This window comes from Phoca vitulina, unplaced genomic scaffold (genome assembly GCF_004348235.1).
Source record: "Phoca vitulina isolate PV1807 unplaced genomic scaffold, GSC_HSeal_1.0 scaffold10, whole genome shotgun sequence".
Lineage (NCBI taxonomy): Eukaryota > Metazoa > Chordata > Mammalia > Carnivora > Phocidae > Phoca > Phoca vitulina.
In genome coordinates, this window is record NW_022589713.1 from 14,664,266 (window position 1) to 14,736,354 (window position 72,089).

General features: G+C 36.6%; 1 protein-coding gene across 3 annotated transcripts; it reads right to left on the reverse strand.

Annotated features, from left to right (window-relative positions):
• Positions 1-2,421: 2,421 nt before the first annotated feature.
• U2SURP (U2 snRNP associated SURP domain containing) lies at positions 2,422-58,095 on the reverse strand. 3 transcript variants are annotated; one of them, XM_032408529.1, is made up of 28 exons: positions 57,987-58,095; positions 50,047-50,091; positions 47,679-47,810; positions 45,038-45,136; positions 42,712-42,826; positions 42,125-42,258; positions 39,454-39,521; positions 38,789-38,883; positions 38,674-38,706; positions 38,496-38,578; positions 37,126-37,291; positions 36,733-36,944; positions 35,763-35,806; positions 32,563-32,667; positions 31,403-31,469; positions 31,165-31,328; positions 29,475-29,637; positions 29,031-29,110; positions 27,841-27,928; positions 26,754-26,876; positions 21,542-21,698; positions 20,715-20,810; positions 19,752-19,818; positions 15,430-15,589; positions 9,792-9,902; positions 7,320-7,438; positions 5,831-6,007; positions 2,422-4,675 (listed from the first exon to the last, which is right to left on the reverse strand). In XM_032408529.1, the coding sequence occupies exons 1-28, from the start codon at positions 58,029-58,031 to the stop codon at positions 4,537-4,539; spliced, it is 3,087 nt and encodes a 1,028-aa protein (XP_032264420.1). In that variant the 5' UTR covers positions 58,032-58,095; the 3' UTR covers positions 2,422-4,536. The 3 variants fall into 3 exon arrangements, with proteins under 3 accessions (XP_032264420.1, XP_032264419.1, XP_032264421.1); XM_032408528.1 differs by having other exon boundaries at positions 38,671-38,706; XM_032408530.1 differs by lacking the exons at positions 35,763-35,806; positions 42,712-42,826; positions 45,038-45,136; ... (1 more) ...; positions 50,047-50,091; positions 57,987-58,095 and having other exon boundaries at positions 38,671-38,706; positions 42,125-42,146.
• Between the last annotated feature and the right edge of the window lie 13,994 nt (positions 58,096-72,089).

Below are 72,089 nucleotides of genomic sequence, written 5' to 3' on the forward strand. Positions count from 1 at the left end.
ATTATTTTTAATGTAATAATGATATTGTGGTTATGTTAGGTTTAAAAAATGAAACATTTGGAGATACGTACGTGCAAGGTGATAGTCATTTGGGATGTTCATTCTACTTTTTTTGTGTTTAAATCTTTCCCAATGAAATAAGATGGAACAAAATAACCCTTTAAAAAAGGGGAAACCAATAATAAAATTTCCTAATCAAGAGAATCATCTATCATGAAAATATTTTATTAGAGTTTAAACATAGAAAATGTAACATTTTAACTACAACTGATAAATGTGACACATCACTTATTTCACTTGAGAGAAAGCTGCTGAAAACCAGACATGGTTTACTGGGCTTGCATTAGAAAAACTACATGGAGAAAATTACATGAACAGGCTAAAGTTTGCTATGAAAACAACGTATTTTTATTAAAGTAATTAAAAGTCAAAAAACAACAACAAAAGGGAAATTCTACAACCTTTGCAACTATATAATCTTTATGTAGAAAAACTATAAAGTGACAGTCTGGAAAGCAGCTCCACAATAAACTTAATCCTTACATCAAGAGTAACTAAATTATGGAATCAGTTCACCCAAAAGAAATTGTCTTGCTGTAAAGTATTTCAGCTGAGCTGATTTCAACTATATTATTCTCATTCCTGAAAAAATTGTCTTTCCTGATATTTCAAATCACCAGAGATGTAACGTACAAGAGCCTGTTGAAGTAAAAGGATAAAACAAATACTCCGAGCACAATTACATGTGAAAATGAATGAGGGCATTTTATCTATAGAGCTACAAAACTATATAAATAACCAATTATACACATAATCCATTTACACCAAAGCTCCGTGAGGTGGTACTGAATAAACACTGAGGCATTGAATTTTCAACAATGGAACATGGCTCGCTCCCAACAGCAGCACATTCCCACCTTTTAGTCTATCATCACAACACTTCCCCTGGGATCTGCATTTGTGGCTTATCTAAGTCCTGGGAAGTTTATACCAAAAATGAAGAAAAAAGGCCAAAAGGGCAACAAATTACCCCCGACAATCTGTCTAAAACCTGCTTGTGAAATAGGAAGAAAGCAAGCACTTTGTGAGTTTTTAGTCACGTGTTCTTTTAAACTTAGACTAGCGTCTTCATTACTATCTGAACTGAATTTTCTGTGATTTGCTTTTCCATGAAAGTATAAAAGGAAAACAACAAAGAAAAAAGCTCATATTTCGTAAATGTACAGTCTTAGAAAAGTGGTACTATTTATTTTTAAAAACAACCTTCTCTGTTGAAGAAATCACACTGTTGTGGTCATCAGAATAGCTTAAGTCACTTTGGCAATACAGGGATTTATTTACTCTCATTTTCTAATAATCATAATGATAGGCTATTATCACGGCCACATAATTTCAGAATTTATGTGATCGCAAAGGCAAATGTGTAGAGAACATGTCTAATAAACTTAAATTAAATCATGATTGGAACTTCTTAAAAATATTTTCAAGACTATTAAAATCTGGGGAAAAAATACAGAAGTCATAAGCAAATATTTCTTCTAAGATCCTTTAATTGGGATAAAAGTCTCAGGGTTAGCTCACAGGAATGGTCTGCAATAAAGAAAAATTAGGTCAGTGTCTAGTGGTTTCTGCAAACTTTAGCAGAAAAGCCGAGAATATTCTGAGCATCATAAAAGCATTCTTTTGGGTCAGGGCTTTTTGTTGTTTTAGTTCTTTAATCTCTAACTTCTCAACATATTACAATTTAGAAATGCCCATATACTTAACTAATGGTAATAAGGAAATACAATGTCAAAGAAAAGATACACAAACATGATCCTTTTCAATCATAGGTCTCTCTTTGGCAAGAAATAGACCACCATTTATTTACTTTCTCTCAGTGTAGGAGAAGGAGATTAAATGGTATTAACCTGTTAAGAAATCCCTGTGTATAAATGTTAGGATAGAGGGTAAAGAGTTTAAGCCACGCCCTTTATGAGAAGAGTAGGTAACAGAGGATTTCGTCTTACTTGTAGTTATGGTAGAGCATAATAACCGTCTATTACAGAGCTGGAACAGGGTATTCCCTATAACTAGAAAGTCACCCTATGAACATTTTATAGTCAACCTGTAGAAATTCTGCTATCTAATCAAGTGTTCTTTAGATGCGAAACATGAATAATATGTTATTTAAAAAAAAATGGTAAAGTATCTCCCTCCTTAGAATTCACCAATTTCTGATCCTGTTAAACTTTCATAGAATCCATGAAGAATTAAACAGGCTTACTCTAGATATTTCCTCGTTAAGTAAAATTGGAAATAACCATTTGCAATTCCAGGAAAAAAAAAATCCAATACAATCTAATACACACATTAGTAAACTTTACAGAACACATATTCTATCAACCCTAAGCAGTCCCCACCCACCCACCCAAAAGGAAGCCAGTCTTATCCTCCGTAAGATATTCGTTGTATGTGGATCCACATTAAAAGAACTGCTAAATTCCACTGCAGCAGGAAAAATACAAATAAGAACCCCAAACTAACCTAACAATTTCTACTCACTCCTCCTTCTTCAGGATATTTTTTTTTTTAAAGAGAGGGAAATAAGCATTCCTTGTAATTTGACTGCAAAAGTCATTTCCTGTCCAATTATTTCTAAGCCTATACTAGATACCAAATAATGATGGAATGCCCAAATCACCAGGAACTCAACATTACTGTTATTTCTGCAAAGAAAGGTAATATATAAAATTCCCTCCCCCGAGGCAATGAACAGGGGAGAAAAAACACGTTACTTTAAAAATGGCTATTATCTGTAGGTTTTTAAAAATGGCTGTATCTGTAGGTTTTTAGAAACCAGCACCAAATGTTCATATTTAATTATTCTGAGCAACATTTAGGAATTAACATTCCCTAACATTATGGACAAACAAGAGTGAACAATAAGGGAATAACTTTCAAGAAATATTGCATGTTGGTAAGAACCATTAAGTCAAATAATCGGACTGGCTCATTTGTAAAGATGCTATAGGTTTGCCCAGTTTGGAAATAGCACACCTCACTGCCAGCTAATATACCTACGCCCCAAATCATCAGTACAGCTTATTTTATTTGTAACTAGGCAGCATTAAATAAAACAACTTGAAAATATAGTTTTAAAAAGGTAACTCAAAACAATCCATATTAGAATGGTTTTCTATGCTCTCTATTAAGGGAAAAACAAAAACAAAAACCATCAAACCACTGCATAAAGTGTCCAGAAAAACTGAAAGATTCACAAATAGTAGTAGTGTCCGTTCAAGGCTACATAACCCTTTATTACATTATACTGATAGCAATATTATGATCAACATTATACAAGTTTTCTTATTTCTTCCTCATACTGCAACAATTTTATTCCCATTGTATAACAGATTTTAACTAGGCAAATCGTTTAAATCAACTTTTTGCACCTTGAATTTACAAACTACCGGATGTTAAGTTTCCTGAAAACTATTTTACTTTTAAGCTTTACTTAAAGATAAACCTAAAACTCAATTCTAAAACAAAACAAAACAAAACAAAACAAAAAAACAAAAATCTAAGGTGCTTTAAAAAGAACTCTGTAGAAATATACTGATACCAGTGTTTGAAAGATAACCTACAGGGGGCTATAAAAGGGCAATTATCATACAAAAAACTTCTATGGCCAACTCTTGTTAGAAAATTTATTTTATAAATAAACTTCTTTCATGATAGAAGATGAAATCAAAAGATGGAGATTTAATTTTTCCCTAAAAAAAAGTAGTTGCTCAGGACATACAGGCTGAGTACACTGAAATCATATTGCTTCTTTGATAAAAGAAAAAATATTTTAGCCAGGCATTCCATTAACAAAAAAGACCATGCCACCTTTCCCTAGTCTTTTGATCTCTGGGGACTAGTATTACCCAAGATAACCTCATCGAAGAAGTTGGTTGGCAAACCTACCAAATAGGAGTCTTAGGTCCCTTAATTTTGATAGTCATCTTAGTAAATATAAAACTTTAGCTACTTGAACAATGGAGCTTATAAAGTGCATTAAGTATAAGAAACAACAGAAGTGCTAAACTCACTTGGTAGAACTTTAAGGGACTTGATGTCACCAATAGGGCAAAAAAACAACATTATAGTTTTCTGTTCAGATTTTATTTGAAATCTAATTCAAATTGTCAAAGCTACAAAAGGGGGGAAGACATCTGTATTATTTTTGCTAAGTCACAACATCCTAAAACAAAATACTACTACTGCCAGCAGATCCATTATACACATTTCTGATGAAATTCATTAGCACAATAAAAATTTCATCTTGAGAAACAGCCACAACGAAAGTAATTTATACAATATAAAACAATGACAGGTCTACAGATGCAGTTACTCATGAGTTTACACATGCATTCACAAACAAATAAACAAAAAATCCAGGAATGCTCTTTCATTTGATTTTTTGTTGTTTTTTTTTTTTAAAAAAACAGACCATTCAGGCACAAAACAAAATTGCATTTCCAATAAGTGACAGCATCTTAAAAATTTATGTCAGTGTTTGTTTTTCTTTGACTTTTTATGAGACCTGTGTGGAGATCGGGACTGGGATCTGGATTTCTTCCCTGACTTTTTAGGGGATCTAGACCGTGATCGCCTAGACCTTTTAGGTGTCCTCGAACCAGATGGTGATCTGAGGAAACAAACAAACAATTTATCAAAGCACTCATATGATCAAAATGGACCATCCTTCATTACCTAAAATGATCTTTAACAGAGCACAATGAAAGTCAGAAATAAAAAAGGCTGTAAACTTCCCAAATTCGTGTTTTGCCTACTTTACACACACACACACGTAATTTTGCACCTTCTGTGCACTGCATCAATGATTATGAGTGGTGTGCTTGCTTAAAAAGACTGATTTCTGAGCCCTACCACTGCTCTATTTAATCAAAATCCCAAGAAGCAGGGACTGGAAATTTGCAATTTTAACAAGTTCCCCAGGTTACTGATAGATCCCTTAGTCTGAACCTCTAAATCTGCAAGATAAAGTTCAAAATGGCATCTAAGATCATTCACAAAATTTTTGAAAAAGTGTTGCAACCTATCTTCTTGAAGGAAAAAGGACCAACTACTACATATCATTCAAGGGAATCATTTAAGATACCATAATTCTGTAAGTGCAGTTCATGAAGATTACCAAAGCAAATAAATACACTTTATATATATGCAAGTGCCATTTAGAAAAGGAAAAAACTTATCTTTTATAAAAATTTTACTAAAAATGGTCACAAAAATAAATTTTTAGGATATAAAGCAGTTTCAGTTCTCAGGAAAATTCCACTATGTAACACCAGATGAATAAAACATTTCTTAACCACTTTTCTGGAACTACAAGGAAAAAAAGTATATAACACACATTTAAATTACCCACTGAAGAATGGTATTTATTTCCACAAATCTCTACCCAAGAACTTGCTAATAAGATGCAGGGGCAGGAGGGAGGGGGTAAAGTATTCTCCTTTCAGCCTTGACAAAATCAAAGAATATTTTATAGAAACTGAAGAACAGAATGAAAAGTAAAGCAGCTACCCCTAGTCCACAGAAAACACTGGATATAATGTTTAAAATTCTTGGCTGGTCTTTACTTGTTGGAAGCCTTCTTGTGCTTTAGTCATGAGGAGACTGGGGTGGGGAGGTGGGAAGGAATAATCTAAAATGAAAGTATACTTCTCTGGTTTTCTAAAGCCCTTTAAAAAATGGTTGCCAGCCAAATTATTTTCAAAAGCTGGTGAAATGACAAGGAAACTGGCATTTGAAATATTACAAAAAAATAACTTGCATTTACCTTTTGGCCTTTTTGCTAACATCTCTAGGAGAATCTTTGTGAGATGACCTGGATCGTGAGCTCTCTTTATGAGATCTTTCTGAACGCTCTGATCGCTCCGATTTGGGTGAAGGGGATTTCACTCGTCTACCACTGCTACTGCGAGATGGGCTAGGGGATGTGCTGTGTCGCCTTTTCCTACGGAACAAAGCCCCCAAAATATTCCATAAGTGAGCAAAGGATCAGGTATTCATTTTCCTTCTACTGAATCAGCTATTAATTCCTATCAGTTTACACTAACTTTATTTTCACTAACCTTGTTAATGTTATTTTCCCACAACATTCAAAGCCCTTTATAAAGAACAAGAAAGTCTTAAAGATAGGTTGATCAAAACAAAAACTGAAGTCAACTAAATTGGATTTTCTTTTGCTGTAAGAGATCGGGACAATGGATAAAATCTCATTAAAGTCTCTGGTTAGGTAACAGTATTTAATGTTAATCCTCCCATCTTGAAACTTTTATTGTGCTTATATAAGAAAATGGGGCATCATGTTGGCAAGTTACTCTTAAATGGTTGGGAGGAGGGCAAAGGAAGGGGGAAAAAATTAAGCAAAAGTAGAAATATTTCAACATTTGGAGAATGTGGGTGGAGGATATCTGGGAATTTTTTATACTATCTTTGCAACTTTTCTATAAATCTGAAAGTATATCAAAATAATAAATACAAGACAAAAAAGTGGTAAATTTAGCATTTAACCAATTAGTATACCTATGTTATTTGTAATTACCTGTAGAGTAACTAAGCCAGAATTTTTTTATTTGCATTCACTTGGATATTAGGAAAATCTTTGTTAACTAAAGCAATTTTCTCTATTAAATGAGAGATTTAGGAACTGTGAAAGTAAAATAAAAACTAAGCGAGAAATGATTTTGATTAGAATGAAGACTTAAAAGTGAGGAGTGAGTCCCTATCCTACGTACACAAACTCCTTTTAGACAGGAATGGGAGACTCAAGTTTACAAAGGCAGCAGTCTCAGCAGAGAAGAAAAGCTTACACCAGAGGCAACAAGGAAGATGTAGCAAGCCTGTTTAGTTATTTAAACCTTAGGTTTGATACCTAATATGGTAACTGAATTCTTGCACTTAACTAAGGCTAAGGTACCATTTGAACCATGCAATGGGATGATGTCCCAATTAACTAAGCCAAGTGCCAACTAACTGCCCCATTTCTCAGTTAATTCTGCCTCCTACAGGCAGGAGCCAAACATGTTTATCATGAAAAAATACTTTTCAAGTTTGTTGGCTTCAGTGATGAAAACATTACAAAATGAAACATTCCAAAACTTTATTTGGGGGGTGGCACACAGTAATGTCATTTATTTTTTATCTTTTATTATTACTATTACTAGTACTAGTACTACCTGAGTTAGCCAACATATAGTACATATTATTAGTTTTTGATTTAGTGTTCAAAAAGCAGTATAGGCATTTAAATGAGAAATGTATACCTTTCTTTCCTTGTTGGAGTACATTCATCTTTTTCCTTCTTGTCTTTAGATCGAGATTCCAATTTTTCTTTATCCTTTTTATCTCTTTCTCGTTCTCTTTCTAATTCCTTCTCTTTTTCCTGTTTTATTTTTTTAAAGAAAAAATATTTAGTCATTAAAAAATACTTATCTAGGTTAATCTCATTTATGCAACAATATTTTAATTTTTAAATCACTACATATAATGCCATTTTTAAAAAAAATACCTACTCTTCCAGGAAACCTAGTTATTTCTTCTACTTACACTGAGTGATAATAGTAATACCAGTTACTAAGTCCGTACCATAGACCAAATAATTACTAAACAACTTTCCATATACCACTGCATGTAATACTTCAAATATTCCTTAGGAATACTACTATTATCCTCATTCAAGACATGAAAAGTGAGACTCAGAAAGGTTAAGTACTATGCTCACAGTCACACTGGATGGTGAAGTCAGGATTGGAGTCCAGGCTGTAGAGCCAGGGCTCTTAACTACTTCCTCTGTCCCTCCCCTTAAAAAAAAAATAAAATAAAATAAAAAAGGAAAAAGCCAACAATACACCGGCCTATCCTAAACTACAATAAAATAGTAGCGATTCTACAGCAAGTGGATTTAATCTAAAGAGAGCTCTCTCCAAAGCACAAGGCTGAAAAGGAAAAATAGTTATTCATAATAATCGTCCATCAGAAAATCTTACTACTAACAAGTACCATTTTTATTGGAAATTTTACATCCTAATTTATAAAAGTACAAACTGACTACATGACTATACAATTATATAAACCAGAAAGATGACCTATCTACTCATTCCCACTGCTACAATCGCCACTTCTCACTTGAAATTATTTCTGTTGATAATATACTTAAGGGAGTGGCTACAGAAAATGAACCCACTAAGCCAACTTAGCTCTTCATTAACAGGAATTTAATTTCTCTGATTTGTATTCATCAAGAAAGCTATCTGGTAGCTGATAAAAAGCCTATACCAGAAGTTACAAACAGAAATGTTCTGTAAACAACCAGACAATAAATATTTTCCGTTCTGTGGGCCACATACAGTCTCTGTCCCGGGATTCAACTCTGTCACAATAGTCCAAAAGCCACTATCGATAATACGTAAGTGAAGGCACATGGCTATGTTCTAATAAGCTTATTTAAAATGAGGTGATGGCCTGTGAGGTGATGAATCTCCTGACCCTCAGTATATACCTTCAAGAAACACATCCTCCTCTCCAGTTACAATCATGGAATGCAAAGAGATTAAAATGATATTACATGCATTACAACCATCAGGACCAGTGAGTATCTCAAAGTGTAGTCTTCCATGCAGATCAGATACCTGCCACCAACTCCAAAGGGACTCATGGAGTACAGATACATCTTTTTTAAAATCTCATTTTTCTTTTTTTGAAATACAACATATATAGATTTAAAATGTAATGCAGAGGACACCATCTTCCTCTGGTGATCTGTAGGATATATTTTCCTGATTGATAATCTTATAGGAATCAAACTAGTTAAAATACTCAAAATATTTTAAACAATTTAATCCAATAAAAGAGTAATAGTAGCTATTATCTCACAATCCTGCAAAATTGGGACTATCGACCCAGTTTCACGAAGAAAAGCAGGATCCAGTGATTTGCCTAGGAGAAGAGAGCGAAGGGCGGCACCAGGAACGCACAGGTCTGTGCAGCGCCAAAGCTATCTGACTATACTGCTGCTTCCGTCACCAGTACTATGCCATTAACAGCTTTTAGAGATTCTAACTTCTGTTCCAGCATGTTCTTATTTCTCTCTCTCTCCATATATATATGTGTGTGTGTGTGTGTGTGTGTGTGTGTGTGTGTGTATAGTCTTTTTTGTAATGATAGTCAAGATATAGGTAAAAATTAATAGCAGTCCCAATAAAATTCCTGGGTTCTTCCAAAAATTAACATGTGTTCTAAAATTCTCTGTATATCGCTACATATTTTTTATGCATAAAGAATACGAGGCTTAGAATTCACTGATGAGGTATTCTACCACTTGGTGTCCTTCTTTAGAAACAGTGGAAAAGGAGCCCTAAATGAACTTCCCAAACTAACTCCATCTTTGTCTTTGTGCCACTTCTGAGGGCTGCTGGTGTTTCATTGTCACAAATGTTGAAGCTTCACAGAAGGTCTTCCAGTTTTGAAAGCATGGTCTTAGCAGATTTTCTAGTCCATAGGTAGCATATCCAGAATAAAAAAGTGTGCTGTTGCCCTAAGACCCTTTTCCAAGTTGAAATAATTGCAAAACATCAAATCTCAAATGTTCCCAATTGTCTACCAGTATTCAGCATTTACACATGAAAGGGTGTAATTTGAGACATACTCTTCCTTAAGTATACCAATACACCAATATTCTAGGTAGTCAAACAAATAACTTTGGAAAATGCATATTATTGAATACACTCATTCCTTACTCGTTGAAGAAGTTTATCTCTGTAGTGTTCTACTTGCTCCTGAAAGCTCTGGCCTGGTTTTTTAGGTCTTTTTCCAGATTCCAATTCATCCTGAAACTTCATAACTTTGAGCTGTGAAATAAGACATTTTAAAAATAAATCTTTTCATCACTATAGTTTTTCAAGCAGTGCTTTGCTCCCGTAAAAAAAAATTTTTTTTTCTTTGAAAAAGTGTGTAAAAAGAAAAAAAACAGGAACATAGCAAAGTAGTAACTGATTAGGACTCAGTCAAAATATAACATCAACATAAAGCTCCCTTATCTGAAGGCCACTTGTTAGACGAGTCCAATCATGCAGAATTCAAGTGATCGCGCGTGGGCCCACATGCTCTCTGCACAGCCACGTGAGATGACTCATGAACTATAGTTCATGCCCTTAAGAATCTACTTATTATCTCAATGATAATGAATTTGCTATCTGGCTCCCCAAATGTGAAAGGCAAGGTTGCTAAATGCAACCTACTTCCAACAAGATAGGACAGCAGGCAGAACACAAGTAACCATAATTTTTTTTTAAAGCAGCATTCTTTACAGTTCACACAGGACCAAAAACACAGAGCAACAGAGTTTGAAGGTTTCACTCTATTTACAGTACAGTGCAATCACTGAACATCAAGAAAAGGTTAAATCATAGTAGAAATATACTAAGAGTATATACTAATAAAAAAAGATTAGAAAAACTTCCGATTCCATTTCTTGTAATTTATCCATATGAGCACAAAAGTATTTGTACAAAATTATTCAATTCTGCATTGTTTGTGTATATATTATATATTTTAAGTATTTTATGTAAATATATATCCTATATTAATACATATATATTTATAGGTACATTTATGTTACATATGTAAATATAATATAAATATACTTATTATATAAAGATATATATACATCTTTATGGAACAAAGGGAGAACAGGTAAGGTGAAATGCATGAAGACTCAGATAATGTTGGAAGTGGAGGCAGAAAGCACATATGGACCCACTGGGTTGCAGTGCCAAACCTGTATACCGTATTTCACTCAAAGAGGGAAAGAAAACAGTCTTGCCTAATGGAATTATTGTATATGCAAACATCTTAACCTATTTTTATTGAGCACTGATATGTCCTTTAAATGGACTAAATGCTACTATAAATGTTTTATTTGTATTTGGAAACAAGACCTCGTTTGTTTTAGGTTTTTTTCCCCCCTCACTACAAATGAGGCTTTCCAATAGAATGGGAACAAGTTATAAAAACCTTCTTCCATTCAAAGTGTTATTTTCACTGTTTTTGACTTCATGACCATTTCTCATACTTTTCGCCAACTTTTGCCCTTTTTCTACCTAATTCCACTTCTATAACCAGGTCATTTATAATCAGAGATTTGAGGTTCTTGCCTCTTTCAAAACTCTTAAAAAATCTTTGCATTGTTGTTTTAATGAGGACAACATTTTAAAACACAGAACACGTAAGGGTAAGAGAGAGGGGAAAAGGGAAAGAAATGTAAATGTCTCACTTCACCACTGTGTGAAGCCTCCTATGATTAAAGTGACTCTGTTCTACAGAATGCATTCATGGCAAATCAGCTTAAGAGTTAAGCGCTGCCCAGTGTTACTTTGGAGAAAGAAAGGCATTCCTAGAGAATCTTTTTAAAAATCATCATAAAATCCTTATAGTTCCTGCTCATGTGACCTAACTCAGGTGCAAGCACAAGTCCAGGGCACCCAGAAAACAGTTGGCAAAGGGTCCCAACTCAAATGAGAGCAGCACCATGTATTGGCTTGTTTGCCAGCTAGCTATCTCCCTGTTGCCCTGGGACAGTGGCAAGTATCACCTTCCCACTCAACTATCCACTCTTTCCTCAGGGGTCAGGGCAAAAAAGGGATCTTTCTGCTCCAACAACATAGAAGACACACCACCACCACCCCAACCAACCCATGTGTTCCACACCTCCAACCCTTCTTGGTAGAAGTGGGGATGCCAACAGAATGGGAAAAGACAACTCCAGCACATGCCAGGCTCTAAGCAGTGTATCTGAAAGATTGAGAACTTCCTTCCAGCCAACACCAGTAATACCCTATGCCTGCATGTTTTCTAAGTGCTTTGTGAAAGTCAGTATTTTATAATACATATTCTTCGGTTTTTATTAATCCCATGCTAAAAAATGTTCAGTTACATAAGTCAAACCAGTCAAAGAAAGACAAATACCATATGATTTCATTCATATGTGGAATCTAAGAAACAAAACAAATGAACAAAGGGGGGGAAAGGGGGGAGGAGACAGACAGACAAACCAAGAAACAGACTCTTAACCACAGAGAACAAACTGACAAACTGACAGTTACCAGAGGAGAGGTGGAAGTGGGGGGATGGGTGAAATAGGTGATGGGGATTAAGGAGTGCACTTGTGATGAGCACCAGCTGTTGTATGGAAGTGCTGAATCACTGTATTGTACACCTGAAACTAATATTACACTATGTGTTATCTAACTGGAATTTAAATAAAAACTTAAAAAATGTTCAGCTATAGACATCTTTATTACGATGTATTTGGGGAAGAGAAGAGCTTTCAAAAAGAAAAACTATAGTGGGGCGCCTGGGTGGCTCAGTCCTTAGGCGTCTGCCTTCGGCTCACGTCATGATCCCAGAGTCCTGGGATCGAGCCCCGCATCAGGCTCCCTGTTCCACGGGAAGCCTGCTTCTCCGTCTCCCACTTCCCCTACTTGTGTTCCCTCTCTCGCTGTGTCTCTGTCAAATAAATAAAATCTTTAAAAAAAAAAAAAGAAAGAAAAACTATAGTATTATGTTATAATAATAAATAGTAATAAAACAACATATATTATAATAATAATGACCATATATATACATAAGTATATCCTTAAAAAACATATAAGGTGAAAAGCATGAGAACTTAAGAGGATGCTGGAGGCAGAGGTGGAAAGCACGTGGATCCTGGATCAAATGTAAGGGCAGAAAGAGGACAGGAATAAATCTCATGAGCCCTGAGTTCTAGTTCAAATTTGCCACCAGTTGTGAACCTTTATTCCACATGACTAAATCTCAGAGTAAACAATGGAGAAGAATTAGGTAACTAAAATGAAGCTAAAACCTAGATTTTAAAATTAGGGATTTGGTTCACAATTTAGATCTCAAAAGGGTAGTAAGTTGTGAGAGGTAGGCACTACATGAAGAGGAGAAACAATCACTGAGTATCTAACAACGGAGAGGCCAGATTATCAAAGAGCACAGGAAGTATGGAAATGTATGTATGTAGATGCATATATATCACACACACGCACACATATATAGAGATAGATACAGTGTGGAAATAATAAATGTTCACAAAAACCATCCAAGTTACCAAAATGCTAAATTATGTGGTTTTCTTCTCTAATTTAAGCCAATAAGGAAAGAGAACATTTAAAAACTATCCAACAGGGACGCCTGGGTGGCTCAGTCGGTTAAGCGGCTGCCTTCCGCCCAAGGCCATGATCCCAGGGTTCTGGGATCGAGTCCCACATCGGGCTCCTTGCTCAGCTGGGAGCCTGCTTCTCCCTCTCTCTCCCTCTACTTATGCTCTCTCTGTCAAATAAATAAAATCTTTAAAAAATAAATAAAAATAAAAAATAAATAAAAACTATCCAACACTCGGGACACCTGGGTGGCTCGGTCAGTTAAGCGGCTGCCTTCAGGTCAGGTCATGATCCCAGTCCTGGGATGGAGTCCCGTATCAGGCTCCTTGCTCAGCAGGGAGCCTGCTTCTCCCTCTGCCTCCTGCCTGTTCTGCATGCAGCTCTCCCTGCTTGTGCTCTCTCTGACAAATAAATAAAATCTTATTAAAAAAAAAAAAAAACTATCCAACAGTCGGTTTTGGCATTTAATAACTTCATTTGGCATTTGATAACTTCATTATCAAGAAAATATATTTTAGGGGCAGCTGGGTGGCTCAGTCGTTGGGCATCTGCCTTCGGCTCAGGTCATGATCACAGGGTCCTGGGATCGAGCCCCGCATCGGGCTCCCTGCTCGGCGGGAAGCCTGCTTCTCCCTCTCCTACTCCCCCTGCTTGTGTTCCCTCTCTCGCTGTCTCTGTCAAATAAATAAAATCTTAAAAAAAAAAAAAAAGAAAGAAAGAAAGAAAATATATTTTTATTCAACTCCAGGAAGGCAGAGTTCGGTAAGCTTGGGAAGAGTTCTGAGAGTTAAGAATGGGCATGGGCATGGGGCGCCTGGGTGGCTCAGTTGGTTAAGAGACTGCCTTCGGCTCAGGTCATGATCCTGGAGTCCCGGGATCGAGTCCCACATCGGGCTCCCTGCTCAGCGGGGAGTCTGCTTCACCCTCTGTCTCCCCTCTCATGCTCTCTCAAATAAATAAATAAAATCTTTAAAAAAAAAAAAGAATGGGCATGGGCAGCTTGGAAAAAATCCACAGGTAGAGTATATTCACTGATACATTTTTGCCCCTAAAAAATTTATAGAGAATGTATATAAATAAATACATCCCAGGAAAAATGAATCAACATGTTAACTCTGAAAATCTCTTCTCTTCACTTACAATAGACAGTATGCTGATTCTAAGGTTAAACCAAAATACTTTCCCTGTTAACATTCTGCCTTGGTGATTCTAAGAAAGAGTTGGACAAAAACTTGTACCAGCACAACAGTGATTAGAGAACTGGAAACAAGTTAACTACTATGGCAGATATTACAAAGTAGTACAACGAGTAGTGCTGACACACAGCAGGCATGCAAAATACTGTTAGTTATATGAATGGATAAAGATTTAAAATGCACTCTTATATATACTTTTGAGACTCTGGGCAGACTGCTACGCCAACATTTACTGGGAATGTTTCATCTCCTTGGGGCAAGGAATGAGGAAGGTTCCCATTACAACACCCTTCCCTCTCTGATATGTCTGACTAGTTTTGGTAATAAAACAGGCATTAAAAAAGGAGAGGGAATTGAGGGCGGAAAAAATTTGCTTGAGATAGTGTGGATTTCAGACTATCATAAGGTTTTCCCCTTCTTACTGTTACTACTTAATGTCTACTCTCCCCATCACAAAAGGATGCATACACTTAAAATGAGCCCACTGTAATAAAATGTACACATAACTTGAACGTGCCAGAAAGAATCTCACTTTTCCTTGTTACATACTATGTGCGCTCAAATGTTATGGACTTCATAATGCCAAATGTAATCTATTCATTAGAAGAATCAAGATCTTCAGAGGATCTCCTCTGTGCCACACACTGGATTTATGATGATGAACAGACAACAGACAAAGCCCTTTCCCTTCGTGTGAATCACAGCCTCGTAGGGAATACAGACATTCAACAAGCAAGATAAGAAAACAAAAATAAAACACACACCACAATACATGTAAAATCACAAAAGAAATAAATAGGGAGAAGTAAGCAAATACAGAAGTTTAAGAAAAGGACAGCAGGAAAGAAGGGATGCTTGAACTAAGAGGCCTGTAGGAAGTCAGCTGGTATGAAGGTTTCCAGGCACAGAAAACACAGCATGCAAAGGAATGATGCCAAGAGGGAGCTTAGGTCAGTGAAAAGTGAGAGAAAGCCAGTGAAGTATAGTTTCAACTTCACTGCAATACTAACCTCAATTTCACGAAGTTTAGCTCGTTTTTCCTCACTCATTTCAGAGTACTTAGAGAACTTGGACTCAGTCATTTCTTCTTTGATTGGATTAGAGTACAAATGATGTTCTTCTGATTTGGAACTCTGAGTATCTTCTTCATCTTCACTTTCTTCTTCTTGACTGGAAATAAGCAGAATATATCATATGTCAAGGCAGAAAAAAAATGTTACATTTTACAGTCTGGCTTTATTTTTCACTGCCTTAGACTGTAAATAATGTTAACAAAACATAAGAGGCCAATTCATTACTAAAACATTTCTAGAAAATATTTTATAAAATAATACAATTTTATAAAACTTATGTTTCTTCCACATAAAAAGTTGAGCTTCAACATAATCACTTTTAAAAATTCTGTGTATGTTAATGTTATCTGTGTGCCTTTCATTCTGCAACAAACTTTCCTTGCGGCATTAAGTGAAATGAATAATCAGGCAATGATTCCCCACATTTTCCAGTTCAGCGTGAGTTCCGGAAGCTTAACGTTAAAAAAGCCAAACGTATTTACTCTTTCTTCAGCAAGGGCTATACACTAGAAAATACATGAGTTTGTGTCACACAGTTAACTATGAAACAATGTAGCATGTAAAGACCTTATCTGATCAGCATATAACCCTAGGAATAAAGCAATGTATAAATTTTAAATATTATCACACATTAGTACTCATGTCAGAATTGATTCTAAGAATTATACTGATTCTATATCACATAAGAAGAAGAAAATGAAAAACTAAGTGACTGCCACGGGTAAGGATATAAAGAAGAAAAAAATCTATCCCTCCAGAAGCAATATAGTGGAAACAGACAGGCAAGCACGTATGTGCAAAGTTGGTCCTCACTGCTAGACTCAGACTGACAAAATGTTCTTGAAACACAAATGAAGGGGCTTAAAAAAAGAAAAAAGAAGTTGTATGCTCTGGGACAGGACTTTGGTGTGCACATATGTCAAATCTGGGCAAAACACGTAATCCACACACAAACTCAGAATGTTTATATATATATATAAACAAAATTCCTTTTATAAACAATATTGATTGTGACATTAACATTACTGGCATAGCCTAGAAAATATGCCATTTTCCCTTTAATATTTGAACCTTATTTGTTGGGATTGGGTACTAAACACATTCTACCATAAGCAGGAGTCCTTTCAGTATATATTTAAAACTATTCATAATAATGTAAAAGTAGTTATAACCAAATTCGTTCCAAATAAAAATTATTTGAGAGACTGATAACAGAACTCACACACTGATGAGAAAAATGTAAACAAGGCAGATAAAAATAAAATGTTGGCAATTCAGAGTAAGAAACAAGAGAAGACTATACTACTAGTTTTGTAATTTCTTACCCAAAGGTCCTTTCCTGAACATTACAAAAGTGCTTTACAAACTTTAATACTCTCAGAGCCCCACAAATCATTAGTACCTCATAAAGGTGCAACTCACTACAATACCTAAAGAAGAAAATAGTAAAAGCAAACCATTTCTAGAAAACTATATTCATTGTGGAAATAAATATTTACTTATATTTAACACTTCTCATTAATTTGTCAGAAACTTCCTAAATGCAGGGTTTTTTTTAAAGATTTTATTTATTTATTTGACAGAGAGAGACACAGTGAGAGAGGGAACACAAGCAAGGGGAGTGGGAGAGGGAGAAGCAGGCTCCCCACTGAGCAGGGAGCCCAATGCAGGGCTCGATCCCAGGACCCTGGGATAATGATCCGAGTCGAAGGCAGACGCTTATCGACTGAGCCACCCAGGCGCCCCCTAAATGCGGTTTTTAGTTAATTTTTCTAAACACAAGAATTTCTTATTTTATGGTACATAAATTTTTTACAAGTGTTTCAGATGCTTTTAAATGGTTAAACTATATGCATGTGTATGTGTAAATACAGAGGTTTGCTGGAGGATTATTCCGGAAAGGGTCACTCAAAAAGAATGAGTCACAATTAAATTGTGGTATCTATCTATGCAATGGAAATTACCTAACCAATTCCAGCCTGTATTTACAAATTTCAATAATTTTTTTGCAAATTCAAATATTCCTTAATAAATATCCTTGAACACTTATCTGAATGCTTTCAACTACAGATAAATACAGAGCAGATAACTATATGGACACAAAATAATGCCCATGACACTTACGTGAAAAATGGGATCAGAGAACAGTATGGGCAGTATTATATAATTTATGTTTAAAATAAATATACGTATCTTACGTATACAGAGAAATGATCCAGATGGCAAGACACCAAACATTTAATCATCTTATTTACTTTTAAAGTGAGTTACACTTGATAATCTAAAATACATATTCATTTTACAATTGCGATTTTAATTTTTCAGGGCCTGAGCAGTCTGTTCTAACTGGTTTTGACTTTAGCTCTCAGTTACCAGTTCTAGGTTCAGATCTCATCATAGCTTCATCTTACTCTTTTAAAGAAATGGAAATTCAAGTCTATAAAACCATACAGGATTCATTATAAATGAAATTAAACTACTATTTGGAAGTTTTCTACAAAACAATAGTAGGGCTCTATTTTTTTTTAATCACCTTTCTGCCATAAAAAATAATTACTAGTTTCAAAATGGCATTTTGGATTCAGCCACTAGAGAGCAGTAGTGAGGCATAAGAAAATTTCAAAGACCAAAATGTTGTATATGAAAAAATATCTTATCCTTGCTTTGTACTTTCAGAAAGTTATTTTTGTTATTGTGATTTGTTTGGAGCTCTTAAAAATAAAAAAAATTAGGGGCGCCTGGGTGGCTCAGTCGTTAAGCGTCTGCCTTCGGCTCAGGTCATGGTCCCAGGGTCCTGGGATCGAGCCCCGCATCGGGCTCCCTGCTCCACAGGAAGCCTGCTTCTCCCTCTCCCACTCCCCCTGCTTGTGTTCCCTCTCTCGCTGTGTCTCTACCTCTCTCTGTCAAATAAATAAATAAAATCTTTAAAAATAAAATAAAATATATTTCCCGTGATCCAGGTCTCGCTGTATAAACATGATTACTCTATCAACACTAAAATGCAGTCACATTCCAAACATTAACACAAATATCAAATTTATACAAAAAAAAGTTAACACTTTTAGAAACAAAACCAACTGAAGAAATATTTGAGTTCTGCAATGGCCTTTTCTACCCTTCCTTCCCCCTAAATTATTATGTCATGAATACATATAATTATTTTAAGCCAGTGATGCTACAATAGTGAGAGACATTAATAATGATGTATTATAGTCATTTAAAAAAGGTTAAAGCACTATTTTAAAGCAAACTGGACTGTCTCAATTCCTGTACTCCTCAACAGCCCTAGAGAGGTATTTCCACCAGCAAACCACACCTATATTTTGTAAATATTTTGTCATAATCATTGCTGATTTGTTCTGACCATCCCAATGTTTCTGGAAAGACATCATTGCTGCCAAGTTTTCCTCAGCATATCAAATTGTGCTCCCACATATGCTGATCAGTCACATTTCCTTCACAATCTAAATGCTACTAATACCTATTTTCTGAATCCACACAAATGCCCAAATTGTGCTGGGACACAAAAGGGACTTTTTCCTTTGTTCACTCTTCCATTTGATAACCATAAAAAAAAAAAAAAAATTTTTTTTTTAAAGCAGAAACCTCTGCTTTGTGTTCTTGAGGTCACCTATTCTATTTAATAAAATCAACTTCCTTCCAATGATTTAAAAAGGTGTCAAGTTCTACCTAAAAACTACCAATACACACTTGCCAGGAGAAACTGGGAGCAGTATTCCTATAGTCACAATCTTGGGGTGATTACCGAAGAGCAAAATTCAAAATTGTAATTTCTCTACATGTTAAAAGCTTTCTTTCTGTTATTTATTCTTAGTTCTTTTGAGGTGTTTACATTTAAATAACAGAATGGCCATAATGCAATGCTTAGCACTGTACAATTCAAATAAAAAGCAGCATAACTTTCCCATTCACATTTAAAAAATCACTTTTTTGGAGCCAAAACAATACCTGATGACAAAGATCTGAAATAAATGCAGTTGACCATTTAGTAACTACCGAGAGTATATGCACCTAGCATAGAAAAATCAACTCAGAAGCAAAGTGAAACCAGAGCCATCAAGACCAGAAACCAAAAGCTCTTCATTCACTGGAAAAAACAATGACAAACTAAAAATGATCCTCTCGAGTTTTTTAAGAGTGAGTTTTCCTCTTCACTATTATTTCAAGCATACCTCTTAATGAAAAAGGGAGTGTATATGCAATAAGAAACTAAGTATGTTTGAAACTGAGATTCTTACTTTTGATTTTCTTCTTCTTCTGATTCTTCGTGTTGGTCAAATAACTCCCACTTAGAAGTTGTTACAGCTGAGTGGAAGGAAAAAAAGGATGTAATTCCATAAGGTAAATTAGCATTTTTGCAGTAGCATAGAAGCCCAGCTTTAGAACTGAAAGTTTAGGGTGCCTGGGTGGCTCAGTTGGTTAAGCAACTGCCTTCGGCTCAGGTCATGATCCTGGAGTCCCGGGATCGAGTCCCGCATCGGGCTCCCTGCTCAGCAGGGAGTCTGCTTCTCCCTCTCCCGCTCCCCCCTCTTGTGCTCTCTCTCTCTCAAATAAATAAATAAAATCTTAAAAAAAAAAAAAAAAAGAACTGAAAGTTTATATTACAGAAGTTATTTACAATTATCTATTTTTTGAATAGCCATTTCTATGTGCTAAATTTCTTTCTTTCCTCACACCTATGCTTTAATTTTATTCAAATTCATGGAGTGACAAATTACGTTATCATTCTTATTTGTGTGCTAGATGGTTAACATTTATTTCATTAGAACCTACAAATACTAGAACCTACAAATACTAACAATTACGATTATAAACACTAAGGACACATGTCCAAGTAATTATGAAAGGCAGGTCTAAACTGCATCTAATAAGTCAAGCACTATGGGAAGATCAAAGCCTGGTTTCTCTGAAAGTGACCTCTAAATAGATTTCCAAATAGATATACCTTCCCATCTACATTTTCTACTGAAATGCCTTAACCTGAAAAGTTTTAGTGATTTCTCAGATTTACTCTCAAAGCATCCAACCTGAAAGATCTAAGAAAATTGTAACAGCAACCATAATGAAAATTTAGCCACTAGACATAACTCTGGGTCTTAAGGTTGAAACATCATAAAATGCAAAAAGGAAACATACACACTAATGATTAATTTTAAGTACTCAATTTTTTAAAGCTTAATATTTATTATACTTTTACTCACCCTGTGCTTCCAATTCAGATTCATCTACAGCTTCCCATTTTGATGGGGCAACTTTAAATATGGGCTCATTCTTCTTTGAGTCCTCAGTTGCATCCACTATTGAGGAAAGATAAGCCATTAACCCTGACTACTAGGGGTTGACTTAAGTAGTCCATGGGTATTCAATTATATTATTGAAAAGTAAAATAAAATAAGGCCACACATGGACTAATAATTGCTAGTGTCAAGAATTATGATTAATCCAATTCTCTACACCTGAGGTCCAATTTTTAAACATGTATGTGTCAATTCAGAATATACAAGTTATGATTTCAAGCAAATGGAGAAGTTGGGGCAATAAAAAAATCCTTATTATCTCTACCTAATTACTGTTTAAACTACACAATTCTTTAACTGTTCAATCTTTTCATGTAATTCAAATGTACTAAAGACTGTGTACCCTTCTTATTTCCAAAAATGATTTTAGGCATCTAGGAAAACTGAATCCATAAACTATGAATAAAAAGAGAACTGATGAAATGAGGAATCTGGGATTATAAATAAAATTGAGCACAAGATTTCGCCTACAGTTTTCCTGAAAATTAAGACAAAAAGAGAAACTAATACTATACGGGGTTGACTATCCCAACAAAGAAATGTGACCAGAAAGAAAACCTTTTTCTTGGCAGAGTCAAATGTATTACTGGGTATTTGAATTTTGAAAAGTCAGAAATAAAAGAAAAAAATTAAAGACTGACACCTTAAACTTTTTCCATATCGGCATGTGTGGAAATTAAAGAGTTTTGGAATCCAACTTATTAGATCATCAGTTTGAAATCTGAACTTACAAGGCACTCCATCAAGATCATCATCAAGACTCTTTATAGGGACCCCATCAAGATCATCAATGGGAGTAGCGTCAATAGGAATTCCATCCACATCTTCTAGAGGTGCACCATCAAGCTCTTCCTCAATGGGGGCACCATCGAGGTCATCTGGTACATCCTACAGAAATATACATACTGTTGTAACATTTTCCTTTGCTTACTAGTCATATTGCTACAAGATTAATTTGCAAACCAGTAAAAACCAACCAGCTGGATACCCACATTCCCAGATACAATGTGAGGATATAACTAGGATATAATTTATCCTCCTGACAAAGAAGCAGTCATTCTTTCATTATTTATGAAATATCTACCAAGTGTTTACTGAAACCAGGTACCATGTAAGGCATTGAGCATACAATGATGAGCAAAAATGAGTTTGTCCCCTTGGTCCCTCCTGTAATAGGGCTTACTAGAATTGTTTTTTGGGGGGGGCGGGGAAGCAGGAAATCATATAATCACAATATACAAAGAACTGCAACTATCATGACCGCTACAACAAAGAGGTATATCATACTATTCAAGTGTATGATAAGTAAGTTTCACCTACACAGGTCTGAGAAGGCTCAATGCAGTTATGCTTAAAGGATCTCTGGTAAACAGGAGATGTTTGAGAGAGAGGGAGGAGTATTTACAAAGGTCTATGGTAGAAGGAAATGTATATTTAAGAAACTGAAATGAGGACCATGTGCTTGAAACAGGGGGGCCAATTAGGAGGATTTTGTAGGAGTGAAAGTGAAAATATAATTGGATTAGGATGGTAAAAACGAATATAAAGGATTCATGAAACACAATGAGGTGAAAAGCAACAGAATCGTGATAGAATCTGCTACCATTGCGGTGCATCTCTTCATGCACATATTTACTTATAAAGCTACTTTAATAAAATTAAATCATGCTATATATATTGCTCTATTACGTACTTCCTTCTACTAATATATTATATCTCTTTTCATGTCATCAAAAGTCAAAAAAAATTCATGGAGACAAATGAAAATGAAAATGAAAAAGAAAAAGAAAAAAAAAACAGCCCAAAATCTTTGGGACATAGCAAAAGCAGTTCTAAGAGGGAAGTTTGTATCAATTCAGGCCTACCTCAAAAAACAAGAAAAATCTCAAATAAACTATCTAACCTTACATATAAAGGAACTAGAAAAAGAAGAACAAAGCCCAAAGCTAGTAGAAGGAATAATAAAGATGAGCAGAAATAGGGGCGCCTGGGTGGCTCAGTCGTTAAGCGTCTGCCTTCGGCTCAGGTCATGATCCCGGGGTCTTGGGATCGAGTCCCGCATTGGGCTCCCTGCTCGGCGGGAAGCCTGCCTCTCCCTCTCCCACTCCCCCTGCTTGTGTTCCTGCTCTAGCTATCTCTCTCTCTGTCAAATAAATAAATAAAATCTTTAAAAAAAAAAAAAAAAAAAAAAAGATGAGCAGAAATAAAACAAAACTCAAGAAACAATAAAAAAAATCAATTAAACCAAGTGCTGGTTCTTTGAAAAGATAAACAAAATTGATAAATGTTTAGCTAGACTCATCTAGAAAAAAGAGAGGATTCAAATAAATAAAATCAGAAATGAAGGAGGAGAAATAACAACCAACACCACAGAAATACAAAGGATTACAAGAAGACACTATGAAAAATTATATGCCAACAAACTGGATAACATAGAAGAAATGGACAACTTCCTAGAAACATACAATCTTCCAAAACTGGAATCAGCAATCAAAAACCTCCAAACAAAGTGCAGGACCAGATGGCTTTCCAGGTGAATTCTATCAAATACTTATTTATTTTTTAGAGGGGGGGACGGGCAGAGGAAGAGGGACAGAGATAATCCCAAGTGGGCTCACAACTCAGATCATGACCTGAACAGCAATCAAGAATCAGACGCTTAACTGACTGAGCCACCACCTACCCCTCTACCAAATTTACTTTTTTTAAAAAAAAAATTTTTATTTATTTATTTGACAGAGAGAGAGACAGCGAGAGAGGGAACACAAGCAGGGCGAGTGGGAGAGGGAGAAGCAGGCCTCCCGCTGAGCAGGGAGCCCGATGTGGGGCTCAATCCCAGGACCCTGGGATCATGACCTGAGCCGAAGACAGACGCTTAACGACTGAGCCACCCAGGCACCCCTCTACCAAACATTTAAAGAAGAGTTAATACCTATTCATTCGTTTCAAACTATTTCAAAAAACAGAAAAGGAAGGAAAACTTTCAAATTCATTCTATAAGACCAACATTATTCTGATACCAAAATCAAAGACACTAAAAAAAAGAGAGAACTACAGCCAATATCCTTGATGAACACAGATGCAAAAATCCTCAATATTAGCAAACCAAATCCAACAATATATTAAAACAATCTTTCACCACAATCAAGTGGGACTTATTCCTAGGATGCCAGGGTGGTTCAATATTTGTCAGTCAATGTGATACATCACATTGAAAAGAGGAAGGACAAAAACCGTACGATTATCTCAGTAATGGCAGAAAATGCATCTGACAAAATATAATATTCATTCATAATAAAAACTCTCTGCCAAGTGGGTTTAGAGGGAACATACCTTAATAAAGGCCATATTAAGACAAGGATGTCCACTCTCAACACTTTTATTCAACATAGCACTGGAAGTCCTAGCCACAGCAATGAAATAAGAAAAAAAAAATAAAAGGCATCCAAATTGGTAGGGAGAAATAAAACTGTCATTATTTGCAGATGACACCATTCTATACATAGAAAACCCTAAGATTCCACCAAAAAAACTATTAGAACATATGAATGAAGTGAAGTTGCAGGATACAAAATTAATATACAGGAATCTGTTGCATTTCTATACACTAATAACAAAGTAATCGAAAGAGAAATTAAGAAAACAATCCCATTTACAACAGCACCAAAGAGAACAAAATACCTTGGATTAAATTTAACCAAGGAGGTGAAAGACATATTCTGAAATCTCTAAAACACTGATGAAAAAAACTGAAGATGACAAAAACCAATTAAAAGATATTCCATGCTCATGGATTGAAAAAATACTGTTAAAATGTCCATACTATCCAAAGAAATCTACAGATTCAATGCAATCTCTATCAAAATACCAATAGCATTTTTCACAGAACTAGAATAATCCTAAAATTTGTATGGAACCACAAAGACCTCAAATAGCCAAAGCAATATAAGAACAGGGTAGAGGTATCACAATCCCAGATTTCAAAATATACAAAGCTATAGTAATCAAAACAAGATGGTACTAGGGTGCGTGGGTGGCTCAGTTGGTTAAGCGTCTGACTCTTGGTTTTAGTTCGGGTTGTGATCTGGGGGTCGTGGGATTGAGCCTGGCATCAGGCTCCATGCTCGGCAGGGAGTCTGCTTGTCCCTCTCCCTCTACTCCTCCCCCTGGCTCCTGCTCTCTGCTCTCTAAAATAAATAAATAAAATCTTTAAAAAAAGCAAAATGACACTGGCACAAAAATAGACACATAGATCAACAGAACAGGATAAGTACCCAGAAATAAACGCACACCTATATGGTCAATTAATCTACCACAAAAGAGACAAGAACATATAATGAAGAAAAGACAGTCTCTTCAATAAATAATGCTCAGAAAACTGAACAGCTACATGCAACAAAACAAAACTGAACCACTTTCTTACACCATACACAAAAGTCAACTCAAAATGGATTAAACACCTAAATATAAGACCTGAAACCATAAAACTGCATAAAACATAGGCAGTAATCTCTTGAGCACTGGCCTTAGCAACAATTTATGGATATGTCTCCCCAGGAAAGGGAAACAGAAGTGAAAATCAACTACTGGGACTATACCAAAATAAAAAGCTTTTGCACAGAAAAGGAAACCATCAACAAAACAAAGAGGCAAGCTACCAAAGGGAGATGGTGTTTGCAATAAGGGGTTAATATCCAAAATATATAAAGAACTTATACAACTCAACACCAAAATAAAACAAATAATCCGATAAACAAATGGGCAAAGAACCTGAACACACATTTTTTCAAAAGATGACACAGAGATTGCCAACAGACACATGAAAGGAGGCTCAAAATCACTCATCAGGGGAATGCAAATCAAAACCACAAGGAGATGTATCACCTCACACCAGTCAGAATGGCTAGTATCAAAAGATAAGAAATAACAAGTGTTGGCAAGAATGTGGAGAAAAGGGAACCAATGTGTACTGTTTGTTGGTGAGAATATAAATTGGTGCAACTACTGTGGAAAACAGTATGGAGATTCCTCAAAAAATTAAAAATAGAAATACCATATGACCCGGTAATTCCACTGGTGGATATTTACCCAAAGAAAACAAAAACACTAACTCGAAAAAATACACGCACCCCTATTTTTATTACAGCATTATTTACAATAGCCAAGATATGAAGATAACCCAAGTGTCTACTGACAGATGAATGGATAAGATGTGATGTATACACACATACACAAATATTAGTCATCAAAAAGAATGGATTCTTGCCATTTATGACAACAGAGATAGACCTAGAGGGTATTACGCTAAGTGAAATACATCAGAGAAAGACAATACGATTTCATTTATACATGGAATCTAAAAAACCAAACTGAACAGACCAAAAAAAAAAAACAAAACAAAAAAAACCAGACTCTTAAACACAGAGAACTGGTGGTTGCCAGAAGGGAGCAAAATAGGTGAAGGGGATTAAGATGTACAAACATCCAGTTATAAAGTAAATAAGTCACAGAGATAAAAAATACAACATGAGGAACATAGTCAGTAATACTGTAACAAACAGTGTATGGTAACTACACTTATCGTGATGAGCATAAAATAATGTATAGAATTGCTGAATCACCATGCTGTACACCTGAAACTAATATAACAAGGTTTGTCAAATATATTTCAATAATTAAAAAAAAAAAAAAATGCAGGGATTGGGTGAAAGAAACCCAGTCACCCAGTTTTCACATAAGGCCACAAAACAGAGAAGTCCTGTTACACACCATTTCATCTCCCGGGCTCCAGCAATTCCAGCAACAAAAACCCGTAAGTTAGTGTTAAACAGCAGGTATTTTTCACAAAGAAATGTTACTCACATCCATAACATATCACACCCCCACAGCATCCCCAGAAATAAATTCTATTAAAATAATCACCCAAAGACACTGAGTGCCTACCTCTGTTTCCTTTTCTTCAATAATATTTACAAGTCCTAAGAAAATATTTTGTAGTTTGATCAAAAATGGTTCTGGATAAATTGCCCAATCCTCCCATGCTCTGAAGCAGGTCATTACCCGTTGCTAAATAAATAGGAAAAAGACAACAAATTATTATTTAGGGCAATATGTCTCAAACTTCATCTCATGAGAATGGCCATCACAATTTGCTGAATTTTCCTTTAAACCAACATCCTTGACAGAAAATAACTATCAGTATATTTTTAAAAAATCAATGTCACCTTCTAACTAAAAGGGGACAAAATTAGAAATAAATATAATGAAAAAGAAACAGTAACTGTTTTGCTCTTGACCACCTAAGATCAATGTCCCATAGCACTAGTGGTACACATGAGGCCACATTCTGGGAATAATAGCTTAGAAATTTATGAAAATTGGTATTAAGGTAGTTTCGAACCAAATTCCTTTATGGTCCAATGAAGTACTTTTCTGATTCTGGCTAATACTTTTTCTCTGTCCCATTCCTAAAAACTTTTCTATAAAAGTTTGATTTATGGTCAAAATTTAAGGTCAAAAAATTTTTAAATGAAGTTTTTTAAATTCCCAGGCTAAAAATTTCTTTAATAGAAGTCTTCCTCCCATGAAAGTAGTATCTATTTATTCCATTACATGCGAGGTATTTTGTTTGGCTTTTCTTAACACTGGTCCACAGCTAAGAGGTTATAAAAAGTAACTGAATATATCTTCTAAACATGAATAACTAAAATTATGTTCCTACTCCAGCCAAATTATATATATCATTCTGAAACAAGTGATGTTCTGAATGTTTTTTGTGAAAAAACAAATAGAACATTTAAATAAAACACTTCGAACTAAAACAAATACCCAACAAAATAACACTACATATTTCAAACTTTCAGGCATTTTTGATACTGAAGATAAAATGGCAGTAAATGTTAAAGCAATAATTTCTGAAAGATGCATGTTATGTCTTATAATTGTCCTATGTACTTTTCTAAGCGCTCCAATGTGCTTGCCAGCCCCTACCCCGTTTCACATTAGGGAAAAAATAAAACAATAAACATACCTTGAAGTTTTCAGACTGTAAATGGCCTTGAATTGTACGATACGTAGCATTGAGGTCTGAAAATATCTGACATAACTTTGTTTCAAAACTGAAATTCAAATAATACATATTTACAATAGAATTTATTTTAAAACCCCTATCTACTTCAGCATGCTAGCCAATGAAAACCTCTCTTGAACGTAAAAAAAAAAAAAAACAAATAAATTAATCAAGTAATTCTTTAAAAATCAAGAACTAGGTATCTAAACTCTTAAAACTATAACTGAACGCCTTATTCTGAGTTATCCTCCTGCAAAGAATTAGTTCTCTTGATTAACAAGAAACTTTACATTTAGGATACTTTATGCTACCTAAACTAACCTCTTTGTTTTATAATAGGAAAAGTGACTTATCCAAGGTAAAAAAAACAACAAAAAACCCTAATAACAGAGCTAAGATTAGGACCCACATCTCCAAATTTCATTTCGGAGTCAGCTCCTAGAGAAAAGTTTCCCTGATTCATAAAATAAACACCAAAAATGAACTCTAAAGAAGAATTACATATTAATTAGAATAGAGCAACATAGGGGTGCCTGGGTGGCTCAGTCGTTAAGCATCTGCCTTCGGCTCAGGTCATGATCCCAGGGTCCTGGGATCAAGCCCCGCATCGGGCTCCCTGCTCCGCGGGGAGCCTGCTTCTCCCCCTCCCACTGCCCCCGCTTGTGTTCCCTCTCTCGCTGTGTCTCTCTCTGTCAAATAAATAAATAAAATCTTTAAAAAAAAAAAAAAAGAATAGAGCAACATAATTTCCTACTGCCTAGGAAAACAACCCAGTGAACTACACCAATACAATGATGATCAAAACAGTTAATGTTCTGTCTTTGGTCTCTTACTCTATGCTTGCCATTAGTTCTATTGTTTCAGTTTATTTACTACACAAGTGGCTAAATATGCAATAAAAATAAAGTTATTTTTTTAACTCTTAGTTGTTCTAGTATAATTTACCAAGAAACTGATAAGAAAACCTTCTAAACATTTAGCTTAAAGTGGTTTAATGAATGCAACCCAATTTTTAGAAAATTCTATAAACTAAGAAGAAATACAAATTATTTATTACTGAGACTATGAATTAAACAAAACAATCCTCTTTTCTGAATTCCTTACCCTTAATGTTTTATTTCAGGAATATCAGCTTACACCATTATACTTACAATTTTCTATAATATGAAGCATTGGCAACTTTGGCTGAAGAGTTATACAAAACATCAGAAACCAAATATAATCTGGCAATCTAGAATACCAAAAGATAACATAAAAGAGATTAAAAATAAAAACCAGCAGCAAATAATGTATCTAGAAAAAATTCCATATTGAAATGTTTTACAATCAGTAGCATACAGCTAATGTTTGGCTACAACAATAACAGCTAATTAGAAGAGTTATAAGAAATTCAACATTACCAAAGCCACTACTTTGGCAGGGATAAAATATGTAACTCATTTACATTTCAACCTGTTGATAACCTGTGTACTGATTAACATAACAAGTTTCCCAAGACAGGAGGAAAATAAGACTGCATGGGAAAGATCTCTTCAGTCAAGTTCTTCCAAACAAAAAAAACACCAGTGTTCCATAAAGAGAAATCATTCCCATACCTTTTTGGGGAGGGGTGTCTTTAAGATGGACAATGACTCAGTAATGCAATCCACTATTTCTTCAGCAGCTTCAGCATTATTAAGACAGAAAACCATTGCATCTCCAATATCATTCTTCCTTGGAGTTAACCCCCGCAGGATTTCTTCTAATTTGTCCCTCTGTCTGAATACAAAAGTTTTTAACTTATAAATATTTATAGATATAAATTTCAAATGCCATTACAGTTTCTGCTCACAAACTAATTTCTTTAAAACCTATTCGGATAAAATTGTGAAGACTAAATTGTGTTAAGTCTGATTTAAGTCCCCCAAATATATTACGTTTCTTTGAAGAGCTTACATGGGAGAAGAATATTTTCTCGTGAATAAAGGATTCCAGTGATTTTTAGTTTACAAATAAAGTAAATTTTAAATTATGGGCATTTTTTTAAGTGTCTGAGAATGTCCCCAGTACTATTATCCCATTATAGTGAAAAACAAAAAGCCTTCATGTTTCTCTCTCTCTTTTGAAAAAGTCAGTTACTTTAGCACTTCTGCATCAGATTAGAAACAGGCTAAAGCAGGTGGTGGCACTTTGTAAAGAATCAGAGAGTAACTACTTTAGGCTTTGCAGATCATACAGTCTCTCTCGTAGTTACCTGACTTCACTGCTATTAACACCAAAGCAGCCATAGACAACACATAAAAGGGGAGGGGAAGCATGATTGTGTTCCAATAAAACTTTGTTTATAAAAAACAGGTGGCAGCCAGATTTAGCCTTTAGGCTGAGTTTGCAGACCTGGGCAAAAGTAATGATGAAAATACATCTGCAGAAGCAAATATGCTTCAAATATATATAGTTCTCCATTAGCAAATGCTCTCACAAACAATGCATCAATGCAACTAGTATAAAGATTTAGACTACGCAATGGAGTACGTAATCCTATATGCCATAATCTTTTAGCCAATTTCTCCCCATGAGGTATACAGAACTTACTCTTAATATTTAATAGTTACGTTTCTTTCTTTTTTTTTTTTTTTTAAAGATTTTATTTATTTATTTGACAGAGAGAGAGAGAGAGCAGGAACACAAGCAGGGGGAATGGGAGAGGGAGAAGCAGGCTTCTTGCCAAGCAGGGAGCCCAATGTGGGACTCGATCCCAGGACCCTGGGATCATGACCTGAGCCGAAGGCAGACGCTTAACGACTGAGCCACCCAGGCGCCCTAGTTACATTTGTTTCTGCTTCTTAAACCAGACTAACGTCACTGTACCCATACTGACTGAGCACTAATAAATACGTTTTCATGGTGGCGACACACTGCAACTCTTGCGTAAAGACTCTGCATAATCAACCATCTGATTTCACAAAGCTCTACAGTAATTTTTCCTCTTTAATGTTGCATTCAGAGAGGCTAGAATTCCAAGGGTCCCAAGGTAATTTCTGTAAGAATCTCAAGTATTCCATTGCTAGAGATTCATTGCTTGAGAGATTATCACTATTTTTTATCAGTAGGAAGAGATAGAGGTCAATAGGACACATACTTATCAAGATGTTTAAAATTACAAAACACAAAATGAGAAATGTATTTTAAACATTCACAAGTAAAAGAAAAAACATTTTCTTTTAGGTTAACATCTTAGTAAGATCATTAAAGCAATTATTAAAGCAACTTTTCTGAATATGTAACAGGAAAAGAAAAAATTCTTACTCTTCCTTAAGTGCTCCCTTTTTACTAGGCTCCTCTACAAAAGCTTCTGTTTCTTGCTCTTCTGACATCCCATGCAGGTATGGATTTAATGGTGGTGGTCTCCAAAAAGATCCATTTTTGAACATACGAAAATCTTCTGTCCGCCACTTAGTCGGAGAATCTCCCTAATAAACGTCCAGAATGTTATTAGGTGAAATACCTCAGAGTCGAAATTAACAAAGTAATTGATTCCACTTGCCTGCAGAATAGAATAAAGCTTCCACCTATAGTAAACATGGGCTGGTGTCTGGTTTTCAAATAAGAACCTAAAACAAAACAAACAAACAAAAATATATATATTCTTTAACAAAGGAGTGTCTTCAAGTAAATTTAAACAAATGAGAAATACTATTTGCCTATCTCATTTGAAGTAAACCAAAAGCAAAGATCCCTGAAGAAAAATCCTCACCCACTGCCTTCTGCCATCTATCCCCTTCCTCAGCCTAGCCCCCACACTGCCTTTGTGACTGACATTGGTACTCAGAAGGTATGTATGCATCTTACTGAGTCTTACAATCAATTTTATTGAATGCTTGTATGTCAGATATTATATCTGGCAGTGGATTTTCCCACGATAGAAATTTCAAAAAGCAGTGGTTGTTAAATGACTTAGGAGTGTTAAATGAATGTCTTAGACATATCTGTTCAGAAGATAAGCAATTTTCTATAGTGCTCTATTGTTCTACTATGAAGGACTCTTTCACTGAAAAACATAAAAAAAAGAGTAGTGTTTTCCTCCTAGAGACTGCTAAAAACAATGTTATTTAATTAAGTTAAATCAAAATCAGATAGAAAACTGACCCAAGATCCTAGTCTAATTACTAAAACTGCCTTCTCATCCCACTGCAAAAATAACCCCATACTTAGTAGAACTTTATTCTAGCAAATATTTTTAGCTCCAAAAAATAAGTAAAAAGTATTTTTTAAATGCACACCTGAGGATTAAAAAAAAAATGTGGTATATACATGCAATGGACTATTACTCAGCTTTAAAAGGTAAGGAAATTCTTACACATGCTTCAACATGGACGAACCCTGAAGACATTATGCTAAATGAAATAAGCGAGTCTCAAAGTACTGAATGAATCCACTTATATGAGGTAACTAAACAAATTCAAAGAGACAGAAAGTAGATGGCGGCTACCAGAGGCTGGAGGGCCCAGGGAATGGGGAGTTATTGTTCAAGGGGTACAATTTCAGTTATGGAAGATAAGAAAATTTCTGGAGATAGACAATGGTGGTGGTTTGCACAAAAATGTGAATGCACTTGATGCCACTCAACTGTACATGTTAAAATGGCAAAAACGGTACATTTTCTATTATATGTATATTTTACCACAATAAAAAAAAAATGCACACCTGAACATAGGATTGTTGATTTCTCTGTTCATAATCATAGCTTCAAACATTGGCCCTTCACGTACAACAAACTCTATCATTCGATGTATCAGGGCGAGCAAATTCCTACAACAACAACACAGTTAAAGAAAATGGATTCAGACCTACCACTATATAAAACTATACTTGACCTAAGTTACTATAATTGTGCAGAAAAAGATAATTCTGCTGACTAATACAAAATTTTATACCAAAAAAATAACCTGGAGCATATGTTAATGCCTTGTGCATTAAGAGGGAGTGGAACAATGGGGATAGGGGAGTGGGAGGGGAAGGAGAGATGAAGGGAGGGTGGGAAACCACAACACAGCTTCATAGCAATAAAGATTTTTTTCTAAATACCACTTAATTTTATTTTCCAAATGCAAAACATTAAATTATGAATCACAACTAATTGGAAAGCTGCAAATATATAAAATGAGTAAACTTAGAGCTTACATGTTATCATAGCCATCTAAAAACTTACACACTATCTCAGTTTTAAAAGAAAACATTCCTAAACCAAGCACTTTTGTGGTGGTATTGAAATGTTATATACATGACTATAATTTATAAAAAATGCAAAACTATTTAACAAGTTTAAGGCTTGATTTAATAAAAAATCCATCCAACTCTTGTGTTTTTCTGGTACACATATAGCAGATGGAGTTTTTATTGAATCTGACCTTTAATGAGGCAACATCCCTTTGGATCACACGTCAAACTGGTTCACACAACTCATGACATGTATAATTCTGCCTGCGTATTATGACTCAATGAAGCAATTATATTGCCAAAGCCTTAAATGTAGTCCTCTTTCCAAAATACTCCAAAATAAGGGACATGGTGAGATGCCTCTCCCATTTTTCGTAACAATTACTTTCCAATATTTAAGCCAAGAAGAAACTTGTAACTTTTTTAGTACAATCATTTTATTGGTTGGGCTCATAGAAAATCTTTATTTTTAAAATCTAAGTCCTAAAACTCATGTGATTTAAACACTATTTTAGACATTAATTACAGCATCAAGCATAAATGACTCAGCTTATTATAAGCTGCTTTTGATTTCTCACTTCACCAGTCCCCCAGCATACAGAGTAGGCAAATAGTAATTGGGAAAAGCAAAAGGATATTGGCTCTTGGTACAAGGCACACACTAAATTACACCTTTAGCATTCCCAGCTCAAATTAAGTTCATGTAATTGCTAGAATATAAATAAATATATAGTTATAGAATAAGACAGATTTTTTTTGGCTCTATAATGCCCTGCTTCAGAGTACATAAACAATAAATTTATCTCATGGTCACTGTAATTATTTTCTCCCATTTCAAACAAACCTACTTATTAAATGGACACTAAAATCTCTATATGGTGAAAAAAAATTTTTTTGACCTCCTCTAGGTCAAAAAAATTATATGAAAGTTTAACTCTTTAATAAAGGGGAAACTATATATTTAAAACTATTAATTCAACCTCAAATTGTTAAAACAAAAAACCAGAAGCATCACTTAATTTTATATCTAAAAATTATTTTTCTTTCACAGAAGTATTAACTATTCTGCAAATATGCAGTTTTTGTTATCCAAATGACAATGTATTCTCAGCATCCATATAGTTAATGATATTATTTGGAAGGAAGGGAGATAATGTAAAGTTATGATTCAGTTCCAAAACTCCCACTGGTATGTGTCAAATTAAAGTGAAGGGAAATTTTATGTAAATATCATAATATATAAAATCAATTACTGGGGGGACAAATACTATACATCCAGAAACTTGTATGAATTAAGTCAAATGCAACTTGACTTGAATATTATTAAATGAAAAGTGGTTTAGCAAGTTTAAAACAAAGGATTTACTGTAATGGTGAGTTAAGACTTTTCAACAAAATGTATACTCAAAATTTAGTTTAGAAATAAGCTGAGCCACATGGAAAGCTACTACTGGAATATGCTTTTTGAATGCTAGAAAAATACTTTCCTGTGAATGCTTTATCAGTGGAAAAATAACCCACTATAGTTTTAAACAGGCTTGTAAACTGATAAAATGTATTTTTAGAAAATTTAAAGTTTTAAGTTTTAAAATATTTCATGTGATTATTTAAAATCAAAATCTGACAATTAGTTGTTGCTAAGCTGAATTCAAGATTATTAAAGAATTGCAATCACACTTTTTCCTTAAAGATGGTGTATTTAACATTTTTAAAAGGGTGACTTTTCTATCAGAATGAAACAGTGTAGTACAAAAAGATGATATATTTTAAAGTGCATTATTTTATTTTAAAATGGCAATTATCTTACTCTGGGCAACAATAACAAAAAAAAAAAAAAAAACCAAAAATTGTCTCTCAGTTATAATAAAACCACATTTATTGGAGTCGATCGTACCAATGTCTGGTCAAAAACTGTATACTTTCCCAATCCATCCCATGATGTTTTCCTGGTCCCCCGCTGCCGCAGACAGTTCAGCTGGTGTTGCTCACCAAGGCCAATGTCAAAGAGAATTTGGTATTCTTTTGTGTTCATTTATTATTCAACCAGTGTTGTGTTCCTGTGTTTGGGAAAAGGCTTAGCTTGACTGAGCAAGAGCATACCTAGAGCATGAATTCTTCTGCTTTATCATTATGTTGAAAAAGAAAAAAAAGGAAGAAAGGAAAATAAAAGAATTCCAAATACCTTTGTCACCATGAAAAAAATTTCTAGTATGTTGAGTGTTCATGAAAATAAGAGGAATTCCTAATCAATTAGAAAAAAAACAAAGCTATGCCCTTCAGTAAGGAGAACTCAAACTAAGGTTGCATATTAAACACAGATCATTCAGGAACCAAAAGAAAAAAACAGATTGGGTCAAACTGTAACATTATATACAATTTAAAATAAATTTAAAACACCTATTTTCCCATCACAATATTATTAAACTAACAACTCCAGATTAAATGTATCAAACACATTCTAACTACTAAAACTATAAAATGCCCTACTTTGGTAACAATAAAAACAAAAAGATAATGACATAAAATTGCAAAGTATACTAAAGTTAGTCACATATCCCCCCCAAAAAGTCCTGGGAAGGAACCATTGCTCAGTCAAGATATTACCTTTTCCTCAACACCATTTTTTTTTAATTCAGAAGGGGATATTGTCTATATTTAGATCAGTAATAATAAAGAAAAACATGTACCTTTCTGTTGGGATAACCACTTTGACTATGGCTTGCGACAGAGTCTGTATATGAAGTCACATCAGATAATAAACATAGAATATGTGAGTATTGTTAACAAGTAACAAGCAAAAATATACATAATGCATTGAAAACACTACACATCTAATCACAAGTTTTGCAGGCAATCACTGCATTTGAAGTAATTATACACTAAGCAATTACATAAATGCAAATGGATGTGTTCAGTGAACAATAAATGTTCACCAAATGCAAAGAATCAGAACATTCCTGCCAGAATGCACATCAATGCACTGAAATAGGTACTACACTGAGAATTATCAGATAAAGATTTTAATTTGTGAAATAATTAACTGTTTGCCTCTGACCATACAGTTTGCTACTTTGTTCCCAAGCCTTTAAAACCAGCCCTGTCATTTTAAGTGTAATTATTTCATAATAGAACCAACAAATTCTTATAAACTTGAAATTAAGTTGGTTTTATGTTTAATAAAAAGAAAATACTCACCCTTTGCCTTTACTAGAGTAGTTAACTGCTTTTTTAAAAACCACATATGCTCTCAAATACTCTAATACCTCAGATCTTGAGAACTAAGTTAGCTAGCAGCCATCCAAACAGTTTAACTATTTAGGTCTTTCTAATTGAAAAGTCACTTAACCAAATACAAAGTAACACTTTCTCAGAACAAAGTAAATTTAGATACTGCACTTTAGCAAACCTGGATACAACAGTGGACAAAGAGAAAAAAAACCTAAGTGGTCAAAAAAGGAATGGTAGCCACAAATAAAAATATGACCTAGTATTTCAATACAGGGTTTCCATGGGCTAAGGCAGGGAACACATCTACTTATTTAAGAGTTGTCAAACAGAATTACACACACATTTTCTATAAAATTATTGAAAAGAAATACTACCACAGATTTAGTATTTACAAATTAGATGCGGCCCTATGTACATTTTTTTAATTACCTTCTCAAAATCCTCCTTGTTTTTAGGTGGCGGTAACATTGGAGCATTAGGGTTTTTTAACCTCTCTCTAGGCTGCGCATTAAAAGGCAGTCCTGATGGAGGTGGGGGAAGCGTATGTTCCATCATAGAAGGCGGAATGTATATTGGATGTGGAGGAATAGGCACAGCTTTACCCCAACCTAACTTCATTTCAAAAGACATAATCATCTTTCCTGCAAAGAAAAGAAAGGTCACCCTGGTAATTCTCAAAACAAAATAAAAGATCTCTGTTAATTTGAATTAATTTCCATGTTTAACCTTTCCATTTCTGGTCCATTTTTTCCCTAGAGTTTTTATACTTTTCAGAACCAGAAAAAAAGTCTGAATTCTATAGTAGACAGTAAAAAACTTTACCATTTAAATTTTTTAAAGCTCTTTCAGCATCTCTTCTATTCATAAAGGCCACAAAGCCACAATTTCTCTCTCTTGCTCTTTCTTCATCAGTTCTAGGCCACATAATTTTCACACTGGCTAATGGTCCAAATCTTCCAAATTCTTGACAAAGCATTTCTTCATTCATCTATTAAAAGGCATAAAAATGTATAAATAGATAAATAAATAAATAAATATAAAAGGCGTAAGAGTTTGTTCGGTATGCAGAAAAAAGGAGGGAAGAAGTCTGTGACAAACAGCAAATTTTTACAAAATGAACAGTGAGTCCTATTAATGCTACAAGTTTCCACTGAAGTACTAGGACCCTAAATAGTACAATCTTGCCTTCAAGAGACATTCACAAATCTTTTCATACCAGAAACACAAGTAAGTGGTCAGGGTGAAGAGGCTGGGTGGCTAAAGAAAAGCACACCTCTATCTCCCCTGCTGTTCCTTTTGAGATCCTGAATCTAAAATAAGCTGTTCTTCGGCAGTGGTTTGTTTAGACATTTAGCAACTTTTTTCAGTCAGCTCTGATGATCACATTTAACGCAAGGAGAAAGTACATGTTGGTGATGAAAGAAAAAAAAAAGCATCTAATCACTTTTTCTTTTTCCAGCACCCAATGTAATTAAGAAGAGAGAAAGAGAAAATGGTAAATACACAATGAGGTCCAAAACATAATTTTGGGCGCCTGGGTGGCTCAGTCGGTTGGGCGTCTGCCTTCGGCTCAGGTCGTGATCCCAGAGTCCTGGGATGGAGTCCCACATCGGGCTCCCTGCTCAGCGGGGAGCCTGCTTCTCCCTCTCCCTCTGCCCCTCCCCCACTGCTTGTGCACTCTCTCTCTCAAATAAAATCTTTAAAAAAAAAAAATAATTTTTTAAAAGAGCATATAACATATAACTACCACTATATTCCTCATAACACAAGTAACACTGAAGTGAGGAGAAGAATTCACAAATTACTAATTTGCTATCATGAAGAGAAAACAGAAAAAGGATGTCCATTAAGGAAGTAAGCTATGCACAAGAGGGTAGTCTCAAAAGAACTGTCCACCACTGGTCAAATCCTGATTTGATAAATAATAAAATCAGTACACAGTAAGATATTTCAAATTAAGATAGCCAAGTTACAGAAAGAGGAGATAGGTCCTTAAGAATTGTAGCAAGACAATTCAGCCCATACCAGTAAGGCTCAATTTTATAAGATAATTTTAGAGACTTCAATAGTCTCTAGGTTCCTTCAAATTTGCTTACTTCAGATTCTTGACTTTATTTTTTGTTGACAAAGCAATTTTCTTCCATAATTATAAAGAATATGAGCCAACATTCATCTAACTTTTCTAATATTACCTGTGGATTAATGTTTCCAAGATATAAATTAGTAGTGCTTGGATCCCCTACATCATGTGAGCCAGGTGCATAATCATCAAGAACTAGGATAAAGAGGGGAAAAAAAAATTATAACCTGCATAATACAAAGTTTGAAAAATTTCTATTAATTAAAAAAAGCAAAAAACTGTATTACCACCAGATGATCTATTTCTTCTTGAAGGCGCATCCACTTTAAAAGGGGAAAAAGAAAACAATTCTTAGTTTTTAGAATAGTTAATCACAATATAAACATTAAAATAAATGCCACTTACTAGAACGACGCTGACCATCAGAATCTGACTGAGGAGGCTCAAATCGGCTTAACCTGCCTTTTGTTTTATGTCTCTCATCACGCTCTTCCTGAATTCTGTTGAAAATATTTATAATCACTAATAATGAGGCAAAAGTTGTTCATTCACATTTATTAATACAGTTTATCCAGGTACTATGTTCATATAACTTGAACTATTTGTGAGTAATTAAATGCCAGTACTAACAACCAAGATTAGAGAGCTCCTCAGCTATAACAGTCATAAGCAAATTTCTGACATGTCATGCAAGCATTAGAATACAAAGCTCACTTCTAAGGTGAGGAGGAAATCCAACATCAAAACCAATGAATTTGTCCTTTCTTGGTTAAGTCTGCTCACTCCTCACCCCTATCTCAGTGACTACATTGTTTCCACTGCAAACAGGACTCCGGACATTAGATAAATCAATTGAATTGCATCCATATTATGCTACCAACCTAGATGCTGGATGAAATGCTAAATCATCTTCAAGCATACCCTAAAAAAAAATCACTATCATACTTAAAACAACCTCATCATAGGTAAGGCAGTTAGTGATAACCGGGACACTACATTCTTCATACCTGCATCTGTACGTTTCAGCTCAATATACCTATGACAGCCATTCTCCACACTATAAAACTTACTGTTTCAATTCTTCTTTGAAGAGTTCCAAATTGCTTTTTTTCTTTTCTTTCTCCCCTTTCTTCAGTGGCTATGAAGGATATGACAAGTTATACTTCAAACAAAACACGGTAAAACAAAACTAATGGTTCAATAATCAGATCATTTTAAGTAATTTTTATTTTAGTGCCAATTATGTTCTAATTATTCAAATTAAAAAGAATGCTTCTGTTCTCACTACACTTCCTTCCTGTTCTCTGGAATTAAGAATTTAACAATTTGATTATTAAAGCAATTAAAGAAAATGACAAGCAGTGGTCTTAAAGTAAAGGAACCACAAAGTTTATCTTCCAAAAGCCTGTGATACTTAGGCCTGAATACTGTTGAGAGGGCAACAGGGAGCAAAACTAATGAACATAAATTAACTGAACTGCCAAGTAACTGCCATGAGCAACTACCAAAAATATGCACTTCTTCAAAACAGTCACCTTAGGAGGACCATGAATTATTGAAATAATCAGTAACATCTTTGGAACTCCTCTTTTAAAACTGCTTTTGAAATCCCTCTCTTAAAAGTGCCAAAATAATTCAATGGGGAAAAATAAAAAGTCTTTTTTCACAAATAGTGCGAGAACAACTGAATATCCACATGCAAGAAAAAGTGAAGTTGGACCTCTTCTTCACACCACACACAAAAATTAACTCAAATGGCTCACATACCTAAATTTAACCACTAAAACTATAAAACTCTAAGAGAAAAACATAGGAATAAATCTTCATGACTTTTGAATGAGGCAATGGCTTCTTAGATATGACATCAAAAGCACAAGTGACCTAAGAAAAAGCTGATAAATTCTACTTCATCACAATTAAAAACTTTTGTGTTTCAAAGTGTACTATCAATAAAGGACAAAGACAACTCAGAGAATGGGAGAAAACATGTGCAAATCACATAGCTGATAAGAGACTTGACTCCAGGAAGTGTAAAATACTCTTACAACTTAACAATAAAAAGACAACAAATAGACCAATTAAAAAATGGGCCAAGGATCTGAAAGACATTTCTCCACAGAAGACTACAAATGGATGATAAACACATAAAAAAGATGCTCCACATCATTAGGGAAGTGCAAATCAAAACCACAATTAGATACAACTTCACACCCACTAAGATGACTACACTTTTAAAAATAGACAATTTTAGGGGCATCTGGGTGGCTCAGTCGGTTAAGCAGCTGCCTTCGGCTCAGGTCATGAATCCCAGGGTCCGGGGATTGAGCCCCGAATCGGGCTCCCTGCTCAGCAGACAGCCTGCGTCTCCCTCTCCCTCTGCCTGCCACTCTGCCTACTTGTGCTCTCTCTCCTTCTGTCAAATAAATAAATAAATAAATAAATAAATAAATAAATAAAAGACAATTTTAACAAGTGTTGGTAAAAACGTGTTAAAATTAGAACCCTCATACAATGCTGATGGGACTGTAAAATGGTACAACTAATCTAGAAAAGAGTCTTGGCAGTTTCTCAAAAGGTTAAACAAAGAGTTGCCATATGACCCAGCAATTCCACTTCTAGGTATATATGAGAGAACTGAATGCATAAGCCCACAAAAAAAGCCTACACACAAATGTGTAGCAACATTACTCATAATGGCTAAAAAGTGGAGACAACCCAAATATCAAGTAATAGATGGATAAACAGTATGTGCTATACCCATAAAATAGAATATTATTCAACTATAAAAAAGAATGAAGTATTAGTATGTGCTGGAATACAGATGAACGTTGAAATATTATGCTAAGTAAAGAAGCCAGAAACAAAAGGCCACATGTTGTATGATTCCATCTGCATGAAATGTCCTAAACAGGCAAATCCAAACAAACAAAAAGTAGATTAGTAGTTGCCAGGGGTAGGGGATGACTAAAAGTAGGTGTAAGGTTTCTTTTTGGGGTAATAAAAATGTTCTGAAATTAGAGATTAGTGATTGTTGCATAACTGTGAATACATTTTAAAAACTAATTGTGTACTTTAAAAGAGTAAATTTTATGGTATGTGAATTACATCTCAATAAAACTGCTTTTTTCCATTGCATTGCTTTCAGAGCTATTTTAAAAATCACACAAGAAAAGTCAGTCTCACCGTTCAGTGTAATCATACTTCTTCACCAAGTGTGGCTCCAAATGACATGACCCACATCTATCTTCCAACCCCGTGAAAAATCCCATCAAAAAATAAAAAATTTTCTAACACTGAGAATATTTAAAAGAAAGTACCACTAGTTGACAGTAATTCCAAATTAATTCCAAAAACGTTCTAGGCAAAAGATACATTACTGGAATACATATAGTCTTCCAAGGTAACTGCCACTACACATGCTGATATTATTTAAATACCTCAGTTCAGAATTGCTTAAAAAGATAATCCCATTATTTTATATTTATACCTAAAATATAGTCAACTTTTTACTTGTAGTATACTATGAATATAACAACACCAAAGGTTCATTGCTCAAAGAACATAAAAAAAACACTGTCTACATGTCCTACTCTAATTATAAATTAAACACCAAAACTCAACATCTACTCCCAAAATAATTAAAAACAAGAAACCAAAGTCCTGCTTACAGTGGAAGTAGTGAAATATCATTGGCAGTATCATCTCTGAACATAAAAAGTCACTTATTTGGGTATGACTTACAGGTTTTTTGGTTTCTATCACAAGAAGAGATGGTGGTCTTTCATTGGATGACTGATTTGGAGGATTTTTCTGATCTGCAAATCTTGAAGATGGCTTATAAATTTTACCTCTTTTTTCATCTGTTTCATGTTCTTCTGAAATTTAAAATAGTAAGTTGCAAAACTAATTTTCAAAAATAATTTCATATTATTTGATTTTTTATTTGAAAATAAACATAAATTAGTAAAATGCTTTTAGCACTAAGATATATCACTACTGACAAAATATGAAGTTAAATTCCTATTACCACCTTACTCTCCAAAATACTAGTCATTTTATAGTAAAACTATGAAACATATTAAACTTTTTGCAAAGTGTTATGCTGTATTCAACGTTGAAAGGTACTATTTTTTAAATTTATTTGGCTCCAATTTATGATTAATCCACATCTGGCCATTTATGCTAATTAATAATTAATATCAACACTAGAGGGTGCTGGTAGAAAGGAAATGTGACATTCAAAGCCACCAAACATCTTTCATAATTACCTACAATTATTCTACCAAGACTTTTGGGGTTTGCTCAAGGACTATAATATTCACACTAACCTTTAGCTGCATTAACAACACCTCCACGCACAAATGTCTTCACTTTATTACCATCACTTCCTTCAAAAGCGGCAAGAAATTCTTCATAAATCTCAGCAGCTGCCTTTTCATCTTCCTAAATACACATGAAAATAATACTACTTCATATGAAAAATATTATTGTACATAGGGCGAAACTCATTAAGGAATAATGTAAACAAAACCTTTCTCTTCGCTAGCAAAAGCAGGTTAGGCAGTCCTAATAGGTAATATCTAATCTTTAGTAGATATTAGATACTAATTAACATTGAAACTAAGACTTTGATCCTCTACTGGCAATTTGTGGAACTAGAAATTCTGGATCCACTAAGTAAATTTAGAGACATTAAGAGTCAAAATACACTATCCTATTAATGTTTTTGATGTTTCCAAAGCATGATGATTTAATTCAGTGATTATAAAGATTTCCTTCACAAACCACAGACATGAGTATTAGAAGATGAAGCAGCAATAACTCCACAGCTGGCATTAGAAAAAAAGCTCCAAAGAACCTTGACAATTTCAATTATAACTCTTCACAATGTCCCCAAAACACGTATGCATAGAAGGCCAATGGAACAGAACAGAAAATAGAGAAATAAATCCAGTAACACTTGGAAATTTAGTATTCAATAAAAGAAGCATCTCAAATCAATGGAGAATAGATCAACTTTTCAATGAATGAAGTCGGGATAACTATTTGAAAAAAAGACAAAAGTGAACCAATTCTTCACATCATATACCAGGAGAAACTGCAAATGAATCATATTTAATTTTTTTTTAAATGAAACTATTTAAGGGATGCCTGGGTGGCTCAATCGGTTAAGCGTCTGTCTGCCTTCAGCTCAGGTCATGATCACAAGAGTCCTGAGATCGAGGCCCACATCGGGCTCTCTGCTCAGCGGGAAGCCTGCTTCTCCCTCTCCCACTCCCCCTGCTTGTGTTCCCTCTCTCACTTGTCTCTCTCTCTGTCAAATAAACAAATAAAATATTTTAAAAAAGAAAAAGAAAAAACATGAGGAAATTCCTTTACAAGCTGGGAGTAAGAAAAACACTGAAAACCTGAAATCATAAGGAAAGACTGATAAATCTGATTACATAACAATAAATAGTTTCTGCATGGAAAAAACACCAGAAGCAAAATAAAAAGACAATCGACAGACTGGGAAAAAACACTGCACCTTGTGTCATAGACAGTGTTAATATACTTAATATACGAAGTTTCTAAAAAATAGAGATAAACTACTAATTTCTAGAAAAATTGGTTTAGATATAAGCAGACAGCTCACAGAAACAAACTCAAAAGCTTTTGTGTAACCTTTTACACAAAACGTAAAAGTGAAAAAGTAAGCTTTTTCAACTTTACTTACAAGAGAAATGCAAATTTAAAACTACACTGAGATACCATTTTTCACTGAGCAGATTGGCAAAACTTCAAAAACATCCTCTGTTGGCAAGGCTATAGGGAAACAACCTCTCATACATTACTGACAGAGATGTGAAATGTCCCTGCCCTTATAGAGAGCAATTTGACAATATCCAACAGAGCTACATTTATGCATTTACCATTCAACCCAGTAATCTCACCTACAGGAATATATCCCAAAGATAAACTAGCAAAAAAACCATATGCATAACACTATCCATTAACAGCACAATCTGAAATGGCAAAAGACCAAAACAAAAATGCCCTCAACAGAATTTTAGTGAATAACTACTGTATGTCTACACAGCTATTTAAAAAAACAAGGAATAGGGGCGCCTGGGTGGCTCAGTCGTTAAATGTCTGCCTTCGGCTCAGGTCATGATCCCAGGGTCCTGGGATAGAGCCCCGCATTGGGCTCCCTGCTCCACGGGAAGCCTGCTTCTCCCTCTCCCACTCCCCCTGCTTGTGTCCCCTCTCTCGCTGTGTCTCTCTCTGTCAAATAAATAAATAAAATCTTTAAAAACAAAACAAAGACTATCTCATTATACCTGCAGTAATCTCTGAGATATAATGTTAAGTGTAAAAAGCAAGATGGAGAAAAGTACACTGTATATAGCATATTACTGATCACTTAAGAGAGAGGAGTACAATATATATTTACACACACTTGCTTATACAAAAAGAAGAGGCCAGAAAATAACCAAATCTTACACAGAAGAAGCAGTGGCGGGAACAGGGATACAAACCTCTAAATATACCTTGTGTTACAGATGTGACTTGGTGGTGGGAGCTGAAAATATCTTTGAAAAGCATTTCCCTACTGCCCATACACTTATTTAGACACATTTCCAAGGATAACTCAAAATACAATTTAAATATTACCTTTTTCTTTAATTCTTCTTGCTCCTTCTTACTTAAAGTTCGCTTAGCTGTACTCATTTTTCCAATACTGAATGCTTTCAGTTTGTTTTCTAGAAGAGGCTATGAAAAGAAATAAAAAGCATACCTTTACATACACATTCTTAATACTATCTAACTCAACTGGTACAGCTTAACTGATAACCAAGTCTTCAGATTAGATGACTTTTAAAAAGAAATTTCACCATAAAGCAGAAAAGCTGAGGCTACTCTTAAGCATCAAGTGCCTACCGTGGGCTTGATTCTGATTTAAGTATTCCTTAAGGAATGTCTTCATTTGCTAATTCAAGGTCAATAACATAAAAAAGCCATTTTCTTTAAAAAAAAAAAAAAAAAAGTGAAAAAGCAGAGAGAGATGCCAAGGCTTAGAACTCATTCAATCGACTTGCTGGCAGCAAGAATAAAAGCAGTTGAGAAAAAGTACAGATGGTTCTGAGCAAAAGAAGCAGTGAGGGAAAACATTCAAATGGGAGAAGGCAGCATATATTTCCAAAGTTCAGCAGCAGAAATCTAAATACCATCTATAACCTCCATTTCAGGTACTACAAATCACATCACTTCCTTCTATAATTCAGTAAATAAACTCATTCTTCATCAATAATACTGATGTTTAGGAACATAATAATAGTATTTCAGGTTACAGCAGAAGTAAAATCATCTACAGATCTTTAGTTGTTCAGTTATTCATTTAAATGTTAGATTTTGATTCATAAACTTAAGAGACAGTAATGTCTATTAAATACGACCTAAAATATTAATCTGTAATTGAAATCCGAAGGTTTCGCTCTTGCCTGCCAAAATGAGAAGTTAACCAATTACAAATTAGACTTTATCAATCCCCTGATTATAAAGAGGCTTGCCCCTGAAAGAAGCAGAATAGAAGAGTAATACTGCTACAAATTATTTTAAAGTTACATTAAAATCACTTTGAAAAAATAAAAGTTTATAACCCAAAAGTCACAATGAGGTTTCAGGAATAGATTCAAAGTAAAGCATCTTTGGTTTTAATTTTAAAAGTCTAAACAAATGGTAAAATTACATATAAATTCAATGAAAAACATAATTTTACGAAACAAAATCAGAAGGGCTCAAATTTTATTTATATCCTAAGAGCTAAACCTACACACCACAGAGAAAAATGGTTAAGGGAATTATGGAATGTTTACACAAAGAAATATAATCATCCATTAAAAAGTTTCACAGAATTTTTGCTAAAATTAAAAAAATTAGAACTGAAAACAGAGTATTTTAAAATGTATTCCTGTAAAATGGATCTCAGCAAAGTAAAAATATATTTATGCTTAGAATATTAAACAATAAAAATAAAGTGTTACCAATGTTAATACTGACTGGTGATGACTGCCTTCTCTATATTTCCAAATTTAATTTTTATTAATTTATTAATTCCCCAAGTTTAATAACAAGAAAAATTATATGAAATAGAAAAACTAGAAAAAAGACTAAAAGAGCATGAGAACGCTTTGCAGATACCATAATAAAGATGCTCCCTCTCTGTTCTCATACTGCCCTGGGCACACTTATCAGAGTGAATAATACCTACCTCTGTTTACTTCCCATGGTGAGACTATAAGCTCTCCAAGAGCAAGAACTGCATTTTACCCATCTATTTATTTGCAGTGACTGGCATGTGGTATTTGATTCAGTAAATGTTTGGTACAAGGGAGGAACAATAATCTGACCCTTAACCATTTTATATCCAGGGATGCCTGGGTGGCTCAGTCGGTTAAGCGTCTGCCTTAGGCTCAGGTCATGATCCCAGACTTCTGCGATCGAGTCCCATATCGAGCTCCTTGCTCAGCAGAGAGCCTGCTTCTCCCTCTGCCTGTCACTCCCCCTGCTTGTACTCTTACTCTCTCTCTCTCTCTCTCCCACGTGCTCTCTGGCAAATAAATAAATAAAATCTTTTTTTTAAAAAAACCACTTTAAGGGCACCTGGGTGCCTCAGTCGTTAAGCATCTGCCTTCAGCTCAGGTCATGATCCCAAGGTCCTGGGATCGAGTCCTGCGCATCAGGCTCCCTGCTCTGCAAGAAACCTGCTTCTACCTCTCCCGCTCCCCCTGCTTGTGTCCCCTCTCTCACTGTGTCTCTGTCAAATAAATATATAAAATCTTTAAAAAAAAACATTTTAATACAAAACACTTCTTTAAAATTTTCAATTTTAAATGAATCTTATCTCACATATAAGCTAAAAAAAAAAAAAAAATTTCCTTACATGAACTTGAGTTTATCATTAACCCAGATACAAAAAATAATGCTAGGGGCGCCTGGGTGGCTCAGTCCTTAAGCGTCTGCCTTCAGCTCAGGTCATGATCCCAGCGTCCTGGGATCGAGCCCCGCATCGGGCTCCGTGCTCAGCAGGAAGTCTGCTTCTCCCTCTCCCACTCTCCCTGCTGTGTCTCTCTCACTGTGTCTCACTGTGTCTCCCTCCATCAAATAAATAAATAAATAATCTTTTTAAAAAAAAATGCTATTTTCAAATAGTACATGATGAAAGAACCAGTATAAAACCAAAATATTCAACCACCAAATTCAATCAAGGACAGATTAAAATTATTAATCCTTTCTTATCTTTATCAACACTTACTCTTGAGAGATTCTGATGAGGAGAATCACAAAGGCTTTCACGGGAACTCTCATTCCTATAATTATGTTTTCTTGGGCTCTTAGGTCGTGTCCGACTTGGCACGTCACTATCTGAGGGTCCAGATGCATCCATCTTCAGGAAAAGTAAAACAAGTTTTTAAAATCACAGATGTAGTACTAAAACTACAAACAACCCAAATGTCCAAAGAGTGACAAATTTACACTATCAAAACTCTCATCCCTTAATATCACCAATGATTTCATCAGAAAAGTCCTTTGGTACAGGGAAAGTTTTCAATAATTCTAACTTGTACCTGAAAGCTCAAATTTTATATCATTAACAAATATATCATTAACAAATACTGTTTTCGGGGCGCCTGGGTGGCTCAGTGGTTAAGCCTCTGCCTTCGGCTCAGGTCATGATCCCAGGATCCTGGGATCGAGCCCCGCATCAGGCTCCCTGCTCGGCGGGAAGCCTGCTTCTCCCTCTCCCACTCCCCCTGCTTGTGTTCCCTCTCTCATTGTGTGTCTGTCAAATAAATAAATAAAAAATCTTAAAAAAAAAAAAACAAATAACTGTTTTCTTTGAAGTAACAGGTCTGTTTCCTTCTATCTGCCAAACATCCAAGTCTGATTAACCACAGTTTGTCAGTTGTTCCTTCAAGTAAAAATGGTATTCCATCAAAAAACGAGCCAGTTTGGGGCACCTGGGTGGCTCAGGTGGTTAAGCGTCTGCCTTTGGCTCATGTCATGATTTCAGGGAGAGCCTGCTTCTCCCTCTGCCTGCCACTCCCCCTGCTTGTACTCTCTCTCTCTCTCTGGCAAATAAATAAATAAAATCTTAAAAAAAAAAAAAAGGAGCCAGTTTTCATTTCTCAACTTAAATAATCCATCAAGTACCTTTCCTCAAGACAAACATACTTTGAGAAGAGGTAGTGCCTTACATGTACTTCCCATTTCATCATACAAAACATTAAAAAGACCCATACACAGGACAAAATTTTTAATATTAATAATTTTTACTGCTTCATCAAGAACATTCTTAAGTGAAACTAGCATATTTTTACCTTACTGTGCCAGGTAGGGAAGAATACAATGACTACTAATACATTTTGACAACACTAGCTTGATTTATATTGGATGCCAACAGTTTACCCATCAATTGCTTTTGCACCATTAATGCAAATGACAACATGATGAAAAAGGCAAATGTCTTTGTATTATTATAAAATAGCTGAACTCACAAAACCCATGAAAAATTCTCAGTAACCCCCAAGGGTCTGAAAACCATACTTTGAGCACTGCTATAATAACATGTAAAGGAATGTTTATTTAAGAATTATTCAAAATGTCAAAAAGCTTTAAACGACAAGTATATGCCCATCAACAGAGAAATAGCTTTAAAAATCATGTGTACTGGGCGCCTGGGTGGTTCAGTTGGTTAAGCGACTGCCTTCGGCTCAGGTCATGATCCTGGAGTCCCTGGATCGAGTCCCGCATCGGGCTCCCTGCTCGGCAGGGAGTCTGCTTCTCCCTCTGACCCTAACCCCTCTCATGCGCTCTCTCTCATTCTCTCTCTCTCAAATAAATAAATAAATAAAATCTTTAAAAAAAAAAAAATCATGTGTACTTTCCCCTATGGGATATTACGATGGCAGCAGAAAGACTATATTAGAGCTCTAACTGCTGACTTGCAGGGATTTCCAACAGGTATATCGTGCAGTGAAAAAATAACGAGTGTGTATAATGCAAATCATAGTCAATGTACAAGTATACACATTTGTATATGTACAGAACTTTATAAGCACAATAAAAAAGTAAAGATACATACATACTTGGTTTCTAATATGGTCTGAGGGGGCCAACTTATACAAATAGAACACACACACAAAAAAAGGGCACCTAGCAAAAACATGACAGAAAATAGACACATACAATACATTAATATTTATCAAGTAAAATCATAAATACAGGGATACAGAGAGAAATTAAATGTTAAAAAAGACGAGGGTGCCTGAGTGGCTCAGTCGTTAAGCGTCTGCCTTCAGCTCAGGTCATGACCCCAGGGTCCTGGGATCAAGTCCCACATCAGGCTCCCTGCTCGGTGGGAAGCCTGATCTCCCTCTCCCACTCCCACTGCTTCTGTTGCTGCTCTCGCTATCTCTGTCAAATTAATAAATAAAATATTAAAAAAAAATACAAAGACGAGAGGTGCCTGGCTGGCTCAGTCTGTGGAGCATGCACCTCCTGATCTGGGAGGACGTGAGTTGGAGCCCCATGTTGGGTGTAGAGATTACTTAAATAAATAAATAAATACTAAAAAAAAAAAAAAAAAAAAAAAAAAGGCAAAGATTGTCTTTTATACTCACATGTGCATCTGAAGATCCAGATGAATGAACATCTGATGATCTGGTCTGCAATTATTAAAAAGTCAATATTTAAATGATCTAAAAATGTATTATGCTAACAAAACAAGTATGTCTTAAGTTATATAGACTTAATCTTCCCAAACTTGTAGCAATTTCTCCTCAGCTAATAAAACCAAAGGAAATCTAGGACTTACAAAAAGATTGTGATCCAAAATAAATGTGCAAGTCAATTCTTTAAAATTCAGAATGCGTATGTGCCAAAATATGATACAAATGAGAGTAGGATATATTTGAGGCATAAACTTTTTAAACTGTAGACTGGAAACCTAACCACTATTTTTACAACAGCATTTTCGTGCAAAAGCTCTTCCCAAGTCTTAAGATACACAGTTTACTGCCACAACACTGACAGAGCAGCAACTTCTTGCTATACAGCAAAGACACTTCCCCTCCTTCCTCCAACTACCCAATCATATAAGAAGCAGATTCTAGTAACAAGAAAATCCACACATAAACCCTTAATGTAAAAGGTACAAATGCTGCTGCAGAAAGAGTTCAAAAAAAAAGAAAATGCTTTTTTCAAATCCACTGCTGGCCACCATTTACAACTTGTTTTAAGGAGGCTGCTTCTAATTCAGCATGCCACTACTGCGGACGGTTGCACAGAAAAAGTTCAGTCTTCAAATAATGGCACTTCCCAACAATGTCAACTGTTAAAATTTCATCTTATTTTTTCTTAATTATCTACAGATCAAATTACATATGGCATACAATATTTTGTTTTTTCACTATGCAAAGAAGCCAAGCTACAAGACTATTAACTAAATAACATGTGGTATCTGTCTGAAATTTTTACTTGGGAGTCCCAGAATTTAACTCTGTCATTGAGCTGTTTTTATTTTGCAAGGTATTCGGTAGTGAGATTTTACTTATTTTTATGTACAGTCAAATGTTAAAAGTGAAACCAAGAATCTTAACACCACAAATATCTGACCCTAGCTCCGAGTTCTAGATTTCAAATAAAATGCACATTATATTAATTTTTAAGAGAAAACTAAGGATTTGTAAGATATATAAAAGAGCAAATACAGTAAAACTCATGTAAGTCTACACAGTATTGCTTCATGTATCTTCTCTAAACTTAAGGCTAAGAACAGCTGGTCAGATTTTCGCACTGAATCCATTTGTTCCTCTGAACTCCACCATGCTGGGCCCTAAGCAAGATAAGCTCAAGACAACTAAGCACTGAGATACCTTCCATCACTATTCTTTCTAGCCATCTTTTTCTATCTCCAACTTTTATTGTGTCCTTCCTCATTCACTTTCTTCTCCCATCTAACCTTTCTTAAAAGGCAAGATGGTATGGAAGAAGAAATTTTTTTAATATTTAAATTTAATTCTCTGAAACACACTCTGAGACACAGTTTGAAATGTGCCCATTTGCACACACTAAGAAATGAGAAAATCCAAGAGAATAACTACTCTTAGAAAAGAAAAAAAAATTCAGTCAAGACGCTGAACAGAGAGAAAAAAAAAAATCAACTGCTTGCCAATATACTAGTATTAACCTGTTAGGTAACAAAAATGATATCCTATTTACAATAGTCACAAGAAGTATAAAGCATCTAGAAACCAACAAAAGAAATGTACACAACCCAGGTGAAGAAAACACAAACTTTACAGAAGGATTCAGTTATTCAAGTCACCTTTTGAAAAGACTCATCATATGCCTGGATTGGAAAACCCATTATTAAGACAATGTCAATTATACCCAAATTTATTTACATATTTAGTGCAATTTCATTCAACAGCTCTATACCCCAAAGGAAAATCTTTGCAAGGGGGCACAGGGGCTGCCAAAAATAATTCTAAAGTTCACCCAGAAGAATAAGCATGGAAGAGCAGCTAAAACAGTGCTACCCTTTTTTTCTTTAATCTTCTATGCCACCACATCCAAATCATCATTTCTAGGATTTAAAAATAACAGCAACAGCTTACGAAGGTGCATCAGCTGATTTCAATTAACCTAAGATGGCACTGGTCACATCTACTGCAAACTAGACATATTCCACTGATGTGCAGCTATAACTACACAGCGTTCAGAATGGAACTTCTTTAAGCTTGAGAGACGCAAACGGTAGTTAATAAGATTTTTTAAATAACCAACTTCTAAAGCTAGTGGTCCAAGTAAACAGTAAATGTAATGCTATTTCAGAAACTGAACCTCTCCCTCTTCCTAACCTAGACCTGACTATATTATTTGTCTTGGGTTTGGTTTTTATGGTTTTTTTAACTGAAGAACAACAAATTAATGATGCTTACAGATCTTCTGAAGTCTAGAGCACAATTCTTCATCCATATGAAAACACCAAAAAGCAAGAAATGAATGGACAGAATTAAAGGAAGCTTAAGACAATAAAGAAGCAGACACAAGACAAATTTATCTCAGGGTAGAGAAAGCAGATAGCACAGATGTGGTGAAGGATGGCAAGAAAATCCAAAAGAAAAAAGGATCATTCTTATGACTGCTAAGGAGATAAAAGCTAAGCCAACTACACTATACTATATGGCCCTATATGTTGGTGGCTGAGAATAAAAACTTTTTTCAAGTTAGCAACCTAGCCACAGGAACATTCATTCCTCCAACACCACCATTTTGTGTCATCAGCTTTCCCTTCCCATTACTGACTCCTAAAATGTCTTCTATCTCCTCTCGTCCTCTAAAGCATCAACTTACATCTCCACAAGTTTAACAATCTCTCCCATAGGAAGCATATCAACACCTTTATTGTACTGAGATGACTTCTAATTCTTTATTTTCAACCTTAGTCCCTCTCCTGGGTTCCAATCTGTTCTCAAACTACCTCCTGGACATCTTCATCCAAATGTCTGCAAGCTCCTCAAACTCAATATATTTAAAATTCCTTCCAAACTAGTTTCTCCTATTGACCGTATTTCTGACAATGGATTGTATCTCTCAATCACTAATAATACGGAAGTAGTAAAATGCTTTTAAGAGCACAGATTCTGGAATCAGACTTCCTGGTTTTAGGACTTTGCCAGTTTTGTAACCTTGGCCCTAGTTCCTTTCCTCTGTAAAGCTGAATAGCACCCTGCCTCGTAGGATTATTGTGAAAGACAAAAACAGGTAAAGCACTTAGAACAGTGTCTACCAAATAATAACTGCTCAATAAGTATTAGCCAGCAACAAGCATTATAACAGGATCATCCTGGACTCCTTTATCCCCTCATAATCACATGAGTCAAATTCTGCTCATCCCGCCTCTAATCACAGCTCTTCAATGGGGACTCTTCCTTTCTAAAGACACAATTGTGGTCCAGATCTTCCCTTAATTCAACCATTTACTGGTACCATGCCTTACAACAGAGATATAAGATATAAAGTAAAATAAAGCTAATAAAAGAGTCAAGTAAAACAATGGCCATTAGAGCAGAGGGGGCAGGCAAATCTAATTGGGAGTGGGGAAGAAGTTAAGAAAGCTTCCCAGAGAAGATCTGAGGTGAGATTTCTGCAACAATCCTCAATATTTATCAGGAGCACTGCAATAATCTTCCAACTGGTCCTCCTCACTCCCAAATTCTTCCTTAAGTACGCCCCAAGAATTCTTTCCTAAAGGATTTTCCTGCCTCAAATTTTCCATGGCTCTCTAATTTTACTCCGTAGCATTCAAAATCTCCACAATTTATCTCAAACTTATCTTTCCATCTCAGCAACTTTTATTCCCTATGCAAGTGCTCTATGCACTGACTAAACGAGATCACTTACCAATCCATTTCCCAGATTTATTTTTCTTTACCTCACCCATCTCTTTTTATATCCCTATCTCTATCCTTCAAACCTCTGCTCATTGTTCAGAAGAACTCAAATTCCTCTATTCTTCAAGCCTTCTCCTTCCCACCCTCCATTTAACCAGCTGTCACTTCTTTCTAAACTTTTAGATACCTCTACTTTGTACTATTATGTGCTGACTTTTCTTCCACTAGACAGCACACTGCCCAGTTTGTATAGTCTCATTTAATGTTTTCTTCCTCAAAGTCAAGCACAAGATCTGCCAAGTGACGGAGCCTCAATGTACTTGTTGACTTAACCTACTGGAACAAGTACCTACCCAACAAAATTAAGTTACACTCCACTGCCAACATACTTTGCTGTCCACACACTAACAAGTAGCAGCTACCTACCTTAATACCACTCTTCAAAGCAAACCAAGGGCCACCTCTCGAAAAAAACCTTATAGAACACTAAGCCATGTACTATGTAAGATAAAAAAAAAAAGAAAAAAAAACCTGAAATGATGTTTAAAGTTACATTCCAAACACTACCAATACATGAAAAGTTGTAAGTACATTTTGAATATCCTGTAGTTAATCTAAATTAAGGAAAGTCTAGTGAAAAAATTTAACTCCTGAAGAAAGAGACAGCTAACAGTACCAAATAGCCTTGAGTGCTACTGGCAAATGCATCTTGCTTTTTGAAAAGTTATTTCAGCACAATATCTAACACATGGCTGGTCTGCAATAAAATATTAAAACTACTTAAAAACAGTATAAGAAGCAAGTTATTTGTAAAATTAATATTTTCAAGTTTAATATCCTGTAGCCAAGTTTTTATTCTTATTTTAAAAAAATGATCTTTGTGAAAAAGTAGTAGAGAAGCAGCAGTCTTCAACTTGCACACCAAATGAACCCCTCTTTCATATGCCACTAAGGCAAATGAGAATGTTCCACAGGTTTACTTTCCAGGAAGAAAAAAGCTTCAGGAATAAAATCAAAAGAAAATAAAAACTGGACTTTCAGAAAACAATCAATCTAATAAGATGGGAATTTTTAAAAACCATATCAAGAGTCATACTGAAGCACCACCGCTGCAAATACTCAAGTTTCTAAAAGAGTACCAATCAAAAAAAAAAAAAAAAAAAAGAGTACCAATCAAGAAAACAGAAGTTCATAATTTCACTCTCCATCCACCCATAAAACTATCCACCTTGTATTTTAAGATAAAGTTACAATCATACCATAACAAACTTTCACTCTGAACTAAAAGTAGCAAACCATGAAGAACCTAATTTTCAAAATTTGTGTTTCACTTAGAGTATTTTACCATATTTAAATCTTACATATCTTCAGGTACCATCAAAAGAATGTACACAAGCAGTAATAAATACCTAAGGATCACAAGCCTTGAATGTATCCTCATTTTACTTATTTCTTAGAAATGAAATACTTTTGTTAATCAGCAATCAAAACAGTTCCTTAACCAATTCAGCACTAAATGCCCAAGGAAGCCCAGCTTTATTTTTAATTTATTTATTTTTCTTGAAGTACAACTGACATACAAATTGTATTAGTTTCAGGTATACAACATAATGATTTAGTATCTGTATATATCACGAAATGATCACCACAGTAAGCCTAGTTAACATATTTCACCATGCAGAAATTTTTTTCTTGTGATGAGAGCTTTCAAGATCAACTCTCATAGCAACTTTCAAATATGCAATACAGTATTATTAACTATAGTCACCATGCTGTACATTACATTCCCTTGTACATTTTTAAATTAACATTTTTTCCTCAATGTGTAGAAATATGACTAACAAGCATCCCAACCTATATCAATGGGAATTTAACTACCAAAGAATGAGCATGAAACAAAAGAATCTGTTCATTCCATCTGTATTGCAGAATGGGTCACTCATCTGATCTCCCAGAGGAAAGAAAATCAAACCACAGAGATCAAAGGCTAGAAATTCCAAATACTAGAGTATTAGCCAAAAAGATCTGATACTCTCTCCAATAAAGTCTGGACTTGTGTGAGAAATAGAAAGCAACAATGTGGGCAGTCATTATAAGATAGCTGACAACTCAGATTCTAAACCTTAGGATTTGAATTATCCAACATTTTGAAAAGTAAGTACTTTTAATTCCTCTAGGAAGAAAAAGGAGAGGGAAAAGGGAACTAAGATTTATTATGTACTTTATAAACATTAATTAATTTAATCCTTACATCAACCCTGTAAAAAAGAGATTACATCCATATTACAAATGAGCAAACTGAAGCTCGAGAGTTTAAGCAATTTGCCTTATTATCACAAATATAAGCAATTACCAATTCAGGATTTGAATCCAAATGTCTTTTGCTTGTTATCAAAATCCATAATCTTTAACTGCATCATGCAGCCCCCCATAATAATGAAGAAAATCACATCAATTATCACTGGAGTCTTGAGATACTCTCCTTTTACAGACATCAGTAAGGAATCTTTTAATAGCATGAACTGATGATAATCTAAAGCAATATATAAACTGAAAAGATTACTGGAAGATCCAACAATTTACTTACAGGAACAGCCACACACTCACAACCATAAGAAATATATTTTAGAAGGAAGCCTGAACATATACATTAAAATGTTTTCAATGTATCCAAGGCGTCAAGTAGGAGGTACTTAAAATATTCCTTTGAAAGAAACTAAAATTGTGAAGCTTATACGCGAATTATTACGGGTGTAGTAGCTTTAGCACTAGTTCCCTAACAGCAGCAAGCAGGGCTGTTTTTGTGAATCCGTTGAGGAAGTGGCCTGAATGATGTACCCAACTATTCCGCTCCACACCGACGGGAAACGTACTGGGGAGTGAAGAAACCAACAAGGAGTAAAAGTAGAATGTAAAACAGACAAAACTGGCCCCCTACCATAGTTTCTACAAAATTAAAGGATGAGGGGTAAAGACATTACTAATTACAAACTATGAACATCATTCACAAAATGTCATAAAGAATATGATCTGACACTGATAAAGCAAGTATAAAATGGGTTGTTCTCAGAACAAACTAAACGCAGGGCTCTCCCAGTCCACCGTAAACTTAACTTCCTAATAACCGATTTATAATCATACACGCTCCGCAAGATGTAACAGTCCCTAAAACCTTTAAGTGTTACACAGCTTCTTGCATTAGCATCAAAAAGCTTAATAACTACTTCGGGCAGTACCTATTACTTTTAATATCGTGTTCGAGATGAGAAACTCAAAAGTAAAAAATGATTAAATGACCGGCCCAAGATGGCAACAAAGACCTGATGCTAACCACCACCTAACTACTGCTAAACTACTTCTACAGCTCAACGGTTTCACAATAGTTACACACGGTACCCTGTTAGCTCAAAATCTATTTAACAATCTTGAGTGGCTGCCAAGTCTTTGGAAATTCTCTTTTCGGTGGAACACACAACACGAAGATGACGGAGACCCCGAGTCCTGAAAACGCACCCTCAAAAAAAAAGTGCTCATTTTGTACTTCCTCTTAAGTGAGATAAGACCACGTGTAGAGCGTAGCATTAACCCTGGCGATGCAGCTCTGCAAAGGAGAGCTGCTCCCGCCTCTGCACTTCCCACCCCGCGTCCCTCCACCATTGGTCCTCCCCTCTCAACTTGCAGCCCTAGATGTTATTTATTCCCTGGAGGGCAAGAGGGAAACTGAGGGAGACCGGAAGCGTGTGAGATCTAAAACCAAAGAACCAAGGAAAGAGAGGCAAACACTTAAGCACCGGGAAGCGATTCCCGCCTCTCCCAGGTGCTGTCCGGCGGCCTCAAGAGATCAACAAACAGGAATACAGGGGCGCGTTTTCACGGCTTCAAACCTCAATCTAAATCCCTGACTTCACTCCAATGCCAAAGGCAGGCCGAACTACTCACGCCACCCACCCTGGGCCCGCCAGTCTCGAGCCGAATCCAGGCTGGGACTATAGGGAGACACCAGGCCTCTCAACCTGCGCACCACAGTGCGTCGGGGCCCAGGCCTACAGTCGTGACCAGAACATGGAATCCCACCCCAATCTCCTCCCGCTGGCCAGAAGCATCTGTAGGCCCCAGATGACAGTGATAAACTCACTGACTTATGAAGTCCTCTAAGAAATTACCTTCGAACTGGCCTTCTGAGATCCGCCTGGCGTTTTGTCCGCCATCTTGAGCTTTGCCCCTCCTTCGGCGGCCGCAGCAGCACGGGCGAGTCGAGCGCCGAGAGAGTGGATTTCAGCGGAGCCCGCCAGAGGCGCCGCAAGACTGAATAGTCGACTGCCGAGATAGGGAATTTGGGCGGAGCTGTGGCACGTGACTTCCGGTGGCAGTAATTTCCTCGGCCCAGAGCGCTCCGCTGCGTTTCGTGGGTGTTCGGTTGCCCGTCGAACTTGTGGGTCCGGGAGTTTGGAGAATCTCCTTGTCCTGACTTTCAGGGCCGGCTGATATTTCACTTTTTTCCCAGCGCCCGCCCTTGGTAGGTGTGAGGCAGTTGAATTTGCTGGGTGAGGAGGGAACGGCTCCTTAAAGAAGATACGGACCGGTCGGCTAGGGAGGTGACTGGAGGTCCTGCGCTCTACGGCCAAAGACGGTGTTTGCGCCAGCTCCGGAGCTAACACCATAGTGCGAAAGGCAAACATGTAATTTGCTCAAGTTACTTTCAGATAGAACGGTGCCTGGAGAGGGGAGAAAAGGAGCATTTGACCCAACCTGAGAATCCGGCAATGGAGTTATCCGATAGACTGTTAGGGTATCTACAAACTGGGTACAAGCAGAGAGCGGGAGAAAGAGAAAATCATAGACAGACAGTATTCCAAATCTAGCATACATGTAAGCTGTGTGTCATTTAAAATTACACTTCATGGGTTAGTGTTTCCATTTTTAATCGCATAAATGGAGGGGAGCACCATAAATTTTTCTGTACTTAGCACGTTTTTAATAGGATCTGTATTCAAAGAAAGAAAACTTGGGGTGGCTGGGTGACTCAGTGGGTTAAGCGCATCTGACTCTTGATCTCAGCATAGGTCTTAATCTCATGGTTGTAACTTCAAACCCAGCGTTGGGCTCCACACTGGTCATGAAGCCTACTTAAAAAAAAAAAAGAGGGAAAACTTGCTTGAGAAGATCATGCCTGAACTGAGCCGGCAAGGAAAATGGAAAGGGCATTCCACGTAGAGGGAGTAGTTGAAATAAAAGCCTGGGGACATGAATCAGTACAGCCCGTTGTGCAGTCACCATAAGCAGTCAAGTTTTATTAGAAGAGGTATAGAAAGGGTCGTGACTGGAGAGATGAGTGGGAGCAAGTTCACATAGGGCCCTAAAGTGAGCAGGGTGCTTAGGAGTTAGAATTCTAGTCTGAGATGAAAAGTGGCCTCCAACAGGGTTAAGTAGGGCTGTGATGTCAGACTCAAAGTTTTAAAAGATTGCTCTCAGGACTGCAGGAAGGGAAGAGGATTCATCACTTTCTCTCCCTAATTAATTAATTCATTTTTGAGCGCCGTTTTGTGTATAAAATCCTGTCCAAAGTGTTGAGAGGTTTACAGAGACAAATAAAAATCACTGTCTTCCTATGATTTAAAACTTAATGAAGAATGGGGGGAAAAACAAAAGAATTAAACTGATGCTGCAAGGAGAGACCAAAGTGGTGGGAACCCTGAAAGAAGTAATTCTGAGAGTAAGGGTTGGGTAAAGAGATGGGGAGGTTTCACAGAAAAGGGAACATTTAAGCCAACTCTGAAGAAGTAAAATTTTGTCTGCTGGTTGGTGTTGGGGGGAGACAGAGGGAGTGCTTATTACGGGATCTGACCCATGGCAGGCCCTCAGTAAAGGTTAACAGTCATATGTGCCTGGCACTGAGGAATCAACAGGTTAGGGCTTCTGTTCTGTGTGAGCAGATGGGGATGGAAGAACAGACAAACAAGCAAACGAGATGATCAGAAAGTGACAAGTGCTATGCACTGAAATTATATTGGAATGATGCTTTGCAATCTCCAGTCCAATTGAATTTATTTCCAGTCTCAGGTTTTATCACACTTTTTCAATTCCGGGCTTCTTCTCCTACCCTCATCTTGATCTCTAATTGAAAAGCGAATCAATTTTACGCTCTTACTGAAGATGTCACTTCCTCCAGGAAGCCTTATAGACCTCCCTCCCCCACCAAGCCTAAGAGACTCTGCTTCTGTTTCCATAGGAACCTAATACTTTCCCACTCAAAATGCTCATCCAACTAGACCTTAATTGTTTACAATCTAGGGTTAGAAAGTGAAATCATCAGCTGAGATGAAGGAAGAAGGAGTGGGACTGGCTGTGCCTAGTCATGTTCCGGCAATGCTGCAGGCTGACTTTTCTATAAAGAGAAAAAATGCATGTTTTTCATTCAAATCCCCAAAGTTCTACTTCTCACAAAAATAATTTTTGCCAAATGTTTGCCCCTAAAGAGTTAGAAATAAAGGAACACAGACTTCTTCTTTCTCTTCTTTTTCATCAGTAAAGTCCCAACAAAAGCCAGACAAATGTGACCTGACAATAAGTAATACATAGGCCTTGATTAAGGCCTAATTAAGTACACTTTAAAAAACTTACAATCACGGTTACAAGCAAAGTTCTCCTCAACACATATATGTCATAAAATCTTGGCCCTATTACTCAAACCACAGATTAAGGAGGATGACATAGCATGAATCATCCAGATGGAATATTACAGAATCTGGAATTTTTAATTAGATTCACAATTAGTATTGCCAAGGGACTACACATAAATAGTAAGAAAATCTTACAATTTACTACAATTAGGATTACTTTTTTATGATCACATTAAAACGATGCTTTTTGTCTCCTCGTAATGTGTTGGTTCTCTAGTCCCTGTCATCTGTTTTAAAGGGCTCTCCCTGCAGCTCTGTTCAACAGAGTTTGCAAAGTAGTGCCAGATGCAATCCACAAAGGTGTTTTGTTTGGTTCAACCGGGGAGGTTTTTGTTCTTTGAAATTTGAGCTAGCATTTTTAAATTGGGAGATTGTATGTTTTTATACTCCGGGTTTCTAGCATTTCTTGAAAAATGGGAAAGTCTATGGGACACCCGGGTGGCTCAGTTGGTTAAGCGTCTGCCTGCTGCTCAGATCACGGTCCCAGGGTCCGGAAATCAAGTCCCACATTGGGCTCCCTGCTCAGGGGGAAGCCTGCTTCTCTCTCTCCCTCTGCTGCTCCTCCTGCTTGTGCTCTCTCTCTCTCTCTCTCTCTCTGAAATACATAAAATCTTTTTAAAAAGGAAGGAAGGGAGGGAGGGAGGGAGGAAAGAAGAAAAGAAAAATGGGAAAGTCTGGCAACTCAGTGGAGGTAAGCCACAGCGACCTCTTGGGAGGGGAGCTGTGCACTCCAGTTCACCAGACCTTCACCACACACATGGTGGACAAATGCCCCACACCTGGTCTGCTTGTAGGCATTTGAGTTTTCTACTTCTCAGGTACAATTTAAGTCTTACTAGTGGTGATGAACAAAACATTCAACAATCAGTCCCCCAGCACCAATGAGAACGACTTATCCGTCAGGCACAAAAGGCTCAGTGCCTAAGACCCACAATACTTTTAGGGACCTCCGAAATGTTAAATTTCTTTAAAAATGAGAGGGGGAGGGGCGCCTGGGTGGCTCAGTCGTTAAGCGTCTGCCTTCGGCTCGAGAAAAACCAGGACATCTCAATGACTTGGGAAAATAAAGGAACAAAGTAAAAATGTCCTGCTCTCTGCACCAGGGAGAATGGGAAGTGGGGAGGGCAAATGAGAGGGAGGACATGTAGAAATCTATGTTAGCTTCCTGTTGCTGACATTACAAATTACCACAAAGTTAGTGGATTATAGCGACACAGATGTATTATCTCATAGTTCTGGAGGTCGGAGTCGCAAATGTGCCAGCAGGCCTGTGTTCATTTGGAGGCTCCAGAGGAGAATCCTTTTCCTTGCTTTTTCCAGCTTCTAGAGTTCACCTACATTCCCTGATTCACGGCCCCCTTCCCCATCTTCAAAGTCAGCAGCATAGCATCTTCTCTCCTCTCTGACCTCCTTACATCTTTTCTCTGACTCTAACTCTACTGCCTCCCTCTGATAAGGCCCCTTGTGATCACCCTGGGCCCACCATGACAATCCAGGATAATCTCCCCATCTCAAGAGCCTTCACTGACTCACGTCCACAAGTCCGCTTGCCATGTAAATTAACATATTTGCAGGTTTGGGGGGGTTAGGATATGGACATCTTTGGAAGGCTATTGTTCAGTCCCCCACAGGATCTAAAATGAACTTTCTGCTTCTGTGTTTTGTCGCTGGTTGGCAGGCACAGCTTTGTTCCATCAGAAAATTGACATGGGAATGGTTCTAATAAATACGGTGATGCCAAACCAATTGAGTTCTTGAAATTGTTACTGGGGAATTCAGTGGCTGTGGTTCCAGTGAAGAAGGGTTAAGACAGGTCCCTATTGTCAAAGACTAACAGGGCATAAAGGAGACAAGTGTGTCACAATAAGAGTGTCCTAAGTGAAGACTGAAATTTTAGTCTGATTTATTTCCTGCTGTATCCGCAGTGCCTAGAACAGAGTAAGCACCAAGCAGGCACTCGGCAAGTATTTGTTAATGAATGAAATCTCTATCAGAGGCGGTTTGGGGGAGCTCAGAAGATTAGCACTGCAGAAGAGGAGAGGGAAGACCTCATGAAGGATGCTGTAGAACTTTTGGGCGTGTCTGTCTCAATCTCAAGACTTCACATCTGGGGCGAACTCCCAGGAATTAACTAGAAGCTCCTCAGAGAGCAGAATGAGGACCTTACAAAACGTTGTCTCATTTTAAGAAAATGCAAATTTTTTCTGTCTGGGCAGGCTTACACGTCTCCCTTCATGTACAAATTTTGAAATAATGCAACTCTCCTCTCATCCCCAATGAAAAAACAATTTTCAAGAATTGTGTAATTTCTCCACAGGCAGGCTCAATGGGCTGCAAACATCTTTTACTGTTTGCCACCTGGAGGTGCTGCCGCAGCTGGTAAGCAAAAACAAAAACAAACAAAAATTTGTAGCTATCCCAGGAACACACACAGAACCCCTGTGATCATGTTGGTGCTCTTGTCACATTTTTTGCTACAATGAAAAATCTTTCTAGTATCCTGTTGTTGTCCACCAAGCTTTCATTGAGCAACTGTGCTAGGGCTGTTGCTAAAAAAAAAAAAGTGCTAAAAAATAATTTAGAAGGGGAAGTTAAATGTGATAAAATCATGGAATACCGTGTTGTTTATTTAGGAGCAAACAGTCTACTAAATATTAGAGATAACAAGAATATTAGAGACAACATTAGAGATAATATCTTTACAGTCAGGCTTGCTCTATTTCTCTAGGAAGGCAGGGACAGGGCTGAATCCCGCACCTATTTCCATGCCTGGCACACAGTAGGAAAACAATATATATTTGTTGAATAAATAATAAATAAACATGGAAGATCACCTATAAACCACCTGATAGCTCCCAACCACATATCTATCCTCTCAGTTTTACCCCTACCTAGAGACCAACAAAAAGTTCCTGAAACCAAATTCCAAAATCACAGCAATAAGTTTCTGAATAGTTTAGCTCAGGTTAGCTGCTTATTTTTGGTCTAATCAACGGTGCCACACAGTACAAGTACAAATGGCTCCCAGAGGCTCACCATGGGATGAATGAAGATTTGGGGGAGGAGGATGTGTGAGCTAAAGTTAATTGTAGAGTGTATGAATAATAGGTGTCAGATACATATACAATAGTTTTTCATATGTTTGCAGATGCTACTGTACTTGATAGGACACAATTTATTTTACTGTGGTCAAATACACGTAACATAAGATTTGTCATTTTAACCATTTTTAAGTATATACTTCAGTGGCATTAAGTACATTCATGTGGGGCAAACTATCACCACCATCCTTCTTCAGAACTTTTTCAGCTTCCCAAACTGAAACTCTGTACCCATTAAACAGTAACACCACAATCCCCCCTCCTGCCACCCCAGGAAACCACCATTCTATTTCTGCCTTTATAAATTTGACTACTCTGGGTGCCTCAGATGAGTGAAGTCATACACCATTGGTCCTTTTGTGACAAGCTTATTTTCCTCAGCACAGTGTCTCCAAGGTTCATCTGTGATGTAGCATGTGTAGAACTCCCTTCCTTCTTCAGGCTGAATAATATTCCATTATATGTCTAGACCACAATTTGTTTATCCGTTCATCCACTGAGGGACATTTGGGTTGCTTCCAGCTTTTGGGTATCCTGTATAATGCTGCTATACACGTTGTCAAAGCACTCTTGAATTCACAACAGCTCTTTGTCATTATGCATACTCTCGATCAAAGGTCCTAAAAGTACACCTACTATCATGTGGGGATCAGCAGAAAAACTGGCACTATGAGTATCCTCCTGCTTGCTATCTGTTGAATCTTAGATGGGGAGTATGTAAAGTGGAGAGGAATCGGTGTGATGGTACACCTGGGACTCAACTCCAGTGAAGAAGGAATGATGCAAAACAGGCATCAGCCTGGAGAAAAGCAGACTCAACCGAAGCGATCGGAACTGTTTTACAATGAACAAAGACTTTTTCCCTGTTGCTCCTTAAGGCAGTTGAGAAAGCATTGAATGGAGGCATAGAACAACAGATTTCTGATCTCAACTCAATGTATAAAACAATTGTTAACTTCTAGAACTGTTTAACAATGGAACAGTGTACCTTAATGAAATAAGCATTACTCTGTGAAAATACAAAGACAGAAACTGATTGTAAAAAGGACGAGGAGGTTGGAAGATTTATAGCTGGACTCTAAGACTTCTTAGAGCCCAACATTCTCTGTCTTCCTAATGCTTAAAACATCAGTAGAGAAGACAAAGATGACCAAAGCTGTAAAGTTGCCAAAGTCAATAATTATTCAGTGTATATTGGTTTGATAGTTATTAGTGTCAGGTCCCCCAGATGAAGTTTGAATCTGATAAGCTAACTGTTGAGTTAGAAATCCAGACAACCTTAGAGGAGGCTATTATCTAAGATGATAGTGACAGGAGCCAGAACAGATTATCAGGGACACTAAGACCTAAACCAAGAGTCCCTGCACTTTTTGTATAATATACTAGGAAAATACCCTGGTAAATCCAGATCAAATTAAACAAATAGCAGAGCCTTGCTCCATTTTCATTTAATAAACATCAGTGACTCCAATTTGTCGTGTTTATTAGACTTCGGTTTTTAGTTTTTATTCCATGATTTCTCTGTTCCTTTTTCATTAAAACTTGTGGGAAAAAAACTCCTCAAGGAGCTGTGGAGAAGTAGACAATTCTCATACTTTGGGGTTGGAAAATAAATTGGTACCACCTCGCTTGAATGGCAATTTGGCCATAGTTACCAAAATGTGAAGTGCACATACCCTTTGACCCAGCAATTCCACTGGTAGGAATTTAGCTTCCAGGTGCATTCTCACACCAGTAAAGAATGTGTGCAGCAAAAGATCAAAGACACCTTAACTAACTCCCCATCGATAAAGGACTGTTTAATAAAGGTATGGCACATCCAAAAAAAAAAAAATCAGTGTGGAGTCAGGCCTGAAATCCTATGCCATTGCTAGAAGAATGAGGGAGGTCTTTATGGACTAACTTGGAAATTTCTTCAAGATACACTGTGGTATGACAAAAGCAAGGCAGGAAACATTTTTGTGCTTTAAAAAAAAGGTGTCTATAGATAGAAATATAGTATACACATGTGCACCAGGCACCTTCTAAGTTGACCCCAATGATCTCCAACCTCCAGTAACCATGCCCTATGTAATTCCCTTCCCTTGAGATTGGGCTTAACCTGGAGACGTGCTTCTAACAAACAGCAAAAGTGAAAGGTTGTCACTTCTGAGACTTGGTTATAAAAAAAACTTTGGGGGCGCCTGGGTGGCTCAGTCGGTTAAGCGTTCGACTCATGATTTCAGCTCAGGTCATGATCTCAGGGTCATGAGATGGAGCCCTGTGTGGGGCTCCATGTTCAATAGGGAGTCTGCTTGAGATTCTCTTCCTCTCCCTCACCCTCTGCCCTTTCCCCACTCTCTCAAATAAATAAATAAATAAATCTTAAAAAAAAAAATGTTTGGCTTGTTGTCTTCCTTGACTTTTCTGGCTCTTCTTGGCTATTTGCTCTGGGGAAGCCAGCTACCATGCTGTGAGGCACCCTATGCCGAAGCCCATGCAGCAAGAAACTGAAGGAGGCCTCAGGCCAAAAGCTAGTGAAGAAATGAGGCCATCAGTCCAACAGCCTGTGAGAAACTAAATCCTGCCAACAACCCCTTGAGTGAGCTTGAAAGCAGATCCATCCTAGCAGAGGTATGAGATGACTACAGCCCCAGGTGACAGCTCGACCACAACCTCGCAAGAAACCCTGAGCCAGAGGCCCAGCTAAGCCACTGGATTCCTGACCAAAGGACATGTGAGATAATGAATGTTCATGGTTTTAAGCCACTAAGTTTTGAGTAATTTGTTACACAGCAGTAGACAACTAATACAAGATGTAATGTGTGTTTATGCATATATACAATATATTTCTTCAAAAAGTGGCCACTGTGCTTGCCCCTGAGGAAGGAAACTTAAAATTCTGGGTATCAGGGGTGGGAGGAAACTTACTTTTTCCTGTACACACTTCGGTCTACTTGAATATATTGTTTACTCAGCAAATGAACAGAGGCAAATAATAACATTTTTAATACCTTCCAATAAACAGTAATTCCAAAGACCCATTTCTAAAATTCTCGTATGCATTTTTTTCTATATCTGTATCCATTATCTACTCACTCACAAATAAGTTTTTTTCATACTTCTCTTAACTTGGGCACATATATCATTTCACATTAAGAAAGAGAGAGTCTGGGGCGCCTGGGTGGCTCAGTTGGTTAAGCAACTGCCTTCAGCTCAGGTCATGGTCCCGGAGTCCTGGGATCGAGTCCCACATCGGGCTCCCCACTCAGCGGGGAGCCTGCTTCTCCCTCTGACCCTCTCCCCTCTCATGCTGTTTCTCTCTCTCTCTCTCTCTCTCTCTCAAATAAATAAATAAAATCTTAAAAAAAAAAAAAAAGAAAGAGAGAGTCTGGGTGGCTCAGTCGTTAAGCGTCTGCCTTCGGCTCAGGTCATGATCCCAGGGTCCTGGGATCAAGCCCCGCATCGGGCTCCCTGCTCAGCGGGAAGCCTGCTTCTCCCTCTCCCACCCGCCCCTGCTTGTGTTCCCTCTCTCGCTGTTTCTCTCTCTGTCAAATAAATAAATAAAATCTTTAAAAAAAAAAAAAGAAAGAGAGAGAGACTTTCCTTTCATACTTTTTGGGGGAACGGGAAAAATGCCTTCTTTTCAGTCTTCTTGTCTGCCCCTCCTGGTCTGACTCCCCTGTGCTCCAGCCACACCAAGGTTGTAGTTCCGCCATTAGGATCTGTTGTTTCCAGTCTCTGTCCCTTAACTCACACCTTCTCTCAATTTGGAATACTTTTCCTCCCAGGCCTCTGCCCTGACTAATTCCTATGCAAAATACAAAACCCAACTCCAGACTCCTCCTCTGACACCCTCAGGCCATTCCGGCCTCAGCCTGCCTCTTGCCTGTCCCCCTCCCCCACATCCTGCAATTCTCTTTCTGGCTATGCATCCCAGATAAGTGGGTCCCTTACTTCTTTGGGCTGTCCCTTATTTGACATAGTCCAGAATAGGTCTTGACCCACTGTACTGCCATTTTTCTGCCTTGTCTACTAGTCAGTAAGCTTCATGGAGATGAGAAGGGAAGGGATAGAAGGCAGGGATATGGGAACTGTGGTACAACATACCCTTTTCACTTCCCCTTTCCCCGTGCATAATCCTAACCAGAGCAGTGGGAGTGGATATGTTTAGCTGACATATAGGTCACTTACATTCTTGACACAAATTCACAAGAGATATCTGAAGATTTATACGTGCATCACCTTAGGGTGCATGTATAAAATACCTTTAGTTGCAACTGACAGAAGCTTCCTCACTTGTGTAGCTTAAACTGTAAGGAAATTTTATTTCACCCATCAAGAAGCTCAGAGGTAAGACTGCTGCAGGATTTGTTAATTTAGCAGCTCAGTCCCATCAAGGACCCAGTTCGAACTTTCCATCTCTCTGCAATGTTATCTTCAGTGGGTCAACCTGCCCCTCAGGCTAAGCGCACCCACCCCGCCCCCCCTCCCCCATGGATTGGCTACCACAGCTCCCTACACCACACTAGAAGAAGTGTTCCTTTCTTCCTGAAAGCTTGTATATCTCTTTTTTTAGGACCGAGGAAAAAAGTCCTAGAAACCACTCCAGCAGACTTTCCCTTCATGTTTCATTGGCCATGCATGGGTTGACACCCATGCCTTATCTATCTGATGGCAGAGGGAGTAAAATAGATGATTGGCTTATATGGAGCATTTGGACATGCATTATCTGAAAATCTGCCTTTTGCTAAAAGGAAGGAAGGGGGTGGGTAACAACAACACTGTCTTCTATATTGTGAGGACCTGGGCTCTCTTACTTTTTTTTTCTCACTATTATGCTAAATTGCATATATTATAATTAGAAAACACTACAACACTCCCAGCACCTGGAGATCTATTTTTAAAAGTACCACACATGCGACCTAAATCCAGCTCAGAATATGTATTTTTAAAACTTTGAGCATTGGCACTACTAGTCTTATTGTTTGGAAAGATATGACGGGGGTCTGAGAAGAGTGAGGCAGTTAAAACTGGGACCATGCTGGTGTTTGCCAAAGGACTGAGGAGATGACTTTCTTCCCTTTCCCAATTGGCCAGGACTCTTCAGAGAGCTTAAAGAACAACCAGACCAGGAGCTGACAAGCTGGGCATATTGTAGAATAGGACACACAGGTTCTCCAGCCAGATTGACTACTTTAAATCCTAACTCCACCAGTTAATAACACATGAAATTTGGGCAATGACAGTAGATTTTCTGGGCATCTGTTTCCTTATGTGTAAAACAGAGATAATAATATAAACCTTGAAGGTTTGTGAGATTAAGTGAATCATCTGAAATGAAAAGCATATGGCAGAATGCCTATAACATAAGAATAAACTATCAAGCCTATCACGGTAAAAACAAAACAAACAAAAAACAGTGTTATAATAGCGCAAGAACTGACAAATTGGCCAATGGACTAGAAGAGAGATCTTAAACATAGACCCACTTGCACAAGGGAAATTAATGTACAACAAAGGTGTCATCACAAATCAATATGGGAAAGGATGAATTGTCCAGCAGACAGTGGGGAAATGGTGGGGAAAGTGACTCACTACGAAGAAAAAGAAAACCTGGTCCCTATCTAACACCATGCCCCAAAGCAGGTTCATGGGACTGTGGTGCAAAAATCCCTTTTCGCTTTCCAAACTAGCAGTAAGGTTTCAAGAGGAATGAAGGAAGGATCTAATTGTCTAAGGAAGAACTCTAAAGTTGATGGCAGAAATTGTAGTAGGGTGTCTTTGTGACCCTAGGAGTTGGGAAGCATTTCCTAAACAAAATTTCACAAGCACAGACCATAAAACAAAACATTGATGCATTTAAGGGGCACCTGGCTAGCTCAGTTGGTAGAGCTTGTAACTCTTGATCTCTGGATTTTAGTTTGAGCCCTATGTTGGTTATAGAGATTACTCAAAAAAATAAAATCTTTAAAAGGGGTGCCTGGCTGGCTTACTCAGTAGATCATGCAACTCTCAATCTCAGAGTTGTGAGTTCAAGCCCCATGTTGGACATGGAGCTTACTTTAAAAAAAAAAAAAAAGTTGATGCATTTGATTACATAAAAAATTAAAGAATCGGATTCAACAAAGGCTATCATGGATAAAAATAATAGATTACATGATAGATGATATTTGCAGTATGTAAAAATGAAAGGGTATTAATATCTAGAATATGCAAGAACTACAAATCATCAAGAAAAAACAGCAACTTCACAAGAAAAATGGGCAAAGGACATGAATAGGCAATTTAAGAAAAAGAAGCCCAAAGTCCACCAAACATATAAAGAAATATTCAATTTTATTAGTAATCCTAAAGAATCCAAATGAAACAAGATATCATTTTATATCTATAAGATAGGAAAAGATTAGAAAGCTGGATGATGCCAAGTATTGGTAGGATATCATTTTATATCTTTAAGATAGGCAAAGATTAGAAAGCTGGATGATACCGAGTGTTGGTAGGATATGAGATATGTCATGCCCTGTGATGAGGAGTTATCAACTTGTCTATTTTTTTTTTTTCACTTATCTACTAAGTACATAGCAAAACATCCAAAACTTAGTGGCTTAAAACAACAACCACTTTATTTAGCTAATAATTCTGTGGGTTCTCAATTTGCCCTGGGCTCTGTTGGGTAGCCAAGTCTGGTCCATCTGTTCTCAATTCACTTAGATGTCTGCGGCTTCGCTAAGGTGGCTGAAGCACCTGGGTCCTCTCTCCATATGGTCCCATCCTCTAGCCCGGTAGCCTGGGCTTGATGACATTATGGTAGAAGGGCTCCCAGCTCAACAACAGGAGTTGTAGGATCTCTTGAGGTCTAGGCTCAGAACGCAACCATTTTTGCCACCTTCCACGAAAGCAAATCACAAGGTCAAATCAGATTCATGGGGAAGGGAAATAGGTTCAACTTTTTTTTTTTTTTTAAGATTTTTATTTATTCATTTGACAGAGAAAGAGACAGAGAGAGAGGGAATCAAGCAGGGGGAGTGGGAGAGGGAGAAGCAGGCCTCCCGCTGAGCAGGGAGTCCAATGCGGGGCTCGATCCCAGGACCCTGGAATCATGACCTGAGCTGAAGGCAGACGTTCAATGACTGAGCCACCCAGGCGCCCCTAGGTTCAACCTTTTGATGGGAGTTGCTACTAAGAATTTATGAACATTTTTTTGCCCTCTGGTATAGGATATGTGCATTAGTTCAACCATTCTGGAGAACAATCTGGTGTTACAGTCAAATTAAATACATTTATATCCTATAGCACAGCAACTTCCTCCCTGAGTATATATTCCAAAGATATTCTCACGCAGGTTCATTAGAAGACAGCGTTATTTGTGGTAGCAGGGAATTAGAGACAATCAGATACACATCACTTGGCAGGTAGATTATGTTAAAGTGGTGGCTACTCACCAGAAGTATTATGCAACAACTAAAAACAATGGATTAAAAGTACACATAGCAATATAAAAAGATCTCAAAGACATAATGCTGAGAGAAAAGAAAATAAACAGAATGAGATATATAGTACAGTACCATTCAATTAAAAATGCATGTGCACAGGGGCACCGGGGTGGCTCAGCCGTTGGGCGTCTGCCTTCAGCTCAGGTCATGATCCTGGGGTCCGGGGATCAAGCCCCCACATTGGGCTCTCTGTTCCACAGGAAGCCTGCTTCTCCCTCTCCCACTCCCCCTGCTTGTGTTCCCTCTTTCACTGTGTCTCTCTGTCAAATAAATAAAATCTTTAAAAAAAAAATGCATGTGCACAAAACAATATACATTTTACAAGAAACGTACAGATACACATTAAACACATTATAATGGTTGCCTTTGGGGGAAGCTTAAAAGGAAGCAGATAAGGGAAGAGAAGATAATAAATCATTTAAGGAATATGGGCGCCTGGGTGACTCAATTGTTAGGCATCTGCCTTTGGCTCAGGTCGTGATCCCAGGGTCCTGGGATCTCCTTGCTCCACGGGAAGCCTGCTTCTCCCTCTCCCACTCCCCTTGCTTGTGTTCCCTCTCTCACTGTGTGTCTGTCAAAAAATAAATAAAATCTTTAAAAATAAATAAATAAATAAATCATTTAAGGAATAAATCAATGACAAGAGGAGCCCTGCCCAGACCAACAATGACAACATACCCTGAAATTTGAAACTTCTGTATCTGAGATCCAGGAAGAAAAAGAGAGATGATAGCAGCTTCATCTCTTCTATCCCTTCCCGCACGAGAGTTCCTTTTCATCATAAAACATTAAAGAATTGTCAATTTCAGAAATAACAAGAGCCAAGGAAGGGGAAGGGCTAGCCCAGGGATAAAGTCATATTTAAGGGTCACATCTCTATGTGAGGGCCACTTTCACAGGTGGCAAATTCAAGAAAATATGGCATGTTAATATCCTGGGCATTTTTGCTAGAGTTCAAGGGCAACAGGCATGGGAACTGGATGTTCTTCCTTGAAAAGTACTCAACACCT

Bases quoted from the DNA above. Each gene is read 5' to 3' on its own strand.
- U2SURP (XM_032408528.1), bottom strand. From the start codon at position 58,031: ATGGCGGACAAAACGCCAGGCGGATCTCAGAAGGCCAGTTCGAAG. The intron at 31,470-32,562 runs GTGTGCATTTTT...GTTTTGTTTTAG, and splicing joins ATCAACAATCCTATGTTCAG to GTTCTTATTTGAAAACCAGA. The intron at 26,877-27,840 runs GTATGTTTATTG...CTATTTATTTAG, and splicing joins TACAGTCTGAAAACTTCAAG to CAACGGGTAATGACCTGCTT.